Source organism: Varanus komodoensis, unplaced genomic scaffold (assembly GCF_004798865.1).
Source record: "Varanus komodoensis strain SLA01 unplaced genomic scaffold, ASM479886v1 scaffold32, whole genome shotgun sequence".
NCBI lineage: Eukaryota > Metazoa > Chordata > Lepidosauria > Squamata > Varanidae > Varanus > Varanus komodoensis.
In genome coordinates, this window is record NW_025335798.1 from 13,777,441 (window position 1) to 13,846,929 (window position 69,489).

General features: G+C 41.8%; 1 protein-coding gene across 6 annotated transcripts; it reads right to left on the minus strand.

The window, feature by feature from the left end:
- Positions 1–33,829: 33,829 nt before the first annotated feature.
- Positions 33,830–59,486, minus strand: INSIG2 (insulin induced gene 2). Of its 6 annotated transcripts, XR_006415500.1 has the most exons (7): positions 59,226–59,351; positions 49,054–49,410; positions 45,358–45,482; positions 44,279–44,445; positions 42,153–42,252; positions 40,246–40,476; positions 33,830–36,269 (listed from the first exon to the last, which is right to left on the minus strand). XR_006415500.1 is itself a non-coding variant. In XM_044438071.1 (6 exons), the coding sequence occupies exons 2-6, from the start codon at positions 49,319–49,321 to the stop codon at positions 40,435–40,437; spliced, it is 702 nt and encodes a 233-aa protein (XP_044294006.1). In that variant the 5' UTR covers positions 49,322–49,410; positions 59,226–59,351; the 3' UTR covers positions 33,830–40,434. The 6 variants fall into 6 exon arrangements, 5 of the variants coding, with proteins under 5 accessions (XP_044294006.1, XP_044294003.1, XP_044294004.1 ...); XM_044438071.1 differs by having other exon boundaries at positions 33,830–40,476; XM_044438068.1 differs by lacking the exons at positions 33,830–36,269; positions 40,246–40,476; positions 59,226–59,351 and adding exons at positions 40,489–41,846; positions 59,471–59,486.
- Between the last annotated feature and the right edge of the window lie 10,003 nt (positions 59,487–69,489).

Genomic DNA, 69,489 nt, shown 5'->3' on the forward strand with positions numbered 1-69,489 from the left:
TACACAGATGCAAAAAGAAACTTCTTTCTATGGCATGCAGGCCAACTCTCCTGGCCCTCAAATTGGCTAACAGTGCACAATGTGCAATAGCACACATCTGAACCTGATTAAAGGAGCTGTGAGGATGTGGCCATACAGTGTCTTGTAGATGTATCCAAACCATCCCCCTTTAACCTTTCTGCGCTGGGTTGTGTTACAACCTGGAACTGAAATGGATTTAATATGGGAATTGTTCCCACTTGATGTCCACCACTTACCCAGCACTGTGAAGCTACAAAGTATTTTCACTGTGGCACAAAAGTTAAGTAAACAAAAATGAACTGGCATTTCTTGTTCCCATAAATACCCAACCCTCTGAGTCAATACGTGGTGGAGGCACCTTTGGCAGAAATTATGGCTGTGACTCTTCTTCGGTAAGGCTCTACCAGCTTTGGACAACTGGATCCTGCAGTGTCCGCCCATATTATCACATGGGGATTCCTCTCCCCCACCTCCCCCTGGGCTGGGGAGGGATGTGGAAATAAGGGGGGCCTGGAGGGTTCCCAAACTTCCCAGGCTGGAATGGGCACCTGCATGGGTGCCTGCATTGGAGGTTAATCTGCCCTGGCCAGACAATTTGCTTCATCGACATTTCATGGATGGATGGGTGGATACTCTTCAAGTATTTTTCTGCCACTAGTTCAACGCAGATGAAATTGTAGCCTTCCAGATCGTTAAAAGCAACATTTACCAAAATTGCTCTACTGTGCTCCATTACTTTTTGTTATTGTTGTTATTAAGGACAGATGTAAATATATTTTATTATTTCATTTGTATATTTATAGTAATAATAGAATAACTAAAAGCCAGTGTGGTGCAGTGGTTAAGAGCATGGGAATTGGACTCAGGCGACCAGGGTTCTACACCCCACTTAGCCATGGAGCTCGCTGGGTGATTTTGGGCCAGTCAACGACTGTCAGCCCAACCTACCTTACAAGGCTGTTGTGAGGATAAGATTGAGAAGAGGAGGAGAATTATGCAAGCTACCCTGAATTCCTTGAAAGGAAAAAAATGCATGATATGATATGATATGATATTAATAAAGAGTAGAATAATATTGGAAAGTGATTTACATAGAAAATGCATGGTAATATGGTAAACACAATAAACAGTTATAACTTACAAAAATATAAGGAATAAAAGAATAGAACAGAATAGAAATATTGGTTAAATTGGTTTTATTTAACCAATATTTTAAAGTTAGTTAATTTTAATGCTATATTTATTTATTTAATTCATTTTAACTATGTTATTTTATACTGTCGTGGTATAGCCAATTTATTTATTTGTTTAGGATTGGTAGGTTTTAATGTTTGTAAACCACCCAGAGAGCCCTCTGGGGTACTAGGGTGGTATATAAATAAACAAACAAACAAGAATAGCGGCATTGTGATAAATTATGAGCCAGGACAACTGTGTGTAAACAAGCAAGTTTTTGCAAAGGTGTTTAAATTCACCATGTTTGCTGCTTCACAAATGGAGCAGAGGAAGTGTTCCAGAAGGCAGGCATCACTGTCATGTGTTGTTGTGTGTGGCCAAGTCATATGACAACCCTGTGAATGGCTGCCTCCAAAATGCCCTGTCCTTGATGGCCCTGCCCAGCTCTTGTGATCTCAAGGCTGTGGTTTCCTTTATGAACTGACCCACCTCATAGTTGGTCTTTCGCTTTTGCCTTTGATGCTCCCCAGCATGATTGTCTTCTCCAGTGCGTCATTTCTTCTCATGATGTGCCCAAAATACAACGGTTTCAGTTCCATTATTTTTGTTTCCATGTTTGTTTCCAGTGGCTTGGCTTGATCCTGGGTCCGCTGATTGAGTGATCTTTCTATCAGCCCAGGCTATTTGCAAAGCTCTGCTCCAGTACCATGTTTTCAACACATCCATTTTCTTCCTATCAACTTTCTCTATCAGCTATCACATCCATACATAGTGATGGGGAAGACAAGAGTGTGGATGACCTTGGTCTTGATCAATTAAATATTCTTACACTTGATTATCTTTTCTAGTTCTTTCACTGGCCTTCCAAGACTCAGTCTTCTAATTTATTTGAATTGATTATTGAATCAAGATATGCAAAAGCTTTCACAATTTCATTTTTTTCATTGTTGACAGTAAGGTTCTGTACTTCTTCTATAGTCATGATTTGTTGTTTTCTTAATGTTCAGCTTCAGTCCTGCTTTTGTGCTGTATTATTTCACTTCCATCAGAGTCACTTTAAGTAATATGGTATCACTTGCATATCTTAAATAATTGATGTATCTTCCACCAATTTTCACTCCTCCTTCCTCTGACCCTAATCCAGATTCCCTTGGGATAGATTCTGCATACAGATCTAACAGATAGGGAGATAAAATGCACATTTGTTGGATACCTTTGCCTACAGGAAACCATTCTGTTCTCCTATATTCTGTCCTAAAAGTAGCTTCTTGTCCATGATACAGGCTATGCCCCAGGACAACCAAGTGCTGAGGTGCACCCATTTCTTTCAAGACCATCCAAGCTTCTCATGATCCACACAGTAAGGGCTTTGTGGTAGTCTATAGTGCAGAGGTTGATCTTATGATATTCTTTGGTAGCTACTAACATGTGCTTGTGATATGACCTCAAGTGCCTCTTCCTTTCAGAAGCCAGCTTGAGCGTCAGACATGTCTCCCTCCTTATAGGATAAGTCATTACTGTATTCCTTTATATATTGATAATGAAATCAGAGAGTTGTTCAGGTATGCTAGAAAACCAATTATTCGTTCTACTTCCTACCAAACTGAAGATACAATTGGGCAGCTCTGGATTCGCTTCAGGAAGCTACATCTGCAGCATATTGTGTCTGTTTACTTCTATTCTCATGTTGCGCTCTGGTATCCACTCAGAAACATTTTAAATCAATGCTGGAGCAAAACCTAAGGAGAGTTTCTGGAGGTTTTCTGCTATGCAGATGGCACCCCACTCTCTGCCTGCCTTCCCTAAGGATCTGGAACAGCACTGGACCACAGGCAGAGCGGATGTGGCTCTTTATGCTCTCACCATCATGGGTCTAACAAAAAGATCTCTCTCTGAAGCTTGTACCACCCGTGTTTACAGCGTAGCTGCTCCAGCTTCCACAAGGTTGCCATATACATAGCAGCAGCAGCAGGGAAATAAATGAAATAAATATATTCACACAATTATCATCACACCTTGCAAGTCCCACAGCATGAGATGTCTTGGAGCTAGGCATGTTTCGGTTGCTGAAGCCAGGGAGGCCGCACCGTGGCAGGGTTCAGACAACATGAGGGCTGAGTATGGATTGAGTGTGTGTTGTCATTGAACCAGAAATGGTTCTGGAATGTGAGTGAACATGTGGCCTGAATCCTGCTGTGCTAACACGCCATGGCTTGTTAACCATGAAAAACTTATGAAGAGAACCCATGGTTTGTTCTGGGTTATAAAGTGTGGGTTGTTCACCATGGTTTGTTATCTCAACTGGACTCAGACAACATTTTAACCCACATTTTGATAATAACTCACAGCTCAACAAAAATCCACACTCAATAATTATGGTGTTGCCTCAAGTGAGCTCTGAATATGTGAGCACAACATTCTTCAGGGATTAAGACCTTTAAGAAACCTCAGTCATCAGCCCCTGCTCCTTTTGGTCTGATGTACCAGAAGATGCCAACAGACAAGGATATCAGATCAAGAAGTTCAGATTCCAAAAAATTGGTTTCTTTGTAAATCAAATCTTAGAATTATCCACAAAACGTTTCAGAAATGATATAACGCCATCTTTTTCTTTCTTTAGTCAGCCATTTCCTGGATTCTGCTTTCAAAACATAAGACTATAAGAAGACACCTACTGAGTCAGCTAATGGCCCAACTCATTCAGCTTTCCTTTTCCATATGTGGCTTGCTTTCTGGAAGGCACAGGAGTCAGGCAGGAAGGCAACCTATCTCATCATTTTGTCCCTGTCTTTAAGAATGCAGGGGTATACTGCTTCTAAACATGGAAGCTCTACCATGTGGAAGTTGTTGACAGGCCTGTCCTCCATGATAGATTGGGCAGCCTTTCTCTAAATTGCCCAATGAAGAAATCAGAAGGAATTGCAGGTGAAGAGAGGAGAACGGTGTACTGCCAGCCACTTGGCCCTGCCGCCTACAGAGAGCATAAGCCATTGGATTGGGCAGACATGGTAAAATAGGATGTGGTTGAAAGCAGCATGAGAGCACTTTTCCTTCCTTTTGATCACTTAGCAAGGAGTGCCACATGCAGGCTTTTGCGTGCATAGGAAGGACAGATGCCTGGGATGATCTGGGGCCACCAAGCCGAAAAGCCTGCAGCTCCCTTGCTGCAAGCCCTCCTCCAAGCACCAAAGCTGCCTCCTGCTGCTGCTGCGAGATTGTAAGGCAGAAAGCCTAATCAAAACTTCACCACAAAAGGAAATGCATCCAATTAACAGCTATTAAAGAAGAATTTTATGGCACCCTGCACAGTGAAGGCCATTATATCTAGTGGAAATTAATCTTAATTATTTGTACCTGTGTACATACATGCACAGGGAAGCAACTCACATTAATCTACATTAAATGTAATACAGTGTTGGTGTATTATCTATTCAGAGTCAGAATTGACTGCTGGGCCCTGCATATGTATCGACGGTGCTAAGCCAAGTAATTGAAGTGCAGCATGTTCCAAAGACACAATTTGTTCCATGTGTAATAAATCAATGGGTAGAATCTTTTACATAATTAAAAACAAAAGCCCCCCCCCCCACACACACACCCCAAATTACAACAATATCTTTTCAGAAAGCTGAGAGGAGAAACAGATGTTATAAAGGTTCATGGTACACTTTTAAGGAGGCCCTGAGCTCTTATAAATCTGCATTTCTTGAAGGTTTTTAATAGCTGCAATTAGTAAGGCCAAAGCATTTCAGCGTTGTGCCGTGTAGTTAATATTTCTCACTCATGATAGCCTGGATTATAGGATTATCGGCTCAGTAGTTCCAGGGGTTTAGTTATGTTGTCTGCAAACTGAAAAACTGTGGCCCAGAAATATAACAAATGAGGTGTTTCTTGGTTTAGAATCTCACCTAATGATCAGACACATGCACAAACAGATGTTCAGGATTCAAGAGCCTGGATAAATAGGATACACTAAGCTCCAGCTGTTGCAGTGTTCAAGGACATTCTTCTTACCAGGAAGCAGGCTTAGGTTTTTTGTTTTGTTTTGTTTTTGTTTTACAGAAAACAAAAGGGAAATCAGGTTTCATTGATTATTTCTGTGGAGAATAGAATGTGATACTACCAGGCATCTCCCCACTTCTCTCTCTCTCTCTCTCTCTCTCTCTCTCTCACGCACATTAAAGATTGTATATGCCTAATCCGTAAAGTGGCCTACCAGGCAAAACAAATAAAAACATCTCCTTTCTTGCTATGGGTTTTTCACTTGCAAAATCCTATGGAACAGAAGCAATCCAGCTCAATTACATGTAAGCTCCATCGGCTTTGCATTTTTTCCACAGAAGTGCTAACCAGAGGCTTTTGAGAAGCTTGCCAACAAGGCAGGATGGCAACAGCCCTCCCTCGCTTTTTGTTTGCAGGGTAATACTGTCCCTGCACTTGAAGGTTTCATCTAGTTGTTAGAACAAGTAGCCATTGCTACACACACCCTCCCATCTTGGAAACCTGTGTAAATGCAGGTAGTGGAGCACACCACAAGTGTTGGGTAGTGAAGCACACCACAAGTGAATTAGCAAATTTCAGTGGCATGAGCGATGGAGGCAGAGCATACAATCCACCCCTGGGAATCCAGTGCTGGCACATCCATTTCCATAGATCATCAGTCCGAGTGGACCAGAAGGAACTGCCTTCAGCGCCAATGCGCCTGCTCTTTTCTGCCTGCCACAACAGCCAGGGACACTCCCATAACCCCTGGCCAGCCTTTCATGGCAAATGGTCAGGGGTTATGGGAGTTGTTGTCCAAAATGTCTATGTGGCCCAAAACACTGGCTACTCAGACAGTGTGGGTCCTTCAGTGAATGTCTGAGAGGACCGTGACATTGTCCCACAGGGTGGTTCTTCCCATGTTCAGCGTTCATGTGCACACTTAGGGCTCCTCCAAGGACACAGATCCTGATTGGCCACTTCTCCCCCCCCCCCCCCGCCACCAGAGTTACTTTTCTGTTCCTCTAGAATACTCTGGAGTTTAACCACTCCACTGTCTGAGTGTCTGGTTGATGATATTCCATGAGGCTGAAAAGATCATGGATTGTTCTTCTGAATGTCATTGCTTTGCTTTGGTTTTTACCCAAAGGCTGAGCTTCTTGAGCCCTGCAGGGCAGTCATCTAATGACAAGGGCCTCCAGCCCAGCAGGGGCCCACTGGCAAGAGCGCACTGGACTAGCGCTTCCTCTTTATTTGTTGCAACCGTCTTGTTTCCTTGCCCAGCAAGGACAGTGGAAGGGAAAAGAAGCAAAAGGCAATGCCACTGGCCCTACAGCTTGGTCTTCCGATCCTGGAGCTGGCACTGCAGTCCTGCTGTTTGGACAGCAGCGGTTAGGGATTCAAGCATTTTCCTTAATAGCTGCCCATACTGTGGAAGTTTCTGCAAGAAATATTAAGGAACTCTTCCTCTCTACATTCTTAGTATAAGGGTTATATCTCTCTCTCTTGCCAAACATTTGAGGAATGCTGTGGTTTTTTGTTTTGATTTGTTTTTAGTGCAGATTTATTTGTGTGATAAAGTGAGCCATTTAAAATAGCACTCTATTTTTTGTATTTCGTTGATTATGCTTTTGTGATGGTATAAGAAGAACTTAAGAAATAAAGACATCAAGAGTTTTCATGAAAGGGAAAGGGATTTCCCTCTTTTCCTGTAGGGCAACTTTGCGCATCAAATTGACCCCTCCAAGCTGTTGTTTGTCCAAAGGTGAAAAGATGCATATAAGTGCATCTTTTCTCCTTGTGGGATGAAAAACAGCTAGGGCAGAATGATTTTGAAGGCCACAGCAGACCTTGAAAGATGCTGGACAGAAGTGAGTCTGCACACCAGTGAAATGCCATGCCATGCCATGCCTGGGCCAAAGAAAGAAACGATACACCAGCTTTCTTCAGCTCAGTGCCCTCTCCATTTAATGGATTACTTTCCCCAGCATCTACGAGCACCACAGCTCGGTGGTGCCATACGGGTTGTGAGTGCTCCAAGTAGTTCTGCAACCTACTCAAAGGGCACCAGGCTGGGAAGGCTGCTCTGGACCAATGAACCATGCAATCCTGGGCATAGCTATTCAGAAGCAGGCCTTAATGAATTCAGTGGGCTTAGGTCCAACTGAGTGTGTCTACCAGTGTAGCTTGAGTAATCCAGCCACTAAGAAAGCCTCATTGCACTTACTTAATTGGTAAGTGTGCATCCAGTTATACAACGAATGCCAACTTCACTTTAGGTCTGATGACTGGCATGGGAGCGACTGCCCTCTCAGTTTCTCCAAAGGCCAAGGGTAATGCTAGGTACTGAAAAATGTCTCAGGCCCACATGAGAAAAATAAATATATGCATACACAAAAATGTGTACATTTACATATGCTCTGAAGTCGGTGTGTGTGCTTAAAGGATTGTCTGTCTTAAGGCCACCCGTGTTTGTACAGAGGGCTTTGGACAGAGGGGGGCATCAGAATCCAGGGGGGAACTCAGGCAGAGAGTTTTGTGGGCAGGGGGCAGCAGGAGGTGAAGCACCTCTGGGCAAAGTGCCAGCTAGTCCAGGGATAACGAGGGCCCTGGCCTTTTATTTCAGCAGGTGTCCGTGGGTAGCAGGGTGGCGTGGCAGAGGGCCTACCGGCAATGCAGGCTCCTGGTGCAAGTTTTGGGCTTCCAGCCCTAATGGGTCGCCCTTAACACCAAAGGCAGATGACCCCGTTTTGTCCTTCTTTTGTCTCAACCTGTTCTTATATACAGAGGATTGTTTTAGAAATTGTCACAGGTATAAGACAATGGCCCAGTTCACACATGATGATGGTAAATGGTGGGTTAATTAATTTGATGCAGTGGTTGCTAGACATATTGTTATGTGAAGTTCAAACCAGAACACTACAGGTTCAATACGTAGTGAGTTAAACAACCCACAAATAACATACAATTAGTCAGGTTATCTATAGGTTGATTATGCCACAATTAACCTATGGTATCTGGGTTCAGATGTCACACAGCAACTCCTAGCTGGCTCTATCGGGGTTGAACATTCAAAATTACTGTGGGAACACACCTGACATTCACCATGACAGATGATGGGTTAACCCACAACTTGCCACTGTTATGCACAAACAGTCCCAATATAAAACTTACTCAGAACTCTAGAGAAATGCGTTTCTATAACAGAGGCATGATGATCACCATGTTTCTCCTCTAGCATAAGATGTATTGATATGATACTTCAAACAGACCTCTCCAACCTAATGCCCTCTAGATAGGTTGTACTACAAATCCCATTATTTCTAACCTGGGAAATCACTCTGTCTGGAGATGGCAGGAGTTATAGTCCAACAGCTCTGGAGGACACCATGTTGAGAAAAGCTGCCTAGAACAGTCAATCATCCCCAGGTGCCAGGGAAACTGAAATTGCGGGTCTATTAACTGTGGGTCCTGTGATAAATTTCCCATGGTAGAAACTTGTTAACAAGACTGGATGTCAATGAAGAGCAGTGGAAACGTTCCGAATCATTCAGTCTATGAAGTATAAATGTATAAACATGCTTCCGCAATGTTTTGTTAGTATATAGAGTACAGTGGATATGTCTGTCCATGTAAAAACAAGTAATAAAGCAAAGAGCTTAGATTCTGTGGATGAAATAACTATTGTTGTGAGAGCAAGGCATAAGAAACTCAGTCAGGTTCAGCTGAAAATATCTCAATCCACCACGATTAGTTCCAAGAGAAATATTGCTGCAAACAGCTTTGTGTATTTTAAGAGCTCATACGACCCACCTTTCTTCCAACTCTATGTTTAAAAATGCTTCACTCCCACTTAAGCCTCAGTTTGCTCCTTTCATTCCTGCAGCAGAATTGAACCATCTTTTTGTTACTGAATTGCAAGAGGCATCAAGACATAATAAGCTGAGCATTGAGGGTATTTTATATACATTACTTTATCTTCCATGCAATGATAGGTCAATATTATTTTCCCCATGTTGTGGTAAGAGGATGGATTTAGAGACTGAGGGAGTGTTACTTGCTACAGGCCATGTGGTGTCAGGGGTGTGGGGTGCCACAATTGTTTTCTTCTCTATTAGTAGATTTTCTACGTGAAACACATATTATGTGCTCATCATTCTCCATTCACAGTTGTTTATGGGCTGTTTTAATATGTTATGATCTTGCAATTTTGTTGCTTCATTTAAGCACACCTTCAGCAAGGTTTTGTTTTGTTTGTTTGCTGAGAGCAAAGGAGCAAATACTGCATTTAATTGCAAACATGAAAAAGTACAGTTTCCTCTGGTGTATTTCTGCTATACCACTATACAACAGTGCCACCTAGAGGTTACATAATGGAAAAATCAGGAAAGGAAATGCTCCTTGTATACTACTGGAATTTCAATTTTGGGATGAAACCAAAGTAGGCACCATTGATTAACAGTCTAGAGTAGAAAAGAATCGCTGAGAGATGTTGAATGTACACTTAAGTACTGTCAGCAACAATCATAAACCTGTGTAACAAATTCCTTAAGGCTGGAAATTCAGCTCTTGTCTCCCATTTTTAAATGGTATTGGAGTCACCGAAGGCAGCTAGATGTTATGCTTCTTAGAACTTTCCATGCTATTTCTTTGTCAGTAAAGGTTTGGGAGCGCTGTTCTCCACTCCACACCCTTTACAGCCTGGCTGCTTGCTGAGTGGGCCAGGCACTCGTTCTTCGCTGACCTTCCAGGGCCAGGAGTCCTTGGATTCTGAAGAAGACACAGAGGAGGAGGTGATGGAAGGGTAGGAGGGCAGGAGCCTTTGGCACTCCATCAAGTTTGCCGCCATCAGTTTCCCAGGCTGACTCTGAGAGCAGGCCTGTTTCAGGAGAGGAGGGAGAGCAGCTGCCTCACCTTGCTCCTGACCCTGCCGTGAGGCGTGAGGAGGGATGAGCTGTCCAGTTAGAGGGCTTGCGTGGCTCTTGCCGGCTGGCCCTCCACCAGCAGGGGTCACAGCATGACTATAGTGCAGGGACCACGGAGATGGGCCAGTTGGGGTCCAATTTTTTGTTTTATTTATTTATTTATTTATTTATTTATTAAAACATTTTTATGCCGCCCCATTCGCCGAAGCCTCGGGGCAGCTCACATCTTCACGTGAGCAGAGGCTTCTTCTTCAGCTTCCTAGAAGACAATTTAGCGTGATATTGCCCTGCTAGCTGGGAAGTGTCAATAAAGGTCTGCATTGAAAAGGATTGTCTGGTCTTTTGGAGCAGTTTTAACAGGAAACTGGAGGGCTGGCATAGAAACCAACAGCAATCTGAAGTGCCACCACCAATTCACACACCTTTCAGGATAAGACTCCGTTTGTGGAAGGTGGCACAGAAGAGGGGGCTGAGCTAGGTCTTTGTGAAAGGGGAGGGGGATGTGCTGGAAGCAGAAGCCAGGCTGTGACTGAAGGCTGCTAGGAGAAGGACAACGTGGATGGGATACTTCCGTCTAGGCTAGCTCTCTTTGCCTATTACTTATGCAAGCTAAAACATATATTTCTAGATAGTCATGAACACTGGAACATGTTTCTTTCCAAAACCAAAAGACAGGATGCATTGAAACAAAGGATGGTGACAGGCAAAGCACCTTGGAGTGGGGAACATGAGGGTGTATCAGCCCTGAAGTGATATCTGAGAGGCAGCTGAGGCCTCTGTGTAAGGTGAGAAAGTGCTGATTTATGAGAAGGCAATGCACCAGTTCCAGGGTGCATTGCCAGGCTAGGGGAGCCTGTTTTGCTGAACAGAAATGTTACAAAACAAGGGTTATAGTTCCCAATGAGCTTTGTGCTCCCTAGAAAAATGAAGCCTATTAGAAACTGCATGGATTCTTTTTCCATTAAAAGCATTCCTCTTGTGGGGCAGGACTTGCAGGTGTTGTGCAGGGTGACTCTGCCTGGAAAGGAGTCCATACGAACCTGCAGTCTTCGTTCTGGATGGTCTATAGCCAGCATGGGTTGGAAATAGCTGCTGCTACTGTTCCATGTGCCCAACCCCCCCCCCCCCCCCGCACGCACTTCGAGGTGTCAGCTCCACCTTGAACAGTCACTATGCAAAGCCAACAGCATTGTGATTTTGAGGTGGCCATGAGAAATCAGGGGCGCTTGAGGTGCATGGCTAGAACCTGGGAGCCCAGAAGGAATAGTTTGCAATCAATTGTTGGGGGGGGGGGGGGAGAGGGCAGGCTGAATTAGGAGAGGAAGTCATTGTAATGCCACAAGACTCAAATGATCAGCATAACATGTCAGCTGCTGGCACCTGTTCATCACTGATGTGGTCTTAGCCTGGCTGCACACAAATGCTCATAGACTGCTGTACAATAACGCCATGAGCATTTGCATTGAGATGGTTAGCCTGCTACATAATGAGCGAAGCCTGAATAGAGGTGATAGTTTCAGAAGAGTGGCAAATATAATCATGGTATGTAGTCTTCATGAAGTTAAAAAGCCACACTTTAATTCAAAATCACAGGGTTTAAAAAAAATTAACAGGGAAAGCAAAACCTTCTTAGTATTCATATCACTTCTTCACTAATGTCAGAGCTAAGGTTGGTACACAAAAGGAAAGTGTTTATCTAGGTTGGCTCAGCAGCATCACAACTGACCCTGGTGCTAGTTGGTTCCCTCCACCAGGCTTCCCCAGACATCGAGACACTACCAGGTTGGGGGTGGCTGCTCCACACCATTAGAAGGACACACTTAGCTTTAAAGGACTCGTGGGTTTTCTGGTTTCTACTACATCTGGGCAACTTGGAGTCAGAAAAGGAGCCAGACCTACACATTGGATGATTTTACTTATTTGTCCCATTTATATCCTGCTTTGCTCCAAGGAGCCCAAAGAAGAGTACATGATTCTCTCTGTTTTACCTTACAAGAACCTTTTGAGGTCGGTTAGGCTGAGGGTCAGTAGGTGACCCAAAGTCATACAGTCCTCTTGACGACACAGCAGGGTTCAGAATGAGCATCTTCCAAGTCCCAGTCCAATCACTATTCTGGTTCTCACACTGATTGTGTTAATTGACTCCAGTCATGTTTTAGATGGATGTATGTGGAACAAAACAAACCACTATATATCAGTTGTATTTTATTTAACATGTTAGATAGTAGTGTTTCTGTTTCAAAATATTTTGCTATTTGGACTAAAGTTAGCTAAAATTTTATCAAAAGTCTTTCTTGACCATAAAAGAAGTCAGATTTTCTAGCTTTTAGCCCATAGAAACGCCACTTCTGCAAACTCCAGAAACCTGTCACTACAAGCCAATCATCAAACCACTAAAGTTACTGACACAGTGTGTTAAAGTCTTTGTAATTCATTACATTCCACAGAGTCACTGAAAGCTGGTCAGAAAGCTCTAAAGTGCTGATAGCCAGAGTTAAAGTCTTTCATAATTCATTTTATTATACAGACAGTGTGTATTAGTGGAGCCATTTTTCATTTTAAAGTCATGTAAAACCTTGAGAACTTCCCAAAACTCTAAAAGAACTCTGCAAGGGAAAGCTCATGCAGAGAAGCAGAAGTGAATTTTGCAGGGCCATATATATAGAAACATCCATCCAGTAAGGACAGGAAGACTTCCCTCTGTTCTTACTCCTGGAGAACAATGGATGACAGCTACATCGGACAATGGGCCAATCTAGGGCATACTGCACAGGCAAGGGCCCAAGACACTTCTGTATCTCACACTTGGTTCTCATTGATAGCATATTCATACTGAGTGGCCCCTGAGTGGATGCCTTTCCATGGCATGTAGAAAGAAGCTCCAGGAATTATGCATTTTATAGAGCCTGTGAATTTTGGGCTGTTTCCTGTCCACACAGCTTGGCCACACAAAGGCTCCTTTCAGTGACCTCAAAGGTGTAGATGAGTAGATGTGCCAAGGGAGTGACTACAGGCCAGCAGGATGGCCTGCAGAAGCTCCAGGCTAACCACTGGATTTCCCCTGCACACCATCTGTCAGTTAATCCCAGAGTTTCCCTGCAGATGTTCTCAGGACCAATCCTTGACATCTCTGGTTAAAAGTAACAGGTAGTAGACGAGTTGAAAGCCCTCTGCTTGAGACCCTAGAGGGATGCTGCCTGACCCAGGAGGTGATGCAGGAACAAGAGCTGTGGCCTGGCTTATGGGAAGGGCGGGTGTCCATGCATGTGTACACACAGGCATCAACTCCATTTCTTGATTTTTAATTCACATTCTTTCTGTCCAGTTTTCTCCAGTATATTGAGAACCTAGTATAAATAAGGATGATAAGAAAAATTGAGCATTCTAGGGGAAAATTCAATGGCACCTTAAAAATGTATCATGCAGCAGTTGATTTGACACATGTTTCAAAATTTTTAAGCACACGGGGACCCATTTCAAATGGGGCACTGCATTTTGTTGGTGGAGGATTAAACCTTCCCATCCAGTTCCCCTGCCCCACTTTCCATCTACTCCCCCTACCTCTTCAAGGTGAAGAAAAAATAATAGGATAAGCTGTATGCTATGTATTTTGCTTACTGTCTTGCTTGCTGCCTTCTACTGCTTGAGTAGAAACTGTACAATTTCTCTGTCCAAGCCCCTGGAGAACACAGCTGCCAATCCAAAAGATATTTCTAGGCTAAATGGATCAGTGGTGTGACCTCACTATAAAGTGGCTTCATATATTTGCAGAGGATGGAAGATGGACAGTACAGATACTGATAAAATGTTAGAAGAAACATCTTAATCATTCCAGAGAATGGAACCAATTGCCTAGAGGGTTGGTTGGTGGGCGCTTCCTTCCGGAAAGGCATTAAGCAGAAGGTGGACAGCCATTTGTTGGTGACATTCTAGATCTGGGTTTTCTGCATCAAACAGGGCATTCAATGGCCTACCAAGCTTCCTCAGCTCCAGCATTCCCCCTGTTTATCCAATGGATCCACAAGCAGCTACTTTCTTCTTGTGCTTATGGAGTTACCACTAACGTCTTTCTTTCCTCTAACTGAAGACCTTCCAGATAAAACAGCCATCCCTTGCAATATGCCAGAGCAAGACAAAGCTGTGTAGAGCCTTCTCCTCCCATAACTATGTTACTACTGCTTTCATTCACTGCAAGCCATTGCCTGCATGCTGTTTCTGAAATCTACTGTTAGAAAAGCTGGTTGAACATCTCAGCCCAGGGAAAAGTATTCTGTTGGAATCATATTGTTGTGCAACCATATTTAATCAATCAGAATGACTGACAAGAACAATAGCTGGCTCTCCCAGCAGTTGCTCCTCCATGCTCATTCTTATTTCAGTTTCATTGCCCTATCAAATCCATATGGTGGGGGGGGGCGGGGTTGCGTGTGTGTTTTTTTAAACAGAGACTGTTATGCGCTGCCAATGTAATATAATAATGCTTCAGCTGAAACTCACACCGCTGAACTGCAGCAGAGATGAGAAAGTGTGAGAAAAGTTGATTTTTAAGACAAATCATTCCAGGCATGCACCAAATAATAAAGTTTTATGAACTAGTTAAGTCCAAGACAGCCTTTATAATAAGAACGTTTGTGGATTAGCACTGGAAGAAAGGTGGGGAGGTGTTAGATGACAGAAAATTGGTTGTCTGCTTCATATAGAAGGAAATAGCTCAGTGGCACAACATCGTACTTAGAATGTGCACAGTCCAAGATTTTATCCCTGTTGTTTTCAGATCATGGCTACAAAAAGAAAGGCCTTGTTTGCCCCTTCAGAAAGTTACCAGTCAGGTAAGGAGCACTGAGATGGAGCCATTTAATAGTACACGTCTTGGCACATGGTGCCGTTGTGTAAAGGTTGATATCTATGTCCACAGGAGAGAATCTCAATGGCAGAGGATTCTTCAGCATCTTCCCCAGAGGCTGCAGAGGCTGCTATGAACTTGGAAGAGGGGCTGGTACCCAAATTAGGTTTTTATAAATAAGCATTTCCAGCAGTCAATAGGTCCCACAATTTTTTGTCTGAAAAGATTAAATGTCAAATATACTGCCCTATGTCAGAGTTAGAGTTGATGTTCATTGTCATTGTAAGTAAAAGTTAATAAGTTTAAAAACCATCAGTAGTGGGACACTTCTTAAAAATAAATAAACCATAGTACAATGAGAAACTAGCGCACTCTGACTTTTGGAATGCTGTCTGTATTTTACCAATTCTTTAGGTTGATCATTTGTGCCTCTAAGAGGCCAAAAGAAGACACCCAGCTGCATAAAATTTGTACATGCTCATTCATATGCATTGATAGCGATTTAGACATTAGTATAATGGAGACAGAAACGCATTGCATCTCCAGTTAGTATAGGAATCTGCTACTGAGGGACCTGCCCGTCTGCCTGATTTGCTGAATGCTGTCTAGGCCCCATGGATGGGCAACTTCAAGGCCTTTGCTGCCCTGTTGGCCGCTTGCTCAGGTACACTCACCAAGCAGGTTCTTCTGCCAGCACTAGCACACATGATGGCCCCCAGTTCTGTGGAGTCCCGTTCACAGGACAATTCTGCTGCCACCGTCACTGGTGGCTTTTGTGAGGCAGATGAAGACCTTTCTTTCACAGGACACTTTTGGTTCATCCCTTTGAATTATTTAGTTATTCCTTTACTGACATTTTGGATTCTTCGTGTGAGGTACAGGTGGATCGAAAGCACAATGTACACACTGCCATGAAAAAGTATCATAATAAAAAGAAGTGAAAACCAGAAGCTAAGGTGAAAAAATAAACATGGCATATAAATCCAAAATAAAATCATTCACAGCATAAAACAGATCTAAAGTCATTGAGAACAGTTCTTGAGATGCCTGGGAGAATACGAACAAAGGCATCAGGCGGTCCTAAGAAGTGTGGGCATCCCACAGAAGAGGCACTCAAAGGGCCCGATCTGTTGGAGTCACCCCACTTTATTCCATTTGGCGTGGGCACCTGGAAAAGGCGTCAAATGATGACCTTAGGATCCAGGCAGCAGATATGGAGGGAGATGCCCCTCCAAGCGATGCGTCTCCAAGCCATTTTGCCCTTTAAAATGAAAAACAATACTTTGAATGACTCCAGAAACAGACTGGCTACCAGTGCAGTTGGCAAAATACCTGCATAACATTATTGCATCAACCATTGTTATTGTGGCTGGCATATCAGCTTCAGCTGCTCAAAGGCTTTCTGAGCCTTTCAGGCCACTTGTGCCTCTAGCAATAAGGATGGCTTCATGACCAACCCATAATTATGAGGTGGTAGCCCTGCTGCTCCCCAGTGAGCCCCTTCTGTCCCACACCATTGTGCCCTGCCATGCCACGAGTTTTGTTGTTTTAAGGGGGAAATGTGCCTGTGGCCCTACAGAGTGCTACAAGGGTAAAAAATACCTTGTTTGCAAGCTAAATCTGACCCTTGTGGCATTCTGCGATGCTGCAGGTGCCTTTTTTCCTGGTAGGAAATTGTTCCTGCTGCCCCCAATTTCAGCAGCATGGCAGGGCAGAAGAACAGGAGCAAACTTCCAGTTAAAAACAGAGGTGGTGCTCATCTAGGTGAGCTCTCCATGGACTTTCAGAAGTTTCCCATCCTTGCTTTAGAGGGAGCACAACCACTCCAGGACAGAGGGGATGCCACCTAACCAGGCATAGGAAACACTCACAACCAGTATCTTTGTCTTGTGTGGATATTATGACTTCAGAACCCATCTGATAGGTCAGTCATGTTGATTAGACAGGGGAAGCTGGACCATAACAAAGGCTGAGCACCAAAGGATTGAGGCCTTTGAGTTGTGGTGCTGGAGGAGACTCCTGCAAGTCCCTTGGACCGCAAGGTGATCAAACCAGTCAGTCCTAGAGGAGATCAACCCTGACTGTGCTTTAGAAGGCCAGGTGCTGAAGATGAAACTCAACTACTTTGGCCACCTAATGAGAAGGAAGGACTCCCTGGAGAAGAGCCTAATGCTGGGAACAATAGATGGAAAAAGAAAAAGGGGACGGCAGAGGATGAGGTGGCTGGATGGAGTCACTGAAGCAGTCGGTGTGGGCTTGGGTGGACTCTGAGCAAGGGTGGAGGACAGGAGGGCCTGGAGGAATGTTGTCCATGGGGTTGCGATGGGTCGGACACGACTTCACGACTAACAACAAACAACAACAAGTGGCCAGCAAATGGATGGATGGATGGATGGATGGATGGATGGATGGATTTTTAAGTCCTTGCTCTGATGTCAGAAAGCTGATCCAAACTGGGATGCTGACCTCAGAGCTCCCTCCTGCTGGCCCTTGCAGCTCGCACGAAATGTACCACACTTTTATAACCCATCATAAAACCAGATGAAAGAGACCTCACATATCAGCATGCTGGATTCTTCACTAGGCCTGGAACAAGTGCAGTTCTGGCGAGCCAGAAGTCATGATATACCCAAGCAACGGGGTGCATTACTCAACAGATGAATTGGGGGGGGGGGATTCAGTAACCTCTAGTTGCTTTGCTCCCCCACTTTACCTCCCTCTGCTTTCCCTGTTCATTGGGAAGGACCCAGTGGGTCTGGACCTGGCACACTTTGCCCAATTAAGCATGACAAGAATGAGAGGAAATAAACTGTATTTTGCTCTCAAGAATAAAGTCTGATCACAGCAAAGGGCAATTGACTTTGGGTGCATGCCAGAGTCCCCTTTTATGACCAGGTATCCATGACAGTTGTTTTTTGGTTGAAATTCCCACTGTGAGCAATGATTGGCACATTTGAATTCAGGTGGATTCCATGCTTACCTGGGAGGCTGGGCTGCCAGAGGCTTAGGCTGAGAGCTCTGGGGAGGGATTCCTCATGGAGGCTCCAGTTACACTGATAAGACATCAGGACATGACCAGCCTGCCCGGGCTTAATGCCAGCCAGGTATGTCCTACAATTGGGATTGTCCATTTTTATTTGGGGTTGTCCTCAGGTTAGTCTTCCATTGTTCTTGGGAGAAAACTGCCAATCCCCTTTCCTTTATTTTGCATTTTATGCTGTATGATTGACCTCCAGGTGACACTGAGGTGGTTGAAGGCTGACTTTGTGGCGGGGCAGGAAGGAATCACCTGCTCAGTTTCCAGATTTAAGGCTGCTGTTAAAGATGAATTGTGTGTGTGTGTGTGTGGGGGGGGGGGGGATTAAGGGTTGTGCTCTGTGTCTTTCACTTCTCAAAATAAAACAGCACCATTTTTGTTGAGGGTAAAAGCACACATAACAATTTTCAGAACATAATAAGAGTCCTGCTGGAGCAGATGAGAAGGCAGCCCTCTTCCAGTGTTCTTGAGAACTGCAGTGCTGAGTCATAAATGACCTTATAATAATTTACTTTTTTATATGGACTTTTCCCCTCGGGGCAAGAAAACCAACGATTATAAAGTGCTGCTTCTCTTGGCCATAACTGAGGGGCCACCTTTCAGGATGCTGCAAAACTGAATGGTTTATTTCAGGATAAGTCCAACATGTTTAGGCCCAGTTTTATTGGATACCTTCTTCAGGGGTCTTATCAAAAGCAGAGATCTCTGGATGTATCACATGAAAGCAATAACTGGGCAGAAAAGCCAGCCTCTCCAAAACGCTATTTCTTTTAGCCCAAGTGGACCCATAGTTACTAGTTTCCATTAATTAATTAATTAAAAGCTTTTCTAACCCATCCACTATTAGCATCTCGGGACGGCTTACAAAAAATGAGAAGAATAAAATAAACACCACAGCACTTCAATGACTCCCAGGAAATGTTGTCAAGGTTCCTCCTTCCACAGAGGCACAGGAAGTGTTGTTCTGTGACAGCTGTAATTCTGAGAAAGCCTACCTGATCTAAGTCCCATTAAAATCAGAAGGACCTGTTAATGTAGATATGATGTTCTCAGGTGATCTCCCATTTAGGTTCTGAACAAAGCCAGTTAGCTATAGGAACGTTTCTGTATTCTGTGCCTAGGTGAGACTAGATAGGCCTTCAGTCACATCCAGCAGGTATTCTTTCGTAGGTATTGTACGTAACTGAACGGATGCATGCTGTGCTGTAAGTGTTCCCATGCTGATTAGCTGAAGAACGGGATAGGGGAAGCGTAGCTAGGAAGGCCAGTGTGGTGTGGTATGGCAGTTAAAGTGCCGGATTTGGACTGGAGAGATCTGGACTGCAGTCCCCTCTCTTGCATGGAGCTCACTGGGCAACTTTGGGACAGGCACTTGCTCCAACCTGCTTCACAGGGTTGCTGTGAGGATAAAACGGAGAGGTGGATGAGTATGTGGACTGCACTGGGATCCTTTCAAGAGGAAAACAGAGGGGATATAAATGTAATAATTAATAGATAACTCTAAGGAGTGCCAACGACGTTTCCCATGGGACTAGGACAAGCACTTGAGGTTATGTTTAGAGGAAAACTCATTGTGTTCAATGGTGGCAATTCTCTGAAGATGCCACATATATCCTCTGGAGGTTGGCAACAGCAGAAATGGAATATGATGCCCAAAGAGCTTTCAAAGCAGCAGTTGTGGCCACATGATACAGCGCAAGAAGTTGCAAATCTGTACACACAGTTCTGGCCAAGACTTTTATATTTAAAAGGCTCGCGAGTCTCCTCAGCAACAGTATTGCCTTGGCATTGTGTCTGCTGTTTTCTTTGCCCTGGGCAGTTTGGAGGATTTGGCTACTATCACTACAAGAGACTTTAATAAGACAGTTTTTTCTCTTGTGACTCGAGCTGATCTTTGTTCCTGCAGCCTCCTGGCGATTTCCACAGATGATAAATGATGCTGTAAACGAAGTGTGCAGAAAAGAGCAACCTTCCTGTTGCAGACAAATTACTTTCTCGCTTCCATAGGCCGTATGCTTGTTATTTTTTCTCTCCAACCGCCCTTTGCAATCTGTATTGGGGTGAAACGTTACATAATAAGTGATTAAAGATCAATGATGACTAAGAAGGTAAGTGATCAAATATTTCAGCGGATAGACATATCCACATCATTTATCTCACTTTTCTCAGGGAAGAATTTATTCCAAATTCTTCCGCTATTAGTCTAAGGTAAATGTGGTCTCAGATTCAATTAGTGATTTCCCTTTATCTTAGGAGCTCATTGGAGTTCAATTTTAGCCAAAATCACCAGCCCCAGAACTTATTTGCAATGCTAAAACCCTTTCTAAATGCTGGGACTTTGTTCCTTCTAGAACACCTTCAAGCAGGTATTATTTATTTATTATATTTATCTCCTGCCTTTTGTTCCTGCAAAAAGCTTACATAATCCTCCTTCTGCTCACCATTTTATCCTCACAACAGTCCTCTGAGGGAGGCTATGTTGGGAGTCAGTGAATATCCCAAAGTCGCCCAGTGAGCCTCTGACCACCCAACAGAGCAGTCACTGTGAGCCTCTGCTTGCCTGGAATTAGGGGAGTGGAATTTGGGATCAGAGTCTGAGAAATACCCCATCTGCTTCTGCTGTACAAAGTGTAGTTTACAATTTGTTTTATGAAAGAGCTGAAATCATACAAAAGCACAAGTTCATCATGAATATACCACCAACACAGAAGTTCTATCGGTGGCCTCCAGAATCTTTTTAAGGGCAAGGCTTATGGTGCTGAACTAGCTTGTTTTTAAAGCTAGTCTTAGCACACACTATCTTTCAGGTGACCTATAGCTCATTCTATAATCTTTGTTTTTACCCCCCTCTTATTATAATTTATTTTATTTATTTATTAAAGCATTTTTATGCCGCCCCATTCGCCGAAGCCTCGGGGCAGCTTACAACAATAATTAATGATCTAAGTTAACATGGCACATCATAGTGAGGATAAACTTGAAACAGGCTGCGTCAAATCCAGGATCTCCCATTTAACCAGAAAGAGCTGTGTACAGGACCATTTTCACTTTCTGCCTTTACAGGTCACGATCTCCGTTTCACAAGAGCAGCCAGCACTCTTAACACCAATACGAAGTTTCACACGGGGCATGATGTTAATCTAGGAGAGTCAAGTTCTGCATACTCTGAGTCGCCTGAGACGCATGGCAGGAGGAGTTTGCAGGGAAGAGCCCAAGTCTGAAAATGGGACAGGCTCAGGATGGGGGGGGGGGTGCGTGCATGCGCCCACAGGCACACACATGCAACTGTGTAAGTTACCCTCCACATACTGTCAGAAGGGAGGAAGAGGAATTTATAGCAGTGGCAGAATGAAAGTTGTGCCCACTGTAACTTACTATATATTTTGCTAAAGTTGGATTGGATTTTTTTAAAAAGTAAACAATTCAGGAAATAAATGACCAGCCCAAACATGAAACAGGCAATCGGGGAGAAGACAGTAGGAAACAGTACTGTTTAATGTCTAAGTACAGAGCTGGGATTCAGATTTTCTAATATTTATGTCTTCAGAGTGAGAAAACTTCATCCTAAGCTTATATGGACTCTTGGGGCTGGTCAATGGAGCAGGAAGTCTGGCTTTGTCTTGGTGTTTCATTTCTTGTGGCATGAAAGAGAAGCTTCTGTTATAGGCCCTGGTTATTCAAATGAAATCTTGCCCAGAACAGAGAAAGAAAAGGATGGATGGATGGATGGATGGAATTTGCAGACATCTGTGCCGCAATTGCTATCCATTAGTAATCACTGTAAATTCACATCTTTTGTTGTGCTCAAATTCTATTTCCCAACTGGTGATTGGCTTATTTTCCAATGTTCCCCTGGGCTAGGTAATTAGCAGAAAACAAAATCAAATAAATACCTCCACTAGACTACTTGGAGATATATATGTATATATGCAGTTATAGGGACAGAGCTAAATATGGATAACATCCTATGTGTCAATGGAACAAAAATTGTGTAGCACCTATGTTAACACAAGGAAAATATACATTTGTCCCTATTAATTTACAGTTAGCTTTATGCATGTGCAGATCACGTCTTTGCTTGCTTGCTTTGTTTTGTCACCACTCTCCCTCACAGAATAGGCACAGTAAGTTTGCATTCACCCAGGCTTTGGGAAGTACTATTTAGGATCAGAATGCAAGAATGTGCCGTGGTTTCTTTCACAGGAGCTTTAAAACACGGGTCAGGAAGCTAAAAAATAAATTACGGAATGAAGTTTGCAATCCCTGCACAGCTAACCAAGTTAGATTTCTGAAAGCTCTTGCTTTTAACAGTTATGCAGAAGAGAGAGTTCTGGTAGCTTCAGTTACTCCCCATCTTTGCAACAGAGTGACACAAGAAGTCAACCATCAAAGCTGATCTTCAATCTCTTACAACATAACCTTATTTCCATAGCTGGGAATCCTGTTCTGGGTCTCGTTTGAAATATAATCACTAATAAAAGGCTCCCTTAGGCAAGCAATCCTAAGGAAGACTTCACAAGCTACTTCTAGGCATGAGCAGGCATTTCACAACATTATGCAAAAATGCTTCAGTATAAAGGGAGCGTGCTTTCCCTCAGGCTTGCAGGATATTACAATGTCAGGCAGGCTATCTGACTCACACATGCTACTGTCTGTTGCATATTTCTCCTCTTTGCACAGGCAAAATGTCCATGCCCAGATTGGCTATACAGGGGGAGAGTTTCTACCCTGAAATAACTATTTTAGCTTTGCAACACTTTTGCCTGTAGGGCTGGCAAAGGCCAGTGTGGTGGGCTCTCACCAAAGCTCCACCCTCCAGCAGGCCACCCCTGGGCAAGGGTCCCCTGGCCCCAGCCCTGGCCCTCTCTTCTCCACTGCAGCCTGCTTGTTCACCCTCCTCTCGCATCGGTGCAAATAAACACGGTGCTGAAGAGGAAACGCAGCAGTCGCCCCTGCCTGCTTGCACACAGGCTGTCGGCCTGCCAAGCCAGCAAATGGCACCAATGGTGAGACAGAGGAGGGCGGCAGGGGCAGCTGGGACAACGGTTGTGAAATGGCATGCGCACTGGGGGAGCAGGCCGTGGAGTCATGTCCAAAGGCTCCCACAACTCGGCATCTCTCAGTCACTGAGAGTACGTGTCCTGCCTGAAACATCTCCTGCCTAGGCCCTACAACCAATTGGCACAAAGGAATCCTATTGCATTACTACAGGTAGTACTGATTCCATCTTTTTTTTTCTACATGGAGGGTTTGTGACTGCAACACTTCAGGAGAAGGAGACTGAGACAGGACATCTCAGGACTTTCCGTACAAGGCATCGTGCACTCAACATTCCTTCCGATTTCAGTTCTTTGTCTAACTAGCACTTTTGGTGATTTTCTTAAGAGGAGGAGAAATGTCACATTTAATTGTGAAAGTGAAAATAGTGCAATATTTGTGTGTGTGCGTTTGCAATATCTATCTAGCGCTATCCAGAAGTCATGCAGCAGAAAAGCAGGATGGGGAATGTTTGCTGTGTCATGCCCAGGTCTCAATTCTGCAATTGAGCCAAAGCAGATACAGAGAATTAAAGGTCAATAGCTCAAAGAGACATGCTCTCGGAGTCTAGCCTGAAACAGCTATTTAAGAAAGGGGGCAGGAGGGGGAGCTGCTGGGACTAGAAGTATCCCCAGGTCAGTTTGCATGAGCAGTGGCTGTGAGCCATTAGGAATGCACAAGTGGTCACCACAGCTTTTCCCAGCTACCAAGCCAGCCATTTTAGAACCCAACAAAAGCCCTTGGATTCTGGGTGACTTATTAACCACAGCAGCAAGCCGCCTTTGGATGATCCAGGTAATCACTGAAACCACCCACAACGGCTTGAATATCAGCAATGGCAGCTGCCATGTGCCAGAACCCACCAAAGTTTATTTAAGCCAAACTGTCAGCTTCTGGTCACATGACCCGATCCCCATGTGGACTGTTCTTTGCAATGTTCATGGTTAACACAGCGGTTTGACTGCTGCAGTGCTAAAGCTCTCTCTGAAACTTTGTCTCCCTCTCTGAACTTCTTGTCCCACTCCAGGCTTCATCCACACCATCGTTCTGAGAATCACTAGCGCAGGTTATTGAGATAAGTAAATCATGGACAGAATAAGTGACAGAGCACACGTGAGGTATAGAGATGCTGCTGCTGCTGATGATGATGATGGTGCTGATGATGAAGAAGAAGAAGAAGGAGAAGATACTTTGCATGGAGAGCACTGTAGGTTCAATCCCTGGAGAAGACCTCTGAATGAGGACCTGGAGAACCACTGCCAGTCAGAGTAGACAAGATTGGGCTAAATGGAGAGGCAATAACCTGGTAAAAAAAAAAGTTTTTTTTTCAGCTCTGGACACCCACATAGTCACCAAGTTGGCTTAAAATGGCTAAGCAAGGTATGCATTGCACAGGGAAGCCTAGGGTCCCCACCTTTTCTTCTTGACTTTTTAAATAGCTGCACTAATTTCAAGAGCTATGACATTTTTCTATCACCATGCCTTGCTCTCAGTGTGGCGCCATTGAATATATGCTGTAAGATACTTTTGCCAAGAAAAAAGTAGGAGCTGGGGCTGTGATTCTTGCAACTAGATTCATAGCTTTTACAAGACATTCAATTTACAATCCCCATAATGACTCATTTGTGAAGCTTTCCATTTGTTATAGGTAGGGGTCATCTGCTCCTGTGGGCCATCTAGCAATATGAAGAGGGGGAGTAAAGGGGAGGCAAAATTTGCGTCTCCTTTCCTTCTACTGTGCATTGGATGAGCGCGAGCCCCCATGTTCGGAGGCTTACAGTTATCTCAATAGGAATATACCTTTAATTAATTTAATTTAGATGTGTACTTTTGTTTGAAATTTGCAGCATCATCTTTGATCACTAGGTGGCAGATCTCCCTAAGCAGCACATGAGTTGGCGGGGAGGATCTACATAAAAGTTCGGATATTTACCTTGGCAGAGATCCCTTTCGTGTGTGAGGCTGCAAGTGTGATCTCAGCTGCGTTCTGGCAGCTAGCGGCACTAGCCTTTGAAAGCCCATCCACTTCAGTGCTGACCCAAGATTTTTTGCTGCTGATCTCATCTCTAAATATATGGGGGTTTCTGCACGGAAGAACATGCAGAGGACAACTGAAATGTTCATTCTGGTCTATATAGGTTTTATGTTCATAGCACGGATCCATTTCAACATAAATTGATTAAGCATTTTATTAGAAGATGCCTGAAGAATGTCCTGAGGTCAGCAGCAGTTTGCAAATTGCTTCCTCACCGGGATATTAATTACATCTTATGCATAAATGTGTGTATTCATTAGAGTCCTGGGACTAATACTTTGTTAGTAGAAAAGCAGGCTCAGAAGGGGCAATTGAAAGAGAGAAAAGAGGCAGGGGCCATAGGCTAATGGTTTTCCTGCTTGTCCTTATTCTGTTTCAGATGATCCCCAAACAGTCCCCAGCCCACCAAGAATTAAAATGCTTCTTTAGCTGCCCTTTCCTGCCACTGGTTTGCTCTAAACTCCCTCCTCTGCAAAAGCCAGGGCGCTGTTGTACAGCTATGTTAGTGCATCTTGTCTGCGGCCTCCCAGGAAACTAGGAAAAGGTAGAAACAGACTGGGTCTCTCCAACTGGAGTTGGACCTCCCACAAACCAGTCCCTAGAGCAGGGGCAGGCAACCTGCAGGCTTAGCCCAGTCCTGATGCCAAGCAGCTGACGCGAGGCAGCTGGGCGAGCAGGGCAGAGGGGTTCAGAATGAGCACTGGCTGGTGCAGCGCACCTGGCCCTGGGTCGCCCTCTGTCTGAGGAGGAGGAGGAGGAGGAGGAGGAGATGACCTCATCCACTTTGCATACCTCCCACCTCCCTGCCTTAGGCCCCACCTCTCCTCAAATTGGGCCTCTCCCTGAGCAAGCATCCCTTGACAGAAAAACAAGATTATCCACACACATCTCAATTCCACTTTCTCTCATCAGCTGGGAAAACAACAGTCCCTTCCTTGAGCAAACAGAGAGAGCAGGGAGTCCCACATGACAGAAATTTGGCAGGCTAACTCGTTTGTTGTGGTGTGGGCTACCTTGAAGGAGTCTGTGAGTAACTATTAGCCATTTGGCAAGTAAGGGCTAAATATCCACACCCTAACCATCCATCAGATCTATTAGATTTTTTACTGGCATTGCAGTTCTTTAATTTTTACAGAAAGCAGAGTAACTGAGCTCTTTCGTTCACCCAGTATATCTGCAAATGTTGCAATGATTGAGCCCAGAGAGCTTAAAGGAGCTAACAATACTCCATGTAAGCTACTGCTGTGAATGTGAAAATATCTTGCAAGAAGAATGCAATTATATCACCACCGTGTTTAAAACCCTTCTGGGTATATGTCAGCAATAAAATTAAAAGCTACATAAACAAGCAGTAGCAGGCCGCTTTCCAGATGCCTCACATATTTGAATATTGCCTTGAATGATTGCAACAGCTCCAATCATTTCTCTAAAATTTAATCCAGAGGTTTTGGTAGGAAAACCACAGAAGAAAATAAAATAAATACATGTTGTTCTAAAGCATCACTGATAAACATTCACAGATATATTTTTCACTGAAATGTTTCTCCCTAAGGGCCTGTACATCTGAAAAATTAATAATGCTTTCATGTTATTATAGAGCACCTGAAGTTTCATTATTGTATCTGACAGAAAGGCAGGTGTTAACAGCTGGAAAGAACAAGAGCATGGGGAGCTGAAAGGAACCAGATGTGGCACTCACTTGGGTTTTGCTGTTTATTTGAATAAGCCTTCTACAAATGTGTTCAATATTAATGGGTCTCATATCAACTTTTCTTGGCTCCTTAATACACAGCATCAAATTATATCCTCTCCTACTAACTCTTTTTATTGTATTTCCTCTCCTAAAAAGCATGTTTATTAATCTCTTGGGAAACAGGACTTCTCAGATAACAAACCAGATTCCAAACTGGTTTGGAAACCAGCTTTACAGAAGAAATCTCCATTTGTACAAAGGGTGCAATAGGAAAGTGGTACCATGTGATACTGTGATGCTAATGTGCATTTGCCCTTGCATTAAGATGAGGATAACCAGTGTAGAAGAGCACAAGATATACTTTTCTCTTATGGGAGCAGTGAAACTATGTAAGGCTTTATATAGGGGATACAGGTGTACCTATAACGTGTGAGATCTAAAGTGGATGAATGCCCTGCTTTACAGAAGACAGTCCTCTATTTGAAGGGTAGCTGAGTCCAAGACTGGTTTTGGAATAATCATCAAAAGGGACTTGGAGTTGCCCATCCAGAGACAGCACCTCAAGAGCAGACTGAGCAAAGCATACCAGTCACCTGGCCATAATCCATGGACAGACTGACTGCATTGAGCAATTGGCACCTGTACCTATATATTGTGCTGTGCAGATTTTGTGCAAATCTGTATTCGGTGAAGCATTTCCTTATTTCTGGTGGTGCGTAACACCCCTACCACATTTGGAAGGTAATTCTTGGATGCTGTGAACATCTATCTATCTAATCATCTGGGGCAAAAATGTTGTGAGGGTGCCATGCCCACACCACACGTAACTTTTCACGGCACAGTTGTTCTGTGGCTCTGAGTCAGGATCAGGCCTGGTTTAAACAGCAGCCTCAGTGTAATTGCACTTCTTGGACCTGCATGGTTTGAGGCTAATGTCAGTGTTCGTGGCCCCTGGAATGGCACAGACAAGCGAGCCAATGCAGTGCTACAGGGTGGCATGGTAGTCCCTCCTTTCAGTGCTGCCACTCATCCCGCTGGTGAGGTCCTCGAGGGAGCAGCTTAGATGCCAAATGTCATCTCCAGCAGGCATCTTTCTGAGAGCTCATCAAACCTGAACCCAGCCCTGTACCCATGAAATGCACAGAAGCCATACAGCAGGGTGCAGGTCCTTCTTCTGCCCAAGGGCCACCCTGCCTTCTGGAGGAGCTCCCAGGGACTGCATTCCAGGGATGGAAGAGGCCCAAGCAAAGGAGCAGGTGACAAACAAAATGAACTTACAGACTAATTTAGCTTAAAGTTCTTCCTGCCTGAAACTAAGTCTTAGGAGGTGCATTTTGTACTGCGTTTTATCATTTTAAGTACACTGGCCTACATATTTTGGGAAGTTATCGACTTCCGAGATAAAATGTGCTAATTCTTACATATTTTGATTAGAAGAATTAGAAGACAGGTTATAAAGGTGCTGGTTGGCTAAAGTTTTCAAGATATTTCACAATAAAGAATTATACACAGGCGAGTATATTTGTCTACAAGGGAAGGAGATGTTTGATGATCATGATGCCTCATAACTTCACGACAAAGTACGGTAGAACAATGAAAATGGCACCACATGGAAGTGTATAAATGTATCTTCACTTTGAGACTAAAGATGATTACCTAACAGTAATTTATTGTTCTTTTATTGCAAGGAACATTTGTCTTGGTCAGATCTACGCATCATATAATTACATCTGGTGGCTTGTGAAAGTGTCATTGCCTAATATTTCTGAGAAACAGTTGCGTGATATTTTCCCTCAGAAGCCAAGATGCCGCAAAACTGTGTAAACAATGCAGGTAACTTCTGCAACGTTTGTGCTGAGGTTATATTTGCATCTGAAAAGTGCAGTATGACAGTAGTGGTAAAAAAAGGCATCCCACCTATATTTTGGAGGCAAATAGGGGATCAGGGCAAGAGTTGGCCCCCTCATTATTGTTGCATTCCATGTTCAACTTATCTGTGTCAGTAGCTAAACAAGAAGAAAAAGTCCATGCCTTTTGCAGTCCCCATGATATGGAGGGAACCCACCAATCATAGTAGCGACTGCTATTTTTGCATGGTTCTCCAATTAAAAACCAATACATGAATGGAAAGTTATGTTATTGGTATCAATAAAAAGATAAATTTATAATGATTGGTGTGGCACTGTTCTCATTGCTATATCACATTTTGCAGAAAAGTTATGGAGCATAATCGCACATCCCCCTCATAATTTTGAATTATTTTGATGCAATTTTGACCTGAAGCAGTATCTTGGAAACTGGAGCCAATTCATACTCAGGGCTTAATATTCCTTTATTAGTGACCCAATTCTGGTAAAATTTAGCTATTTTCATTTCTGAGTCCTTCTCCTTGGAGACCAGTGGTGTTTGTATTGTATTTTACATTTTGAAATGTCCTATGATGGTTTAGTTGCTTAAATGTCTGTTTATCTGCATGATCATTCTTAGGTGATCTTGCTTGAGAGTATGAAAACCCTTGATGCAGCTTGTTACCCTTGTCCTGGTCTTCCCCTGTGACCCAAGTAACCCGCAGTTACTGCTCATCATTTCATACATCTTTTCACTGAATAATGTGTATAACATTATGGAACCTCCTGTTTGGCCATTTCCAGACTGAAAGAGAAAACATGGTACATTTTCGCTCTCATATGCACTCTCACGCACCCCCCCCCTTTCCACAGCACTGAATGGGAATAGGTGGGTATGGCTCATTTATTCCTCCTTCTCTAGAAAGCAAACAATGCCACCAGATGGTTTGCAATAATTCCACATGTGGGTAAATTCTGATTATTTGCTTTCCAAGTTCTTTGTTCTATGAAAAATTCACAGGAGGTAGAAAAAACCGTGTGTGAACCTGAACCAGAATGTATGATGAATAAATGTGGCCAGGATATTTAGTGGGCCACACTGTAAGACACAGACCCTTTAGCGAAAAAGAAAGAGAGAGAGCGAGAGAGCAGTGAGACCCAGCATGTGGGTTTTCTGCTATTCAGTTAATTTCCATGAGAAAGTCTTGCTCATAAAGGGAAGACATTTTTCAGGACAGATGGTGCTTAGCTCACAATATTGCTGCTCAAGAGTGCAATTATCTTTGGTAGTGCAGCAATAAAACTGCTTCTTTATTGTAAACAGAATAACGGAGATTCTTATTTACAAAATCAATCAAGGCTTATTAAGCTTAAACACAGCCCCTGATCCTCAGTGTCTTCAAAACAGCAGCTTTTTCATGGACAACTCAGCTGTCAGTTACCTGTAGCAATTTGTGTGGGTCCCACCCTAACCACAGCAGGCCAGGCCTTCACACAATGTTGCTACAACAAGCCTTCTTCAAGAGTGAAGCAACTGGGAGTCTTTCAGCTCTGGTGTTCTGCACACCCAGTGTTTTTCACCTTTGTTTCCTTGAACGAGACAGTCAGAAGCTTCTCTGTAGACTTTGCTCCTATGCTTTAAAGGATAGAAACTTACCAAGGAGAAATCTAGAATTTGAAGGGTTTCCAGTAGCTGATCTTCTGTCAATGGCAGAACGCTTTGGAGGCAGGGAGATTTGCAGTTATTATTATTCATTATTATATTTACAGTTAAATTTAATTATATGGAATTAAATCTAAGAGAAGAAAGACATGAAAGCTATTCCAAATAATACAATATGATGTTATTCAATTATATCATAGTGTCTGCAGTATTTTAATTTAGGTTAGTAAATGGTAATACTGAATCCTGCATTCCATATGTTATAAAAATACTCCAATTTTCTTGCAGGAGGGAGGTTTTATGGAAACAAAGGGATCTCTTCTGGAACACCACTCTAACTGGGAACTCTTTCCCCCTCCGTCTCCACCTACTACTTCTTTTATTAGCCAAGACCTGTGAAATGGAGGGCTTTTTTCATAGCATTTAGTTTTGTCCTGGTAGACCAGAAATCTAAGTCTTCCTCTCTTTCTACCCCCACCCCTGCCCCAGTTTATTTTTTTATTTGTTTCTAGGTATTGCTACAAGTAGAAATGTATAGCACCACAGTTCCTTAACTTTCTGATATGCTAAATAGAATTTAGGGTGGAAATCAATAAACAGGGCTTTAAAAATACTTTCAGCAAAATTATTTGTCAGGACAATGTTTCTGAGTGAACATTTGCTGTGACAGAAGCAAAACCATTGTTTAACAGTAGCCAAAATGTCAAACTGTCACTAGTTTTCACATTTTAACAAGAAGGCATTGAAAAGGAGTATCTTTTATGGAGTTTTTCAAACAGGAAAGCGAAACTTAAAAATTATGCAGGACAGTATTGTGACCTCTGGAAATTTGGCTTACACAACTGGTTCCCCAACTTTTTGTAAACCTTAGTTTGCATCAGGGATCCGCAGACATGGCAATATTTGGAAATTTCAGAAACTCCTGTGGACACCAACCACAAAATGACTAATCAATGTATTGTCACTTTGATGCCAGCCTCTCACTTCTATGGATCTTAGGCTGTTCCTTATTTAGGAACACTTCTGTTTCATATGCATTGAACAGCACAGTATCTCTTTAATAAGGGAATGTCTAATTTCAGCTACTTGCTATTAGTGCAAGACAGCTAATGCTTTTTTAAAGCATATGTTGTGGTGTTCTTGAAAAGTTTCTTCTTTTGGGATGAGTTTATTTTTATCCCCCACCCCCCAGAGCTTCAGATGTGGGGCAGTATAAAAAAGAAATCAACATCATCTTTTATACTGAAAGATACTCAGTTTTTAAAAATTATTCACCTTTGTCATGATAATTAACAAATGGAAAGGGAAATGGGTTCTCTGTGATGTTTTCACAGCTAAAAGAGTGAACTGCTGAAGCTACAACACTACTTAATTGTGGCATAGATATTTAAGCCATCCTGAAGCCCAGTTCTTTGCTGGTTTCTTCTGAAATAAGTGACAGTTCAGTGAGACTTACTTCCTAAGTAAGTGCAGCTATAGTCCTTTGAGGTCACTGCAAGCAGCAATCCTAGTACAGCCACACGGGTATGTTGAAGGTAATTTGCCCTTTGTGTTTCTTGTGAGACATTTGAGAGTTCAGGCTTTTTCAGCTATGTTCAGTGCCATGCAAGGAGCTTTTCTCTTGCTGTCTCCCCTCTGTTCCAGAGCCTTCCCCAACATGCTGGATCATGGGGTGTGGGAATCTGTGTACAGGGGCTGTAAGAAGAGGTTAAATCTTTTCTGTAATTGGCTCTTTTATGGTTGTAGATGGACACCACTGAATACAACCAGGGTTTTTACATATTTAACATTGGATCCTACCTTTTAATACTGCCACCAAAACAAGCTCTTTGGTGACTTATGCATGAAATACTTACAATATTTTCTTTTAAATTAACAATAGTGTGTCAGCCTAAGATACAACATGGTCCTTTGCAGAATGCCATTAAGTTAAACCAATTCAATACTTTCTCCAGTGTAGATATGCCTAAATGACCAGACATTTTCAGTACAAATACTCCAAGCCAGGTACTGGTTGAGAAATGCTCATCAAGAAATTATCTTCCTGTGCTCTAGACTGTGTTGGGAAGTGCCTGGAGGAAAGCAAGGGTATATTCCTCCAAGACATCTCTTGTAAGAGCAGCAGTGACTGGCTTTGGCCAGGTTTAATTCTGAGCAACATTGTTTTCCAGGCTTAAAAGTGTATTTGTTTTCTGACTGATTCTCTGGCTCAGGTTGCAGCCTATGAGTCATCTTTAACACTGTTATTAAAAGAATATGCTTCACTCCACTGGGATTTGTAAATGCTGTCAATACAATTCTAACAAAAAACTCCCATAACCGTGTTGGTGGAATTGTACCACAGAAACGGTACGGTTTACCCACATAGTATGTCCACTTTAGGGGCCTGAAGTTTTTTTTCAGTGCCTCTAGTTCACAATGCCCATGATAGCTAGCTGGGGCTTGCACACATATACTGGCTTGTCATCATTGTGTGCTGATCTGAACAGCCATTAAAATGAGTAGTTTTACACTTCTTTAGGGAGTGGTGGGTTTTTCCTCAGGGGGTATTAAGAAGTGAAACAGTCTTGGGCTCACTGTTCCTACACCCTATCTGAATGTAGGGATATACAGATTATGTTAAATCTGTTCCATAGTTTATCGGGTGTCTTTCATCCCATTGTCTGTTCATTGTATTTTTATTGGTGGGGGGGGGGGTAATGGTGGATGAGAATTGTGTTCCACTTACACTAATGTACCAGTGTACATTAGCACAAACATGCAAGTGCAAATTTATACAAACTCTCTTCAAAATTATTTATTATTTATTTAAAACTTTTGTAGAGTGTTCCATTACCGAAGTCTCAGGCTGGTTTAACAATAAAATTAAAAAGATGGTCTGTGACTCCATTGAATCTATGAGTCTCTGGAAAAGCTGTAGAATCTGCAGGCCAAAGTCATACAAACACATTTTTGACATCCCCTTCTGAAAGGACTAGATTATTTCCAAGATCCCGTCCAACTGTATTTTTATGTTATATTCATACTTCCTTTTATATGCCGCCAAATACTTAAAGGTCCCTAGATAGCTTACAAAATTCTACGATCAATGCTATCATTCTTTCCAGTGGATTTGCAGAGTTACGTATGTTTGCTGCACTGCAGGAAGCTGAGATCAGGGGCAGAAGGTCTGCATGGGACTGCTTATTCCCTTTCTTTCTGTTATTTTACTTCTTAAAATCTCCCTCTCCTGAGCTTCTTTTCCACTTAAGGTGCAAAGGCATGGATCCTCCATTTTCCCCTTTGTGTGGGAAAAGCAGGCATAGAGCAATTGCTCAAAACTGCTCAAGTTTTTGAGCAGTCCAAAAGCACCTCTAACCTATTTTTGAGCAATGCATTTAATTTTTTAAAAGTTGGGAAGAATAATTACAGAATTATATTTACAGTACAGAGCTAAGTCTGATCTACTTATTTACAAAGTTCCAGACAGTGAACAACACTTTGGCAGAAGCTAAGTTCTAGAATATGCATGTACCCATGTATGTACTAACGGTGATCTTAGAACCATTTTGGATCACTAGATATCAGGACAGCAGATCTGATTATTATTTATTTAGTTATCTATACAGGCTTTTAGATACTGTCCTCCATAGCCAATTTGGCTCTCAGAACAGTTTACAAGATTAAAAATAAGGTTAGATTAAAATACAATAAAATAATAAAATAGCAAAACAATCATAATACATTGCAATAACAATACATTTCAACAGTCCTGCACCCAAGCCAACGAACAGGAACAAAAATAAACAAAAAAGTAAAATAAACATAAACAACTAAAGAGATAATAGCTTAAATAAAGAAACAGTGACCTGGCAAGAACATTCCGAACAAGTATAATAATTTGTTAAAACAAATAATTGTATGTCAGTCTCATTTTATAGTTATTTATGTATTTGCTTATCTGTACATGCAATTTCCCAGAATTTTAATTTTTAAAATGTCTGGTTAGTTTAATAAATCATTTCTTCAGAAATTCTATGATCATGTGGCATGAACACCAGAGCCATATCTGAATTATGACTCCTTATTTTTAGACAGCTGTCCTTAAGAATTTTTTGCCTGATAGCAGCATGAAAAATGCCACAGCAACTGAATGTGCTTCAGAGCAAAGTAGCACAAAGAAATATTTCTTTGCCCAAAGATACATGCCAGTTTCTTGTATCCCAAGAGAATTTTCTCTTCCTTGACCATAATTTATTACACACTGTCTCTGACTCTGTAGAAGTTTCTTGAGGAAAACTTTTTACCATGAACAGCTTCTACCCCTGAGAATTCACAGACTTTATTGCAGCATTAGGTATCCCTGTCACCAGAATATACTGCTGCAGAGGAATACATTTTAAAGATGGCAGTCTGCCACTCACTACCTATGTAATTCTTCTGAGCTCTTAATGGTTCTATTCTCAGGGCCCCCATCCTACCGCAGCCCCACTTTTTCCAGGTGCCTCAGGGGATTCTGTGAGTAAGGCCATCTGTACAGCTAATCCCAGGATCTCTCTTTTTACAGTGGCTCACTTCATTTCTAAGGGCTGTTCATGTAGGAGACCATGTTGGAGATCACTAGAAGGAATTATATTTAAATCTAACAAGGTAGGTTCCATATGCAAATTACTTTATACAGAAACGCAAAAGCTGATTTAACCAGTATTTATGAGAACAGCCAAGATCATTGTCTGAAATCGCATCCAGCTGCCTGGTTAAACAAGCATCAATTTTCAGAGAGACCTCACTTCTAGTAAGATATTGTGCAAACACTCACCAATATGTTATGACAGCAGATGAAGCAATAGCTTCTACTTGGCAATCCCACCCTTATTAAAAAGGAAGAGCAATCACATCTGCTGCTAACAACCTGGTACTACTACATTAAAAATCTGCAGAGTAAAGCACAGGCAGAGCAGCTCCTATATTCAGAATTAACTTAGAAAGGAAAAAAAAACTTATATTAGTACCATTTGCCTCAACTTGCATCTTTGCTGGCACAGTAATTTTACAGATCCTTTGAAGAAATTGCAGCAGTTGCCATGTAAGTCCTAAGGAAAATATTCTTTTCCCCAGCTTATTGCCAAAAGATGTTGTGACACTTCAATCAGCATACTAAACATTAGCTTCATTGAGAGTTATTGGGGAAAAACAGAGGTTGTGTAGTTTAACACTTGAAAGTGTGACTTGTAGCAAAAGGAGGCTTGGAACTAAATGTTGTCTCATTCTTTAACTCATGGCCTTCTCTTTAAACTTCTCAGCTCCACCCTAGCTTGCCCAAGACCTTTTAATGCCAGAGGCAAAGGACAATATACAGATGGAAACTAACTGGAGTGGCAGCTGAATCCTACTGGGGAGGAGACAGCATCCTCAGCTGATGTATTTAGGATACTGAAACAGGTCACTAGGCACAACATCTCTGTCACCCAACGGGGGTGGGGGAGTAGGGGGGAATGGCCTGAGGAGGGTGCTTAGGAGGAACAACCAGGGAACTGTTGCTGCTGCTCTCCAGCATCTGCCACCTGGAGTGATTGTCTAACTTGGCATGATGGTAAGGCCAGCCCTGCCCACATCTGCAGTTGACCCATTTTACAATATATCTGGAATTTTTGAACATTCAAAAACACTAGATGTGCATGAAACATTATTAGATGGGCACTGAGTCACGTGTTCAAGATCTGGAAAAGATTAGTGATACCCTTACTATAGAAAGTAACTTTCAGTTAGTTATGTAGTATGCTCAGTACAGTCCATGGTGGCGGAAGAGAACAGGCTGGCAGGCTCCCCACACTTCATGAGCCAAGTTGAGGAGAGGGTTTAAGAGACTTCTCTCTCCTGTTCTCCTTCACTCCCAAAGCATTTTATTTGCTGCTGGCATACCCCACCCAGTGACATCTGGTGTCTGTAGCCTGGGATGTGGGCTGGACTTCGCTAGGACTGGGCACTTTGCTGAGGCCTTGACTGACTGCTCTGCTCCATCCTGGGACATCCTGCAGAAAAAGAATGAAATGAACTTCTCATGCTCTTCTCCCGTGATGCTGGCTATATCCCATCTTCTTCCCAACCACCTGGGCTTCTACAGCTGGTTCAACCCGGCCATTTCCCAGCACTGGACAGGCAGGCCCACATCATCCACTCATGCTGATGCTCACTTCAGGAAGCTGCTGTGCTTGGGGGCGGGGGGCCATTATGGAGGGGCTACACTTTGAATTCTTGTACGCTATTTCTATATGAAAATAATTTCTGAAAAGCACTCCTACTGAGGAAGCTGTTGTGTCAGACGATACTGGTCTTCAGAGAGACAGAGTAGTGAAGAGAGATAGAAGCCTTCATGTTCTAGTGTCAGTATCAGCCTGACTGGGAAAGTTGCTCTCATCTAACTGTATCAGCGAGCAAAGCCAGTTAGAAGCTTGCTTCAGAAAGCCAGAAACATATAGCACTTTAGACCGGGATATATAACCAGTGTGGCATTGGCTGTCTACAACCAATGCAATTTGGTTGTATTTCCATGTGAAGACACAGGCACATGGCTAGTTCTGCCATCATCATTTTCCTGAGATGCAGAAGTGGTGTGGAGAGCTGCCCTGCTTAGCAAGGGCACCCATGCCAAATGGCTTCACTACTTGCATTCAAAAAATGCAGTGACACTTTTATCAGTTAATCTGGAGATGGTTATGCCACTTAACTTTGCAAAAAAAAGCCTCTCTCAAAGAGGCCTGTGCTCCTGCCTTGAGAAAAGAAGAATTCAAAAACAGATGCATCTTTTAATCTCTATTTTGTTATTAGATATGCTCTCCTGTCCACTGTTCTGACTGTAGATCTTAAGAGCTTCAGCCCATGCCGAAATCACTTTGACTCATGGCAATTGCTGATTTATGTGTAATAATGGGCTTGCTGTCTGGTAGCATTTTACAGGTGTTCCACAGCCAACATTCTAATTTGATCTTTGAAATAAGATCACTAGCATATAGTTACAAAATATCATTCCTTGAAAAATGAAAGAGAAACCAGTTCAACAAGGTCATAATTATATTTAATACATATTTTGCTTTTAACAGCAATTTGAAGTAAACATCATTAACCCTTACAATTCACAACTAGTGAAGAGTTTATAGTGCTTATAAAGTTGTATCTAAAATATACCTTATCCATCCTCTATAGAACATTTTGAAGACAGTCTAATATTATAATTACACATTATAGAGTAGCTGCCTCTTCCCACCACTGTAATTAAGGCATTACCATTACAAAGTTCTCCTCTCAAGATTCCTGGATTGGCTGGTACATACATAAAATCAACACAAGTTTTCTTAAATAAAAACTACTTAACAGAGAACAGCAAGTCTGCCAGAATGACTATGGGATGATAGGCAGACTTTGCATTATTGACTTCAAAATTTAAGAGTTCATCAGATTTTTAAAAGTGGCATTTTCTAAACACAGATGCATTACCACTGATGCACAGGAAAACATGGATCACAGTAATGCTGGTGAGTGGCTTAATACAGAAAGGTGTCAATCTCCATCTTCGAGCTAATGTGCAAAGGTTCAGAGCTAGGTCTTCATGTGTTTAAGATTTAGTATGACATTTAAATTGCCTTGGACTTCTTCAGAAAGATCAAGGAAGCCCTTCTTCACAGCTGAGTGCAAGCCCATGTCACAGAGCGGCAAGTACATTTTAAAATGGCACCCAGTTAGGTTCCCCAAAATTTACAGAATGCAGTGGCATTCATAACTTTCAATTATCACAACCATGGGCAGCCATCATATAGCACACTATGAACAGGTGTCATATAAACATTCCTCTTGCCTTCATAATTCCATTCACATTTCATGCTGAACAGAACTGGTGAACCAAATGGAAAACCAGAGCCTTGATTCACTCCAAGGCAGCTTATTACAATAGGAATTGCCCTCACTAGAAAGATGAAGATGGTATCTTTTGTAACTATACACCCCAGCTCCTTGAGAATTCATTCCAAGTCCTACCCATCAGTTGAAGACACATGCAGTACCCCCAAAATATTAAGCTAGAGATCTGTGGTGCAGCTCTCTCAAAAGCCACAATACTTGCCACCCACAGTGGTGCTGTGACTTGATCCCTGCATTCTTGTAGGAGGACCAGAGTGCCATATTAGAGCTTTTGAAATATTCTCAAGCCACCATTTTAATAAGCTCTGACAAACTCATTAAACAATCGGGTGGATCCATACTTATGGGTCAGCAAAATCAGAGCTACAAACAGGAGCTATCCTGGCCTAGGACCAGAATACTCAGATCTCCATTAATTTTAAAGCATCTCTATAACATCAAGTGACATTCACCCTGTTGAAGAAGATGTGTTAAAATTAAATCATTTATATACACTGTACTATGCTATTCATTGAGAGGGACACACGAGTGGAACCACTAACACTTAAGTGATTCCTAATTTTCAGTCCAACAATATTACAACCACATCAGCATTGCAACAGCCAGTGGAAAGCTGAAGCTACTGAAAGTTTATATATTATATGCTTTTTCTTGTTAAAAGTCCTATTGATTGCACATTTTCCTTCTAACAGAATTTTTGTTCCAAGTTTTCATTGCATATTCTCCATGTATTAATATGCAAGCCTTAAAAATGCTGCTTAGCTTGCTTGTTCCACTTTTTAATGACTGTAACATACACATTAGGAAAGAAAAATAAAACTTTTAATCTAACATATCTATTCTTTGGACCAACTTCAGCCTCTTCAGGTGGACTGCAGCATATTTTCCAAAACATTTCACAGAATCTCTTATAAAAAAGGAAATATGCTTGAAAAAGAAAAGCAGCAGCTCACTTAGGCTAGATATACACAATGATAGAAGCAATGGAACTGGCCAAGTTTAGAATAAATTTATGCTTCTGTTTAGATGAAGAACTCCTGGGCTTCATCACCACAAAGGTATTCCCTTCGTCTCAACCCAGTAAATCCCCCAGTCTCAAGCAGCAGTGTATTAGGTCATACCATTATCTGGCCTTCTAATGGTCTGTTCGACCACATACAAAGCACTGAGGTCCTCCCTTGCACATGTTCACTGTAACACATGGCAATCCTACTGCAACACTTCCCCTCGTTCATTTCAGTGGTCCTGCAGTCCTCATGCAGGACCATATCACAGTAGATTTTGCCTTCTGTCATCAGGATGCATGCAAATGTCTATGCGCATGAGTGAAGGGTGAAACTCACAGCAGATAGACGGAGGCTTATTTCATTTCATCACCCTTAAGGAAGCTTGGATTCCCTTTTACCAAGGGAATGAAGGTATTTCATCTACTAATGACTTTTTTCTAGACAGTCTCATTAGAGCTATATCTTTACTCACAGCTGTACTGATGCTGTTGTGGAATAAGGGATCATACAACAGGATGTACCTATATACAGAGGGGCATCACTCTGAACACACTGCAGGCAAAGATACTGCAAATGTAGTATCATCTTTCCTATCTGTACTGCAAATAGTGCAAGCTGGTTTTACATCCAGTGTGCAATTGAACCATAACACAAGTGTGCCATGACAGCTCGAGCTGGCTGTACCTGACATGCAAGTGACCTGTGGATTTTTGATTATTACTACTATTATTCTACAGAGTGCAGATGCAGCATTAAATTATATTTTTATTTAATGTAATTTCATGCCACCTTTGCAACACTCCGGCTTCAGAAATAATAATAGGGTGACAATCAAAGAATGCCAAATTACTCAAATTCTCCAAAGTAAATAAAAAGGAAAGAGCCAAATGTGTCAAAGAAAAAAAAAGAAAAAATAGAAGAAAAATAAGTTTGGTTTGGCACAGGAAAGAGGAAGATGGCATAAAGGAACTCTTTTAATTCAGAAAGTAAAGGCTTCTATCTATAAACCAGCATTCTGTCCAATATGTTGCATTCTAGTGCAATTTCACACTGACTGCATCTTAAGATGCCAAGATTTTCAACTGACCTACAGATGCCGCAATCACAGATTGCAGTAAACAGGTAGAACAGGCCAGGGTTATAGGGTGCGGAGCAGAAGAAGAAACAGGAGAAGGAGATGGCTGTTTGGCAATTTTATAATCAAGAACTCCTTGCTGTGTGTGCTCTTCCCCAGCTGACATTTATCCTCCCATGCGAAAGGTATGTTTTGCCATTTTCAGTCTTGATGAGACTTCTCTGCAATAACTTTGCATTCATACTACAAAATAAACAGAGAGAGTAAGCATAAGTTTCTTTAAGAATGGTATGTGAACATTAACACAAAACTGTAAAATTCTAAAAGAACTATGAGGATGGATGGATGGATGGTGCAGCTCAGTTTCCATTTTCCCAGAGGGCCAGTGCTCCACATTATGCCTGTGAGCTGCAGGTGTCCTGGTAAAACAGAACAGGCAACCTATGTGCAATCTGTACAGCAGGAAAGCACAAAGGGCCTTAGTAGATCTGCATCCTGAGTTCCAAATGTCTACGCCATCCAGAGACTCAGAGTGATTCAACGGCTTAGAAATATCCCAAATAAATAAATAAATAAATAAAATAAAACAATCGTAATAAAAGGCACCATTCCACTCTAAAATTAAGCTAGTGAAAAGGAGAACGCTGCAAGAGGTGGGTGAGGAGGACATGATCTACAGGCACACAATGCAGCCACTGTCCCACAGCTAAGAAGGTTTGGTTAGTGCTGGGATGGGAGACTACTAGGAGTCCCGCGGTTACTGCCTTGGTGTATCAATGAACTGAATCATAGGATGGATCTTTGTGTATGAAAAGGCATACTAGAGCATGTAGTAAGAGGAACCTGTTCCTTAATTTTAAAGGTACACGAGTATGGTCTAATTGCCCATTTTGGACTCACATCTGGTGAAAAACACACTAGCTAACACAAACCTGAAATCTGCTCACCTCTGCTGCACAGGCCTATGGAGTAAACAGTTACTACACCTTACCTATAGCTTTGAACAAAGGTAAAACATGCTACCTACTTCTGGAAGGGATGATAATACGTGTCTGAATAAAATAAAGGTAGGAAACCCTTTTCAGCTCATAGCTTGTACTTAACCTTTGGAGGCCCATAGGTGCCAAAGCAAAGAGTGGCAAGGGTCAAAGAAAAAGCAGCAGGGTCACTATGCACACCCTTATCAACACACACAAACTCAGATACTCAACTCTACCTCCACACAGCAATTCTATCAGAAAAAAGTCTTCTAATGAATCCATACCCTAAATCCCTAAATCATACCGGCAAAGCATGATCCCACTGAATTAACCTCCCAGCATGGCATTTATATCTGGAAAAAGCCTCAGACTTGATGCCAACAGAAGACTTAAAAAATGGAACTGCCATCCTGGGAAGGGTGCACAACAATGTTCAAGTGACAGCAAACAGAAAGGGTTAACTCTTCCTGCTCAGCCGTGACCCTTATCCCAAATTGTCCCACCTCTGCACAAAAGATGGAGCTTTTATTTTTAATGCCTAACTGCACCATGAGGAGTAGGCTGTAGGTGACACAGAGAGAAGCCAAGCTATGGGTTGGATAGGTGGCTTGTCAAGCAGGAGGATCCCGAAACCTGTTGAAAGAGTATGTGTGTAAGTACATAAATGAAGTGCTTTGGACACTCTCAGTTTTCAGTGAACAGAGGCCCTATAAAAGATTGGGCTGCTCTGTCTTCATACACTGAGTTTTATGCTGCATGAAATGATGAACTGCATCAAGTGTGGTGCAACAGACAGAACTGACAAAAGTGGAAAGCACTTATGCTACCATAGGTTGACCTTCCTGACTAGCAACAAAGTTATACAAATATAGCCCATAAAGAGCTGTGGAAGTAAAAACACAAGTATAAAATAAAGGTGGTACTAATAAGCTGCCTTACCATTGCCAGTTGCCTGCCAATGTTTCCCATAGTTATCCCACCTGCAAAAAATATACAGGGTAACCAGGAACGCACATATAGGAAATCAGGATATGTGTATCTGAGAAGAGAAGAGATGAGATGAGAGTCTTTGTTATTTACTAGGCTTGACACAATGCGTAAGAAACTTTCCACACTTTGGGAGCAACATGGGAGAAAGCTTTTCTGTGCATACCCAACAAGCAGTTCTCTGCGCCTGCAAAAAGGCCTCTCCTGCATATTTTAATATTCAGGCAGGTTCATAGCAAGTTAGGTGCCCCTGAGATATACCCTCTTCATCCGGACTTACTCCCATGGATTCCATATACATGCAAAGGCCTACCTGACTACTAAATCACTACCTTAGGAAAGAACCAATGGCAGGTACCTTTAAACTAGCAAATTGAGAGCTTTGCTAGGAAAGATAGATAATAGAGAAGCATCCCCACCCCAAGACGGATCAGCTAGTTAGCTACTGCATGAGCATTTCTGAAACACTACATGTTCTATATGCATCTATGTAACTGCCCCCCCCCCCCAGAAGCATGTTTCGCTGATGTTCACTCAGCTAGGGTTAATTCATTCAAGTAGTCAGAGATGTAAATGGAGTAAATTGGTGTCCTGCAACAGCAGGTGGTTGGACCTGATGGCCTCCGTGGCCCCTCTACTATTCTATGATTCTATGCCGTCTCCTTCCCCTCCAGAGTCAAACGATTGATTCCTTTTTCCTATCTGCATCCTGCATCCAGTTTCAAAGCCACCAACCCTCTGTTCTGAAGTCTAGCACCGCCCTTAAGCCAGGTTCTCAAAGTTCATTCTTGTTATTCTTGACCATGGGTCCTCAAACTATGGCCCGCGGGTCAGATCTGGCCCACCATGCCCATTTATCTGGCCCGCCACAGAGGTTTTGGATTCACCGCATGTGTGCCCATGTGCCTGCCTCGCCCTACACGTGGCGAGGCAGTGGCTCGCGCGGAGATCATTTTGGGCTTGCTCAGAGAAAACAATCTCCAAGCAAGCAAGCTGCTGCCTCGCATGCCTGCCCCCTGCCCTTGCCTCAGCGCCCGTGCACGCCACCGCCACCCCCGCCGGCTGGTGTGTGCCGCCAACAGCACCTTTCCGGCCCACGCCCAGCACCAGCACCTTTCAACTGGCCCCCTGTGGAAAAAGTTTGAGGACCCCTGCTCTTGAGTATGGGACTCAGCATTGACAGGTTCTCTGTTCCACAGTTCCTAGATTGGCCCAGGATCCTTCTGACTCTCAGCTCCATTCCCCGTTATCCTCCCCTAGCCCTCCCCTACTCTACTGTGGTATCTGTCTATTATCCATATGCCACAGCTCTGGCAAACAGATCCCTCTGATCCCATGTTTCAGCCAACACACATACCCATCTGAGTATATATGCATGTGAGAATAAGGACTTGTGGTAGAAGCCTCTGGCACCCTGATTCCATTAACTCACTCTGAGCTACACCAGGACAAGTAAGAACTTGTGCTAATGCAACTGAAACACAGTCTGCTCCTAGAACTACGCAGTAGAATGGGTGGCAGATGTTCTGTTGGGATTTGCAAAACACTTAGTATTTTTGGCTGTCCTCAGAAACCAGCCCAGATTTTGTGGCTGCCAGAAGTCTGCCCCACCTTCCCTGCTGCCTTCCCCAGCTTCCCATTTGGAGTCTGAAAGGACGTGCAAGCTCTCTGCTTCGCACTGAAAAGGCACCCTTGCAATTCAACAGGCAAAGAACTTCCAACTTACCTCCCAAGTTTATTTCTGGGGAGAAAGTGAATATCAGTGTGAAACTGCAAGAAAAATCCCCATACACAAAGTTCCAACAATGGGAGGAAAATTTTGGATAGCTTTGGATGTATTGCTTGAACTACTCTATCCCTCTTTTTTTTTTTTTCATTCAAACACAGCCTCAAAGGCAACAGATCGACTGATTCTTCTGCCTGGGTTGCAGTCTTACAGCTTAAGCAACATTCATACCAATAAGATGTTTATTTGCTCAGCAATCCTGGGAAAAGTCTGGGCAGTTCAAATACATCAGATGCCACTTTTAATACACTATTTAAATTAATATAATTATACTGCACAGCAAACAACTTACTGATAAACTCCATTGTAGACCAGAAGCTGAGTCACCAGTGTGGCCAGAAATGCTATTCCTATTCCCAGGCCAAAACCACTTCGAGATCTATCGAATGTCCACCACAGCCCAATTGAAAGCGCAGCAAGTGTGAGGGATAACTGAATATTGTTGGCAAAATCCACTTTCTGTGAACATTGTTAAGGACTGGTTTCAGAAAATCAGTGAAATACTGATTTCGGATTTTATCTGAAATATACACCCAGCAAGAATTATCCAACAAGGATTTTCTTAACATCTAACAAGTCTCTGGAATTTGGGACAAACCAATATCCTCACCTGATTGACTATTCACAGAACTTTCAAGTCTAGACCAGTGGAGTGACATTTCACATGCTTCCCCCCTCCACCCTTTCAAACCAGCTATGCAATTATCCAAGGTTGGTGCTTGTGTTGTAAAATAGCTTCCCTAGGGACACCCACATCACTTCAGCTTTTTATGTTTTCAGTCTATTAGTATAAATTCTTGTTTCACATGCATTTTAATTCTTAGAATTTTATTGCTTTTGCTGTTGATTTACGGCTAACACATCCCAGGCTGTGCTGCATTTTTACTATGTTTATGAAGTATTTCTTGGAACAGACAAAAGGAAGTACTTCTTCATACAGCATACGGTTACAAGATAAAGTGGTGGCTGCCAAAGTGTAAATCAGGATTAAACAAATTCATGGAGGATAAGATTATCACTAGCTACTAGTCATGATGGCTATATATTGCTTCTATTATCAAAGGCAGCATACCTGTAAGTACCAGTTGCTGGACAAGAGGAGCAGGATGCTGTTTCTTTCCATGAGCATCTGCCTGCCTGCTATGAAATGCTGGACTAGCAGGCTTTTACTCTGATCTAGCACAGCTCATACAATGTACTTATTTTAAACACATTCTTAAATAGCTGTACGTCAGCTGGGAAACAATGGAAGGACAACTAATACATTTACTGCTGCATCGGGGAATATGTTCCTATGTGCAATTCCAATGCAGTGAGTAGGCTACCTCTTATTTACCTTTTTTACATCCTAGGAAGTTAAGAAAAGGATACAGCACTGGCATGATTTATACCCACAAAGACTGCTACACATCGCATCACACTCGACCATTCCCTCTTAAATTTATGTGGTTCTCCCAGATGTCTATCCATGCAGGGGTACAATAGCCCAATCCCAGCTGTAAAACAGAGAGACATAATTAAATATCTGCAAAATGTACCATTTAAATTGCTTTTCAGAGGGAGGTGTACTTGATTAACACTGATTTTCTTTTTATTTGCTAGTGTCTGGTTGGAAAAAAAAATCACTAGAGGAGATCTGAAATTCTTTAGATTCTCTTATAGTATCCTCCAATACATGGTAACAAGGCAACAATTTCCACTGACTTCTTTCCCCTCTTCCGCAGATCTTTTGAAGCTCTCCCCCCCCGCCCCCCACATGTGCATACCCCCCCTTTTTTCACTACCACTTAATCTTCTTCTTACTTAATACTTATTCTACAACTGTTCAATTAATTTCACTTGTGAATGTTTTGCCCACCACTAACACAGGGCCACCACTTGCACTGTACTCAAAAGGGACAGGAGTGGGACTTTCTGCGGGAAGAGAAACCAGGAGTAGTAGTGGTGGAACAAAACTCAACTTATTGTAAGATGTTCAGAGTCGTATAGTAATTGGACAGGTTAGAAATACTCCTAATAAACAAATAAACTACAGACACAAGAAAACATACAAGAGGCACACTCTCCTAGGAGTTGCCCTAGGATACTGTTGTCTCTTCTTTACCTCTCCTTCATCTCTGAACTTACAGCTATCATAGTGCCCTCATATGGACAACCATGTTGACAGTAGTTATAGAACTGGTACTATTAACTACAGTTAAGAGTGTACATGTAATCAAGCACCACCATAGTTAGGAGGGCCTTATTTGTGGGAAAAGGTTATTTATTTATTGCAATGCTATCCCACCTTTCCTCCAGAAGAGCTCAAGATGAAATACACATTTTTTCCTCTCTCTCATTATCCTCAAGATGATCTTGTGGGGTAGGTTAGGCTGAGTGTGTGTGAAGGGTCCAAGGTTGTGCAGTGACCTTCATGGCTGAATGGTAACTTCTATCTGGGTCTTCTCGGTCCTAATCCATCATCCCAACCATTATACCATACTGGCTCACATACCAGTTTCCCACAAGAAAGGCTCTCATAGATTTGCATTGTGTGCAAGGTCCATGTTTTATCAAGTCAGACCAAAAACATTTGTGCTCACATACAGGAAGAGAAGTGGTATTTTCTTCCAACAGCCCTCTTTCAAACCTCTTCAATGGGGAAGCATGGGAGGCTGCCATAAAAAACCTCATTGTACAGACAGAGTACCATGCATGGCAGTTGATACAATGACTCACACCATCCTATAATTCCACAGTATTCTTCTTTGGCTATATGTTACGGATATTTTTGCAATACTGTATTTTTATTAAGTAATTTCAATCCAGTTTACAGGTTTTAAATTATCATTGTAGTATACAGATTGAAAGTGGAAGGCAACACACACATTTTTTAAAAAAATTATGACAAATGGGGCAATGCCATTGAATGCAATCTTAAATGGGTGATTATTTTAATATTGCATAGTGAACTTTCTTGAGGGTCCCAACTAAGACTATAAGGAAGGATACTGTACTAAGATAGCATTAACTCATGTAAGGCAGGTTATCCTGAGCTACTGTTCTGTATTATCACTGTTAAGAACTTACTCTCTTACGTCAGTTGGTGTTCTACAAGAACATACAAGCTATACAGCTAGCACTAGCTTCCCATTGATCACATACTCTGGATGTTCCTTATAAGTTTTAATCGAATAAATCATTATAGAAGAAATGTTTGCCACTACTCCAATCCAAATAATCTGAGTCTACATCCCCAAAATATTTGGGTGATAACTGCAATTTAGGCAAAAACTGAAGAAAAGTCAGGACAGTATACTCAAGAAAGACTAGCAATGGAGGAAAAAATAATTATGATAGACAAGCAGTTTAGAGATAAAACAAATCTGTAGCTGTGACCAAGCTATTCCAAATATACCCCCTCAAGAAAAGAAAAGCTAACACTTTCAGACAAATTATGCAGGCATTTTTTTTTTTCAAATCCATGACTTCTGTGAAATTTGTGGTGTATTAACTCCATGAAGAGGCACAAAAAGAATTGGTTAATGCAAGACCACTAGCCTTAAAGATTATAGCAAAAGAGAGAAATCTAAACAATGGATCAGTTTGTGTGCTAAACAATAGACTGGCTTATTGACCTGTACTAGAATCTGACAAGGAGACCTCAGGAAAAATTCCTGTGTTATGGAGTTTACTTTCTACAGAATTCTCCCTAAATGTTGTTCCCTGATTATCTTGTCAAGACATTTCTACTGAAAGAAACATTGCATATAGCAACTGAATTAATAAAAGTATTGGTTGTGCTGATGGTGGTTGTTCTTAGGGGTGCAAAGAGAGAAAAGCCAAGTACTTTCCTTAGGGATGAATAGATGTGGATCATGGATTTTCCAGAAATTTTTCCTATATGAATTAGGAAAATCAGAAAATTTTTTGTTGTCTTTTAAAGAGTAACTGTATTTATTATTCACATATTTATTTAGTAAATAAAACTGAAAAAGCACCCACCCTTTTTATTTCAAATATACCGGTAATATTTGACCAGAAACATTTGATGGAAAAACATTAAAGCATATTGAATGTGATTTGAACCTTCTATTATGTGATATTTAGTTGAAAGAATACATAAAAATCAAAGCATGTACTTTATTATTTATTTATTAAAAACTTATTAAAATAAAAAATATTTTATTTATTTAAAAACTGCCCCATAGCCCATAGGGCTCTATAGGCAGTATACATACTTCCCTTATGTTGTTTACATTTAAGGGAAAAATGCAAATGGTACTGAAAGCTGTTGATAGACTATTACATGTTAGTAACCCAAAGAGCTGTGCATGATATGCTGACAATTGTTCAGATATTTCAACATGAAATATCGTCTGCTGAGTTTGATGGGACACCTTTAGCTTTGCTGCCACTTCTTATTAGTTCCATTTTACAGTGACACACACACACACACACACACACACACACTGCAGTGATGTATCGGTATTCTCTCAACTACTTGTTTGGGATAATCACCTGAAAAATAGTAATTGCATGTTTGAAAATGCCAAGCTTGCCTTATATAGTATATACATTCATTCATTGTTGCTAATAAATGAATGAAATAGAATATTTTTCCTGGAAAAAATTCAGTGCCCAGCTTCACTAATATTAGATTAAAATCCACTGGCAGATCTCCAAGTGGTCATCAAAAATTCCTGAGTTCTAACTGTTTCAACAGCAATTGCAACAACAAAAGTGCTTCTTCTTAATTTGGCTGCCACAGGATCTGAATCAGGATACAGCAGAAAAAAGTATTAAAGTCTGGCACAAAAACACCAGTACTATCCAGTATGGATACAGCATCTGCATGTGGAAGATTGCCCATCCAACCTCCAATGTGTACAGAAAATCTCTCAACCCATCAGGCTGTTACATGGAACATAAGGTCACAGTGCATCTTTCACATCCAACCAGGTCATACCATGGAGGGACACACAAAATATTTAAGTAGTCTGTGCCTAGGCCCACGCTCTCTGGTCAACTGGGTCAAACCCATAACCGTTCTCCGAATGCTCCTCCAACACAGTTCTTCTGACATACCTGATGCTGTTCCACAGCCAAGTGGTACCCACCAAGCTGAAGAGAAGATACTTGTAATTACATCGGGTGGAAACAAGGTGACATTTCTCTGGATCTGTAGCAGGTTTAATACTAATGCGAGAAAGACTCCAATTAAAAAAAGGACAACCCCACGGAGCAACAAGTTCAGACTGTGGCTGGTGACTGAAGAAATGTATGGGCCACACTTTTTTGGTATGGATGCTTGAACATCATCATCTGCCATGGTCTCATGTACTTCCAACAGCATTCAATACAGAAGTTTGGAGCCTAGAGAGAAGGAAGAGCAAGAACGCTGAAGCAATCCTATTCCTCTTAGTTCAGAATGTGTTCCAAATCCTGTTTGGAAAAAAAAAAAAATTAAAGAACACATATTTAAAAGTTCTATTTAAAAAAACAGCATGGAGGTTCTTAAGACTAACTTAAGGATCTATATCCAACAACCTCACCATCTATGATTCCATTCATATTTTCAGCCCCCTGAAACCTTCCAGATAGTTTGGACTACAACTTCCACAACACTTGACCATTGCCCATGCTAGCTGCAGCTTATAGGCTATGTGGTTGAAAATATCTGGAGAACATCAAGTTACCTACCTCTGCCTTTGATAGATCTTGAATTAAGATATAAAGATTATTGTAGCACCAACTGAAGGCAAGGTTAATTATTTACTTCCTTGAACACAACACACAAGCCTTTTGGCATGATGTCAAGAAATGCCCAGCTTCCACTTATTTTAATACAATACAGGACTAAAGTGGGAAAGACATGAGCATGCATATTAGTCTCAATCCCAACATCCTCATGGGATCAGCTGCATTAGAGTGTGACATCAGAGAGATAAGTGAGATAGAACTTTCAGCCGGAGCTAGAAATGGGGATCTGAGATCAGTTCCCTGTGCGGAAAGCAATTGCCTCTCTCCCTGAACCACACAGCAGAATATCTGCTATGTCCCATGTGACCATATGCAGTCCTGGGAGCTATGGAATAGCAACTTTAATGGTGTAAGGCCCCAAAATAAGATAGGCTTGATAAAAGGAAATATTGTGCTTCTTTCCATTTTCCTCCTAATTCCCTTTTTTCAGGGGAGGTAAAGAAAAGGGATTCTGAACATTCACATCTCTAAAAACATCCAAGAATTTGTGTGCCATTTCATAATTTCTAATAAAAGCATTTCTCATAACCCAAAAGCAATAAAAATAACATTAGACAAAGGAATTACATCTGTCTTTTGTACCCCAGGCACTATGCAAAATAATTAATTACACCATACAACATGATACATTTTATAAAAGAAATAAGAAACAATTACCTGCTTCACATGTAATGACAACTCATTGTATGTATTGTTGTCCAATAGATGGTTGCTGTGTTATGTGTGAACCCTGCTTTATAGTTTAACTGTGGGGTTTTACCATGAACAACCTAGGGGATTGTCATGACACAGTCAACTTATGCCAGGCATATGAAGATGCCATTTGGAATACATTATCCCTGGTTGGGAGCTGCACCATGTCGACTGAGCCAAGTCTTTACAGATTATTCAAGGGTTAAACAAACTTTACACAACCCTACTTGGGGGACGGTGGAGGGCAGGAAGGCCTGGAGGAATGTTGTCCATAGGGTCGCAATGGGTCGGACACGACTTCGCGACTAACAACAACAACTACTACTACATGAGGGACTGCATACTATAAATGGTGCTGATGTGCACCTGGCAAGCACCTGAGCTTTGGTGAATCTGGAATGTACCAAAGATCATCATGGATTAAATAATACATGATGACCCAGCTATGCTATAAGAACTCTTTGAAGAAGAGAATCCAATTTGTTATAGGGTAGTAAAAATTTAGGGGGTTAACATCCTAACATAGGAAATTTAGGTGGTTAACATAGGGAAATATTTGCATATAGCAACAATATTAAACTATGCAAGTGTTTGACTACAAACAGAATGAAGTTCCACAATCAGTCTCAAGTGCACAAGAGCTGTATGCTACAGACCATTCAAGAATCCAGTGGTACAATTTTAAAGCTGTATTTGTAGCTCTGTATCAAGGAAACATACTAAATCTGTGATTACCAATACAGTATACTTCTGACTCCCAAATTGTGAAGAAAACTCTAAAGGATGTGGAGCTACTGTAATAAACCTAAGCAGACAGGCAGTTGCCATGGGAAGAGCTAATAAAAACATAGCCAATATAAATTGCAAGTGTGAGATGTGGGAATCAAACTTAAAATAAAATCCAAACAATCCCAGGATAAACCATATGTCTACATGTGGCAATACTGTGTACCAAGGCAGTAAAGAAAATTCCATTCTACTTTCCAGCTCTGCCTACGTAGTATCTGGACTGGAGTGGCAGAATTCCCTTCCCAGAATTCCCAGTGGCAGATGCCTCTTTTTCCAATGTGCCAATCAAAATTCTTGTCCTACATGGATTTAGTGTCAAATCCATGTATAACAAGTATTTTGACTGACAGCTTAGTCACCTGGAACTTAGTCCAGGAACACCTGGAAAGGGGTGGGGGATAACATATTGTTTTGTACATTCTGAAGCTGCCAATCGTTTGCATCTTTTTATAGTTCTTATTCATGAGAAAGTGGAAGAGATGTTGCGGCAAGAGACTATGCTTTCTTCATACCATCTTTTGTCCAGCGGAAGCTCAATGTACATTGTTCATTCTGCAGCTATGGCATATTGCCACTTTCCAAACTGAGCACAGTAAGAAGAACAAACAAGCTTGCAGACATTACTATAAGCTGCAGTAGGCCACTGCAGGCTGCATTTATGTACTTCAGAGAAGAGATGTACTTGTGCTAAGAAGAGCTTCATATAATCTTCAGCCACCATCCATAACCCAGGAAGCTTCTACACAACTTATACGAATTTATTTTAAAATCTCTGTGCAGCAGGTAAGTGTGAGATAGCTGATACATGTGTGTGGTTGGCCTAGCATGCAGGTTCAAAGTATCAATTGTCAAAACAGTGCAGCTTTCACTTGCAGCTATAAATATTACTAGTATGATTGTGGAAAGTTTATTGTAAATTGGCAAGGCTTGCAGAAGGAATGATGGGGATGACAGAGGAAAAAGACTGGAAGAGGTAAGAACAGAAGAAAGAAAAATACAGAGGTGGAATAATATATATAATATAGAAGGATATATATCTTATCTTTTTTAAAGGTTTGGGAGTTCAAATACAAGTTTAAATATTGGATGGATAGGCTAATGCTCATTTTACTGAGAACAAAGAAACCAGGTATTTAGCATTAACTTTAGAAGCTTTATAAAAACTGCCAAGGAAGTTTTCCATACGCTAAAACAAGTTTTGTTTGCTGAAGCACCGGGAACCATATGCTGTGCACAATAAAAGGAGTTGTGCTGGTGGCTATTACTTATCCTGCTTGAAGGTATCTGTTGGTTAATGTAGGGAAACAGGATGTTAGAAATATCTATAGATTTAGTCTAATCCAGGCAGGCAGTTCTTACACTCACAGGAAATACATTTTGATACACCTCCTAGCTCTGCAGTTTGCACACATATACACTCTAAAAAAAGCTTCCTTCCTATTCTGCACCAGCTTAGACGCACCAGCTATGCAATCTGCACAAGATGCTTTTTGATTTTCAGTTGTGGGTTTATTTGGAGTGGGGGTTATCTCCTTTTTTCCAATGCACATTCTGTTTTCCCAGTTAAATGCCACAATTCAAAACTTGCCAAAATGCGATCTCCAAATAGTTTGGACTACAATTCCCCTAAATAATCTCTGACTCTCAGCCATGCTGGCAGGGTGATGGGTGTTGTAGCTCAAAATATTTAGAGGGCCTGCCTCATTATAATAATAAGTGTATGAAGAAATTGTTGTGTAAGCACATGTTAAAATTCAACGAACATCACAAAAACAATTTCAAATATAAAAACAGCTAAGTTCCCCTTTTAAATTATAATGAGATCTGGGGAGAAAGCAACGTAAGCTAAATTGTTATGAAATGCATCTGTTCTACACATAGGATCTGAGTGTATTTATTTTACATAAACTTTAGTCTAGTTTTAAGAATCTGCATACTTTAACAGTGTATAGTTACTGCACACCAGGCCTTACCAATTTCTTTTTCCTGTTTCCTTCACTTTTAAAGTAGAAACTGCCCTTGAGCATGCTTGTATGTGTATCTAGGAAGAGACAAATTACATGGGATAGGGAGGAAGAAAAAGTACGTGGAATAGCAACAGCCTTCTGAAGTTTCTCTTTAGGAATGCTTATTCCTAGTAAATATGCCACTAATCCAAGGTTGCCTGAAAGGTGAGCTCTGAATTACTGAGACAGGAATCTCATACAGCTATTTTTATACTAGCTTCTACTGCTAGAAAGAAAAAAGAACGGAAGATCCTTTAAATGTGACTAACATTGATCTCCATTAATTAGGATCTATTTGGGTATACCACTGAAATCATACTGTTTTGTGTCACAGAACCTCATGAATCAAGTGTGTGAAATCCCAACAACTGCAACACAGTTCTATTCAAAATGCTCCTCCTTGACAGAAAGACAGCTCAAGTTTACTACATTTCTTTTGAAGGCCAAAACAGATAAGACAAGGCTGTAATTCGCATTTCCACCCTTTTAACATATGTAAGAAGGCACAAGTTGGCAAGGCATACGAGGAGAAGAAGAAATGAATCTTTCCTTCCTCTTTTTCTTTAACTAGATGCTTCAATATACAAAATAATCTAGGAAAAGAGGAAAGTGGCTAGAACAACACTGATTTCCCACATGCTTTTACTACTGAAATAATAAATAAATAAATAAAATAACTGTTTGATTTACATATGCAGAAGGCAAATTCATACATAGAAATACATGCCTGCTGTCATCTTGTCTAGTCCACAGTTTCTGGGTCCAAACACTGCAGAATTTTAGAAGTACTTTGTCAAAAATTAAACAAAAAATGTTAAAAGACCTTTAAGACTTTGACAATGCCTACTTATAAAATGGACTTCTATGCTTCTGATCTGACACAGTACTATATTTCCTTCTCCTAGCTAACATTTTACTAAAATTATTTAACAACTGAATCAAACCATGCAACTCTTGCAACTACGTACCTTAGAAAGGTATTAGAGCAACTAATGAGAATCGATCAACAATTTAGGATGCTCCTAACCGTATCATGGAGTTGGTTAAAACTAGTTCTGAGCTCTGAATATGATGTATCATTGTATTTCAGATTTAAGAGATCAGACTTATAGACACTACATAAACAGATATAAAGAGATAGGATTGCTATAAACATGCCACAGATATCACTAGCCACCTTGAGTTTTTCTTTTGGGGAAGGGAAACTGAAAAATGAACTCTACTGTAATCAACAGTCTATTCTGTGTTAAGGAGGCAGGTACTGAGGTTAAGGCCTACTCAGAAAAATAGGTAGTCTCTAAGCCAGGACATTGCAGCAAGGAAAGTCTTTTTTTTTTTCTTTGTGCAATTTATAGCAATTGCAATATTTGCATCATTGCTTCACTGGCAGGACTAGGACAACAAAGGAAAGGACAGCAAGGCCACATTGTAAGAATGAGACCAAAGTTGAAACAGAATCAGGGTTTCCTAGTTAGGCCACATGATGCAAGCTTTGACCAACCTTGGTGATACTGAACTCACATAGTAACACACTGCTGGAGAGGATACATTCCAGCCCTTACTACAGCACCCCTTTCCCTATGTTCCCCAGCTAATGGTGTACCTAGGCATACTGTCTCTGATACTGGAGGCAGCATATAGCCATCTGAACTTGTAGCTATTGACAGCTTATCCACTGTGAATTTGTCCAACCCTCTTTTAAAAACCATCCTAAAGAGTAGTGATTGTGAAAGTGAAATCCATAGTTTAACGATATGCCGCAACTATATGAGGTACATCCTTTTATCTGTCCACAATGTACCACCAATCAGCTTAATGAGATGCTCCAGGTTCTAGTCTTGAGGGAGAAAAATGTCTCCCTAACAACATTTGCCACAGTATACCTAATTTGGTATATTTCTACCACATCTCCCCTTATTTGTCTTTTTTTCTAAGCTGAATGATCCCAGATGGAACTTTTCCTCACAGGAAGTTGTTCCAGATCCTTGATAAATCCTGTTACTGGTTATGTATACTCCGCACACCCTGCCATTTGTGATATTGGACACTCTCCTGTGAAACTGGCTGGGATGATGAGATGGAACCTCAGTTTAGAGACATTCCCTCTGAATGCACATGCAGAGCTCTGTGAACATACAATAATCACCGCTGCTCTGCACAGACAAATGAAAGGATTGGGCCCCCTTGTTCTTTTGCTCTGCAACAGACATTCTCTAACCTGATGGCCTCCAGAAGTTTTGGATTACAACTCTCAGGATTCTCGATCATTGGCCAGTTGGCAGAGCTAATAAGAGGCATAGTCTAAAACATCTAAGTTGGAGGAGGTTGCTGTAGAACTTACTAAGAATCTGAAGTGTGACAAGTTACTTTTCCTTTTCATAATTGTTCCATATAAATGAACAAATCCTGGCAGGAACATGTATCAGAATTCAAAAGAAATAGTCCTACCAGAGCTATATATTGAACTGTTTGGAAGTCATCAGAAAGTAACATTTGTTTACAAATTCCGTAAGAACATCATGGTATGCAAGTAGGAGAACTCTAATGTAAGTTTTCAGTCTATCCCATTTATATGTAAGTTAAAAAGCAGTGTTTCTCCAACTTAAGTCAAACACACAACACCATAAAGCCTTCATCTCCTTGAAAGGAATACAGAAATCCATTAAGAACATATGAACTGTATGCTGGTCAAGCTTGCCTAACCTGATATAAATGCATCATTAACCTCTTTCACAGGAGCAGAGTGGCACATGAACATTTGTGAGCCATTCCCTTGACTGCATGTTACCGTCTGGTAACCAGGAAATCCAAGTAATTAAAATTCATATGCCACTGTGACAGCATGCTTATTAAAAGGATATTCTTGACATTGTTCCAAAAGTTCATTAGCAAATTAATATCCATAGGCTATTAACTATGCTTGTACAATGCACCAGTATCATGCATATTATGGTAGATGGGCAGAATGAGTTAAGGTGAAGAAGAGATCTATTACATTCTTCCAACTATGGTAAAGTATTCTTGTGAAGATATCATACAATTACTGGGGTTGAAAAACAAATGAATTCTCAAAACAAATGCTCAATATTGGGTGCATAATTAAAGATATGAAGGCCTGGAGGGTGGGGAGAAGCCAGAAAATGTTGGGAGGGGAGATTTCTTTCTTTTCTTTCCAGTAATTTCTGGTGTATCTGGGAAATACTTCGGCTTTTTTCATTTTTATGGATTTTTTCCAGTTCCATTCCAACCCTCCAGATTTTTTATCTCTATAAAAATGTTTTATTACATATTTACAAACATAGAGACTTTTCAATCATGCCACAGATGCCAAAGGATGCATTTCCTAAAGAAAAAAAAAAGATGGCTGGGTAGACATTCAAAGAATACTAATTAAAACAATTCTCCTATACAGCAGGAATCTTATGGATTTTAAATGACTGTATCTACATGAGCACCCTCTTTATTTGTACAGTGCTGCACAAGAAGTTTCATACAGGAGTCCATGTATTTTAGTTCGACTTGTCAGCCAGCCATTATTTGGGGTTGCCACAAATTTCTCTCTCTACAAGGACAGTTCTCTTCCTGCTTCTAGGCTTTGCAGCTCCCTCTTGCAAAGGCCAAGTGGGAATGGGATCTCTGTGCTGAGTGACTCATTGCAGAGGCACTGGTGCTAGTCATAGCAATGTGGATTTCCCAGTTAATTTGCATAGGGTAATTGCATTGGAATTTTTTCAATTTGCAGTGGAAAACTTTCTGATGCCCTAGAGTGATCTAGTTTAGCATGATTATTTTATTTTATTTAGTAAACAAAGGTAAAAAATCCGATGTTATCCCTCCACAATACACCACAAGAATTTGATCTGAAATTGTGGGGGAGGGATTAAAATACATTTAATGTGATGTAAAAGTTCTATTACATATTTTACAGTAATACTTGTACAAATACCAAGAATAAACCATATACTCTCTTGTATTGTTTACATTTAAGGCAGCGGGGAAGCCAAAGGTACTGAAAACTGTTGACACACTAATACATTTTAGCAACCTGAAGAGCAGCACATGATATTCTGACAATCACTCAAGTATTGCAACAGACCTCAGCTCTTTCACTGAGTGTGTTGGGCAGCTGCAGTTTAACTCTCACTACTTATTAGTCCCATTTTACATTGAAAAATATAAGTATTTCAATGGCATACATGTGTTTTCTCATATATTTGCTGAGGATAATCACCTCTGTGAGCTTAAGTGGACTCTGAGGGATGATGGACGACAGGAAGGCCTGGAGGAATGTTGTCCATGGGGTCGAGATGGGTCGGACTGACTAACAACAACAATCATCTCAAAAAATTTAATTATAACTCTGAGACTACCTTAATGTTATATTTGCAACTGGCATCTATTTATTGTCACCAGTGAACTGATGAAAAGGCAAATTATCCATTGAAAAAAAAAGCACTGAAAACTGTCCATTTTGGAAAGTTCTCCATGGAAAGTTCCCCACCCCACATCACAAGCTAAAAGTCGAGTTGTGGGATTCTCCTCAGTGATTCGCCACATTGAAATACAATGGGCAGCAGATTTATCTATACAAGAAGCTAGGTGTCTTGCCTGTAGCTGCTTGAAAACTTATTGATACCTTCCTTAGTGATATGGTGAAGCAGACTGGTGGTGATAAGCAACTCAGGGAGTAGCCAAAGGGTAGAAACAGTCGTGTAACATCAGTCTCAGAATAACTGAATGTGTGTTTCTACCTACATTGTTACTTGATAGTATGGCATGCTTGGAACTTGTGCTACAAAAGAGCCCTAGCAATGGACTAATAGAAAGTTCATGCAATCGCAGGCCAAGCAAGAGAGAACAGGCCAAGAAATATGCAGATATTGCCACTGAGGCTAATGTTCTTAATCCCTAATCTCAAGAAAACAAACACTCCTTGTTTCTCAATCTCACCCTCCAGAGAAATGGGGAAGTTTGTAATCAAAATGCAAATATACAGCGTCAAAAACTGTGAAAACATGGCTACAGTAAAAGCATGTGTGGTGAAGGAGGTATTTGCTACGCTGAAAAGTCACACAAATAATGTATTGAAGCAAACAAATCAAATGTCTGAATAGAAAACCCAAGGACGAGTACATACAGTTAACCTGATCCATACAGTTAACCTGATCCGTTCTGCGTCCCAGTCACTGAGCTGCAGGAGTGTTTCTCTTAAGGCAGCTCCCCTCCTGCAGATCCAGGTGACAACAATTCCCAGCATCCCCCAGCCAGCATAGCAGTTGTATTCCAATACATCTGAAAAGGACCAGGCTGGGACAGTGGCCTTCAGCAGATCACCTCTCCTCCAGCAGGTGATCTAGCGCACAGGTCGCTGTGGTGCGGCAGCTGAAGTGCTGGACCAGACCCAGGTTCAAAGCCCGACTCAGTACTGAATCTCCCTGGCTCACCTGGGGCCACTCACTACCCCTCTACCTAACCTACCTCACAGGGTGGTTACAAGGATCAAGGCAAGTGATACCATGTCCACTACTTTGAGCTCCTCGGAGTAGAGTCGAGTTAACAACATAATAACCTAAAATTAAAAAGTCGTGCCCTTCTTGGGAAATGTTTTCACCATGACTCACTGCTGGAAAGCAGAGGGCCTATTTTGAAAAGTATGTCTAGACAATGACATGATAATTATTACTGTTCGTTTCGTTTGTCCGTCAGTTTCTCGCTCGCTCGCTCCCACACACACACAAGCTTTAGGAGCGCCTCGGCTGTTTCCTTTCCCGGCTTGTGCTGAAGGAGGCAGCCCCGCTCCCGTCGAGCCCCACAGGCTCTTGCCCACCCGGCTGCGGCATCCCACCCACGGACGACGCCTCTCCCGCCCGCCCGGGCCCGGGCGCCACACGCCCCTCCCCTGCATGCAGCTGCCAGCCCCACAACGCCCCCTCCTGTTTCCCCTCCGTCCCGTCCCGTCCCGCCTGCCCGCCCTCCCGCAGTCGCCAGCTTCCCCGGCTCTCTACTCACGCTGCCTCCGCCATCTTCTCCCTCCCCGCCCGCCTGCCTGCCGCCTCCCCGCCAGCTGGCCAGTCTCCGCCTCCCGCGCATCCTCTAACCCGGCAGCGGGCCCGGTTCGCCGACGCCGACGACACCTGACTGCAGGCACAGCAGCTTCCGCCGTGGCGCGGAGGCTGCAGGGAAGGTCGGCGGGCCCGGCGAGCGGCCGCGAGGAGCCGCAGGCTCGGCGGGGCTCCGAAGGCGCCGCCGCTTACCCAGGTGGGCCGAGACAGCTGGGATCAGCACAGCCCGCCTCCTGGCATGGCCTCCGACGGGAAGGGACGGCAGTTTTAACGTTGCGACTCCTGATCTGAATCAGCAGAAAGCGCAGCACCGCTCCCGTGTCTGTGCATAGGGCAATGAAAGAAAGGGCTTCCTTCGCTATTTTTTTTTTAATGAAGCCTTTTGGGGGCGACAAAGAACATGAGCAACTGGACCCTAGTGGGATTTGTTTATTTATTTATTTGCTTAGAAATAGGAAATACTGCCCCCTTTATTACTGTGGGTGGGCGTGCGGCGCGTGTAAATAAACTGTTCTGTCTGGAACGGCCACGCTGCAAAGCGAAAGAGCAGCGCAAGGAAGTTAGTCATAGTTGGAATTGGTCATAAGCCCCACTGACAAACTGCGCTTATCACACTTTGCAGAAGTGAGCCGTCATCCTTACAATGCTCCCGCCGCCAGCCTCTCTGCAGCGTCTTGCTGGATGATGAGGACTGGAAAGCACTCATTTAGTGTGACTTTTTGGTTGTCCTAGTAGAGATATTGCATTAATAGAGATGCTGGATTTTTGCTTATGGCCTTCTTTGCTTTACAATGCGACTGCAAAGAAAACGTACATAGGATTAAACATTATTAGATGTCCATAATGAATTGTTGTGAACTCCTTGATGCCCTACTCATTTTCCACCACATCAGTGGATGTGTCACAACTTCTACAGCAGCCAGTTAAAAAATTACCAGGATGATGATAATAGTGCTTGAGTTATATCTGTAGAATTGGATGTAAATAAAGCAGAAATATGTGCATAAATGTGCCAAACTCAGCCAAACCAGTGTGAAAATATATGTTCATTTGTTTGCTTACTTCTTTTTTTTTAAAGACAGACTATTGTAACTTAAAGAAGAGGAAGATGATACATTTAAGAATAAATATCCAGTATTTAAAAGCAGATTTAAAGCCATATAACAATGATGGCAATTAAAAGTATAGCATGTTTTAATACCTTAGCCTGGTCTTCTAGTCTCTTTTCCTTCCTGCCCACTTAAGCAGCCCTTTCCCCTCTTTCAGTGGCAGCTAGTAGGGGAAGGGGTGGCTTGTGGATTCCCCCATGTAAGGCTGTAGCACAGTCTCCAGATGCTGTCTCAGAGCCAGAAGATTGCTCCCTAAGCAGGAGAGAAATACCAGTAATTATTTATGCATTGATCCCATTTAAGTCAATGGCAAACTTCTGTTGCCTTTAATGACTGTTTCACCCAAAGCTTATAATATGGTTGATGCCTACTTTCTTTTCTTTGACATTCCTTGATGAAGATCACAAAACATTTGAAAGCTTTTCCTATCACATGATCCTGCAAGGAACAACTTTTCATGCTGCATTTCTACTAGCCAAGATGTACCTACAAGTCAACCCAGAAAGAAACTAAAATGGCATACTAAACTGTAGAAATATTTAAACTAAGCTATAGGATGGGGGGCATGGTGGTGGCACTAGGAAGATCCACAACGCTGTATTGCACTGTATTTTAAGTTCATCAAAATACAGTAACTTCTAATCGGGGATCATTATTTATCACATAGCCCTTCAACAATTTGAAACATGCATGCCTAGTTCTTCACAATGCTTCCACATTCCAAAGGCCAAATATTTGGTATCTCTGTCTTTTAATCAGGTTGCAGTTTTAATTGATTTCATTAGTAGATTGAATAAATAAAAATACTCTACTATTCAAAAAATATTTCCAGCGGATACCTGTAATTGTGGAGATTAAGCATTTATGGTTCTGTTTACTATTACAAGCAACTGTTTGTAGATTTTTTACAGGATAAGAGAGTTCATTTCATAAGTGATCTGACCTTTTCTGGTAAAGATAAGCTTTCTTGGACACAAGTCCTTCCTGAAGCTAGGCACTGTCACACAAATGGTAATTGCACCTCAGGAGCTTGTGTACATCATGCAAATTAATCTGCCAGGTACTGTCATTTAGCTCTGGGGTTATGGGAAACCAGTGCTTGTCTCAAGGCCAGTTCATATGTTGCCCCAGAAATGCTGCATCCAGTTCTAAGCTGTGTGATCCTACACAATCCCAGGAATGTACATCTGAAGGAACTGCATAAGCGAGGCCAGCAAAAGCTGCTTCCCCAGGCAAAAGCTGTCTTTTTCCCATTATTATTTATGCAGGAACCAGAACATGGCCCTGCCACATAATTCAAAACATTGCATGATTTGTACCAGGGTGGCTGAGTCCTATGTCACACCAAGTGCAAGCACATTTTCCACAGGCGATGTGTTGTTCAGCAGGGTGGAGAACTTCAGGTCTGGGAACCAAATCCAGTACTTCTGAGGTTTGCCAGGAAACTGGGCCCCATTCCCTCTCAACTCCTAGGTGTTCTCCTATTTTCCCATTCTGAAAGGTAGAAATGCCTCCCCTAAGGCTTACTTACACGCAGTAGAAGCTTTAAGGAAAAATGCAGTGGTGGTTTTTGCATCCTTGCGCCTTTGCCTTTGGCCCCTCCCACTACTGGCCAAGATGGCCGCCAAGAGTTGCTTTGGGGTTCACTGTGGCCCTTGGGCTGAAAGCAGTCCCCCACCCCTGCTCCATATGTTTTCTGTCTTTTTCTAGTGTGGTACTCTTTGCCTTTTAGAGCAGAAACAAGCATCAGAGAGGCTGGAATTTTACTCTTGAGCAAGAATGCCTATCCAATATTTAGCCCAATACACCAACATCCCTGTATTGTGAATGCTTTCATCAGCTTTATCTTCCATTCTGGTGCCTCATTTGCTAGTGAACATCTGTTTTTAAAGGCTGTTTCACTTTATACTGTAAAGAACACCTGCCCTACCAGTGCTTTCATCTCATTGTATTTGCTTTCAAAATTATATTTATTTTCAGGGACTTGCACTCTTGATCAAGAGCGGATATATCTCTCCAGTATTTGGGCAAGCATCTTGCTATCCCTTTCTTCCACTACAGCATGTCCCTTGCTTAGTAGTCAGCAAACTCAAGGCTACTTCATGTTATAAGGAAGTAAACAGACCCACCCCCAAGGTACCTTCTCCAGCAGTTGCCAGGTACTTTCAGCTTCTGCCACCCATTCCTGCTTGTTGCTTTTTTCTGTTGCTAACAGTAACATATAGATTTGACTTAGCAGCAACTGGGATCACTAAACATATATGTAAACCTCACGGCAGAGCAATAAAACAGTATCAAAAACTGCACAAATTTCAAGGCAGGGCTGGAACGCTAAAGGAAAAGTTGCACAAATCTCATGGCAGAGCAGGAAAATGGTGTACAGAATTGCATAAATTTCAAAGCAGAGTGGTAGAACTAAATGGAAAGGGGAACAAATTCTATAGCAAAGTAGTAAAATAAGATGGGAAATTGCACCAATCTCTGGCAGAGCAGTGAACTTTGCACAGATTTCCTAGCACTGTTTATTCACATTCTGCACACTTGTCCAGCACCAAAAATAATTTTTGAAAAAGTTGAGAATGTGCTGGGGACACTCTGGTGTCCTTCTTGAATGTAGGCAAGGGAGACAGCAATGTACTAATTGTGCGGAACTCTTACTGCCAATGGAACAGCATAGGAAGCGTGATACATTGGCACTGGTTGTCTCTTTATACAGGTCACAAAATAATAATAGCTGAATAGTCCTGTCAAATTAGCATACCAATAAGTAAATAGATAAAATGAGACAAATTATATTACATTAAGTAAGAGGATTTTCATGGTGTATATATTAACATTGAGGCCGAGTGTTTGGGATCACTGAAATAGGGCATGCTATTGGCAAGCAGTTGGTGCCTAACACATGATACACCAGCATTATTGCCTCTCCAGGAGATCAGCTGTACTTTTAGAGGTCTCCTTCTAGTCAGATGAGCCTCAATAGCATTCTGGTTGGCTCCTCCTTTGTCCCCCCTTCAACAGATTGTCAGTTCTTTTGAAAGTGAATTAACTTGAAATCTGCATATCCACTCAGCTCACTTGCTATCTTAATGAGCTTGCATTTCAGCATCCACAGTCATTAACTCAACATTTGGATTGGAGGGGAACAGGTTTGTTCATGTGTCATCTTCCACTTATTCAGTTGAAAGTTTGCATGCTCGGCTGGAGACATCCAAGGTTCTCTTTGATGCTCAAGAACCCTGAAACACCAGCATTTCAATGGTATAGAGTTCCCCTAAACAGTTGTAAACAACTGGGGAACTTTCTTTCTTTTGGTGGTCACATTCCCCCTGCTCTGATCTCTTGGGGACACACTAGGATCTGGCAGGGGGATGCTAGGACCTGGATTAGCTGTGATGAATGTTTATTTAAGTCACAGTGGGTTATGGCACATGCAAGGTGACTTTTGCATATTCAAGCTGTGACAGTGGCTTGTCATGTCATACAAACTCTGCGAGTTAACAAATGATCCGAAACTCTAAAACTGTATGCATGTCATGTGGGATAACATGACATGCAAATAGATCCTACTTAAAGCAAGCAAGCAAAGCCTTACTCTAGATTTTCAGAGCAGAATAATAAAGCTGAAAATCTGCTATTCATCCTGATTGTACTGTGGCTTTGAGCCAGGACAGCTGCCTTTTAATGGAAAGACAGGTTATAAATTTAATATCAAAATATTTTTATGATATATTGCTTATAGAGCTTGCAGAGGACCCCCAAGCCTGCTTAAAACGTTCAGATGACATAATTAAAAAGACTTAAATCAACAGAGAGATAAGAAAATAGAGTCAGCTCAGTCATCTATGGGATGTCAACTCAGATATCCATTGGAGTTAACTCCTTGGTGAGTGTTAAAGGACTGCAGCCTTAAGCACTTTCCTAAAAGACATCCATGAAAGGGCCAAAAGACATCCATGAAAGAGGAATTTTGCTTTTAGCTTATAAGTAGAGATACGATCAAAAAGCATGTAAATATTAAAATACTAATATTGGATCCTTGGCTTCACTTTTAGTTGTGAGAGTACACCAGTGTTCGTACACCCTTCCAATTTGTTTTTTCAGAAGCTGTCATGTAATATAAAAATGCAGTTGCTTATTTAAAAATATTTCACATGCACATACACTTCCTGGTGTGTGTGGACTGCATTCCTCGAGGGACCTATGGTGTATTAAGCCTCACTGGTCTAACTGGTCTGGTATTGGTTTTCAGGACTTCCATTACTTCTGTAACCTGACCATTAAGTTTTCTAATTGCTGCCAAATTTAAGTGAACTGTACATGAAACAGGATAGCTGCTACAAACAGCATGCATAGGCGTTATGATCAAAGATCAGATACCTAGTGCTGTTGTACATAAAGCTGTGTGATTGCTCACAGCTAACATTTCTAGCATCTTGGCAAGAGTACAACCTGCAAGAGATAAGTCATATAAAATTGTTTTTTCAACAAGGTTGACATGTTGGAGAGTAAAGATAAAGAAACAGCTGCAGCATCAAATCATCAGCTCACATCACTGGCTATAGAGGCAGAATACACATTCTGAGTTGTATTGACTTATTTTATCATTTATGAAAGATCATTTGATAGTCAGTTGGAAAGACTAAAGTTGCCTTCAGCCTGTGCATTTCTCCTGCACATCTCATCTTGCTGCTTATCCAGGCTATATTTAATTTGTATTCTAAATAACCTCAACCCCTTGGTATTTTGTTTGTTTTTACACATATATCCAGCCTTAAAAATACACAAGCTGCCAAACTGAAGTACAAAATATAAAACCATTTTTACAATTCAGCTGCAGCAAAACTAAAGTCAATGAAGCAATTCTATGTATGTTGATGCAGAAGTCCCACTATATTCTTGCGGCTTACTCCCTATTAAGTGTATTTATGACTGCAGCTTAAAAATCAAACTAAGAAAAGCAGGCAAAATTAAATTCATAATGCCATCCCATTAGAACCTTGCTGAAATAGAAAAGTCTTGAATGCTCATCAAAAGGTGAGGAGCTGAGGTGGCCATATGTTCCACAACCTTGGTGCCAGCACAGAAAAGTGCTCGGGGCTCGTCCACTGCACCACAGTAAGTGGGAGTAGTGGGGGAGTCCAACAGGTAATCTTGAGAAGAGAATGCATTTACACTTCTGTATTGTATTTTATTCCTTGACTGTATATAAGTCCTCCAGAGAGCTTATGGTCAATCAGGCGGCATGTAAATCAAATAAATACATAAATAAATTTGGAGATGAGCTCAGACCATCTGAGTCATAAAGGCTATTCTATAAAGAATAAAATGAATATATTGTATGCTTAAAGTCCAAGGGTGTTAAAGCCACGCTTATCTAAAATACCTACTAGGTTTCAGCTTGGGAGCAATCACTGAAAAGACTTTGAACTTTGAAAGTTGTAAGCACTTTGAACTGTGCCAAACTTAAAGCTGAGTGAACATTGAAGCAGTAGGATGGAACAGGATGGGACTTGGAACTAGACAATGTTGAAAACAACACTCCATCAGTCCTTCTTAGCCTTGTTGTTAAGTACATGAAATAGATGATGTCAAGTCATCTCTCCATACAATACCCCCACCCCACCAGTATTACCCACTGTTGTGCAACAGGAGAGGACAAACTTATCATGTGATAATGCCACGTCACTTAGTTTCATTACTAAACATTAAATGGTAGTGTAGCACAGGGTTCGCATGATATATATGTCACATGAAGTTATACTCTGAATGCGATTTCTGACATGTCCAGCACATATTACCACTGAATGATATACATGATATAGCTATAGATATAGATGATACAGATACAAACAACTTAGACATGAAACTTTTAAAGTTGAAACTGTCAGGGAATCTTGAAATAGCAGCTGCGAGAATGTACCTTCAGATCTAGAGGGAGACACCATTGCCTCGATCCTCAGCAGTTTTATTGGTGAGAACAACCCAGGTAAACCTTCTGCAGAGTACAAACCTACAACAGCCTTGGGGGTAGAGGTACACCCACCAACTACAAAATTTCAGAATGTATACAGAGTGTATATAGGTTTTGAGTCACATAAACAGGAACAGGGTTGAGGAGGAGCAAATAATGGGTACATAATATTTTCACGCTCGACAATGTGAGAAATTTGTAGAGGAAACAACACAATAGTACAGTTAATATCAGTGATTACGGAATATTGACATGAGAATCCGAAAGGCAAATCATTACAAGTCTTGGGTGTGAACTTGAACATGTAAACAACTCTGATTACATGACAAGAAAAAGCGGGTCAGAGCAGCTTTGGCTGCTAGCAGAACATTAGGCATCAAGTAGCTTTCCTTGGGAGCCACATTCCACAGAGGATTAACTTTGCAGCTAAATGTAGCAGCTGCCTCAGGCCAGCAGAGTCCCAGTCTCTTAAAGGAACAGATGACGAAAACACTTCAGGGAACAAAAAAGGAGCCTGACTCGAAATTCTGGTTCTTTCTGGGCAAGAGGAGCAGGGTCACTGCAGGTTTGCTTTTATATCGCAAAGGTACATATAAGTAACCTTTCTCTATAACGATTTATTTGGATTTCCCCAACAAAATCAAAGTACAGGTTTTGATCTTGTGCAAGTCTGGAATGCATAAAGAAAAATAAATTAACATGCCATGACTTACATAAATGTATCAAATGTACATTTATATCAAGGATTTGCCTTGACACTAATACCAAGCATGTTGCCCTTCATGCCCACTCAGCCTACAGCTTTCCTTAGAAACAGAAAAAAGTGAGAAAAAGTAGAAACAGAAAAAAGTGAGTCAGAAGGGGTTTCCCAGCCATCTAGTCTGACCCCTGGCTCCAGCTGGCTCCACTCATGTAATCCCCAACATGTCACTGTGAAAACAACTAGAATAAATTAAATCAGTGTGAAACAAATTAGAAAAAAATATGAAAGATCATCCAGGTAGATCTTATTACAGCTGAAAGGAGACCATGCTTTGTGAAGCAAATTGATTGCTGAAGGCCAGAGATGATCAGCTGATATTCTACAGTGCAGTGGTCTTTCTCCAGGCTTCGCAATGTGACATGTTTCAGCGGCTGCAGAAGTGGACAGCTTGCGGCCCTCCAGTTGTTTTGGCCTACCACTCCTGGAAGCCTGATAACCAGTAGTGAAGTTTCATGGGAACTGGAGGCCAAAACATCTGGAGGGTTACAAGTTGCCCGCTCCTGAGAAACAGAGAAGTGGGGTTGCAGGTTTAGTTTGAAACTGGTGCAGAGACTGAATGAGCTACCTTTTTATCTAGAGCTGGCTAAACAAAGGCAACTCTGGAGTACATTTGCTTTTCTTAGAATCCTGATGAGTGACAGCTAATAAGCATGCATATGTATGGTTTTTTCCTGAGCTCAAGAAATGAGCTTGTTTAACTATAAAGCCTGCTTCCACTAGAAGAGAAGTGAGGGCTACTTTTTATTTCAAATTGAGTCAACGCTGCTTTTCCTCACCACTTTACCTTGCTGCACTCAGAAAATGGTTTAAGCCATTTCATCTTCCCCTAGCTCAGCCCAATATCAGAGGCAGGCATCAGGAAGAGTTTAAAGCTCAGAAAGATAAGGCAACGGAAGCCAGCTCTCTTCCCCCTTCACTGCCCATCTCTCCTGACTTTAGATGTAAATGGACTGACACATGTTTAGGAAACACGTGCCTGTCTGATTTGGTCCTGACAGAGACACTGGAGGGACCCAACTTGACTGGTGTTTTTATCATCACCACTACAGGCCTGCGGTGCAGACAGAGTAAATAGTCTTGAGAAAATTGATTTGGTGGGCCTTAGCTGGGTAACATCCTTGTTTATTTTACTGTATCCCAAACCATTTTGTGCCTACCATATTAGGAAAGAAAAACAAATAAAGACATCTTTCCTTACAACAATAAGTAGTTGAAAGTATCTCAGATCCTCTTAGTCTTTTTGAGGATAATGGGAACAATGGAATCCCTTCTGTATGGATTTGTAGAACTGATTTTATTTTATTTTATCGCTGCTAGCCTAGCAGTGGCTGCTACCACACACCTGCACTGGGGCTTTAATCTTTGTAGAGTTAAGGTATACTCGTACCAAAGCCCATTGCAGCTAGGTGTTCTTAAAGCTCAGGCTGCCTGTTTCTGTAGTCACAACTTTTTCAAATTTCCAGCAAATGCTTCAAAAGGTCAATTGGTACCTCTTTTTGTAGGTCCAGCCGTGTCACAGCTGCACAATTTAATTTTAATTAATCAATTCTGATGAATCGAACCAAGGAAGGCAGAACTATCTGAAGGAAAAGAAAAGAACATATTGGGTGGTGCTCTTGAAAAACGCCTATTCATTGCAGCTAGGGGCCTGGTGGATAGGGCCTTTTGTTTCCTAGAGAAAAGCCCCGCTTTTACAAATGAAAATAATTGAGATCACTTACCATCAAGAGAGGGAGAGAGGGAGAGAGAGAAAGAGAGAGGGAGAGATCTTTGGGGGGGCATGGGAGATATTAGCAGCAGCATTTAGGATATTGTATAAAGAATGAAATGAATATATTGTATGCTTAAAATTCAAGGGCATTAAAGCCACGCTTATCTAAAATCCCTACTAGGTTTCAGCTTGGGAGCAATCACTGAAAAGGCGCAAATTAATAAATGGAGATAAATGTAGGGTTATAGGCAAATGTCATGTCATAGATTTACCTACCAACAAGGCACTGGCAAAGTTTAGGTCAGGGGTTAATGAAAGACATCCAAAGGTCATTTGGTGATTATATGAGAGCATGGGTTTAATAGGGTACTGAGACGACAGACACTGACAGAAGATTTATACCAGAGGTGATGACACTACTACGGATACCGCTGATAAAAAGGGCCCCAATATTGGACTGAACAGAATGATGAATGGCACAGACATCTATTCACACTTCTCATTATAAACTCTTTCACTCTTGGTGGCACTTAGCTGCATTTATTTACTGGGGTTTGAAGGTACAGGGCAAGAGCCCAGGATTTCTAATGTGCTTAAATGGAGACTTGCCATAAAAAAAGAAAGAAACAAGAGATAAGATTAGTCCATTGAATA

Excerpts from the sequence above, each read along its gene's own strand:
- INSIG2 (XM_044438068.1), bottom strand. The coding sequence starts at position 49,321 with ATGCTGTTGGAAGTACATGAGACCATGGCAGATGATGATGTTCAAGCA. Across the intron at positions 44,446-45,357 it reads GTATAAATCATGCCAGTGCT|AAAGTGGATTTTGCCAACAA; the intron begins GTATCCTTTTCT and ends CAATGTTCACAG. Across the intron at positions 41,847-42,152 it reads TTGGCAGGCAACTGGCAATG|GTTTCGGGATCCTCCTGCTT; the intron begins GTAAGGCAGCTT and ends CTCTTTCAACAG.